Genomic DNA, 72,089 nt, shown 5'->3' with positions numbered 1-72,089 from the left:
TATATCTTCTTTTCTGAAGTGACTGTTCAAACAAATAGCTTAATAAGAAAGCTTTTAATAGCCACTTTTAATAGCTTAATAAGAAAGCTATTAGCTTTCTTATAAGTGAGTTGTAGTTTTTATATGTCATAGATACAAGTCGTTGTCAAATATATGCATTATAATTATTTTCATCTAGTCTGTGGCTTGCCTTCTTATTTTCTTTATAAGAACAAAAATTTATGATTTCGGTAAAGTCCAATTTATCAACTACTTTTACAGTTCATCCTTGTAAATGTTTAATGTAGGAAATCTTTACCTGTCTCAGTTTTATGAGTGATTTCCCCTATGATTTCTTCTAGGAGTATTATACCTCTATGTGTATAATTCCCTTTTGAATAGATTTACATATACACATATATATCATAATTATATCAGCTTTGTGTGTTTTCATATGGATACCCATCACTATTTGTTGACTAGACTCACTTTTCCCTATACTATTACCTTGAAAACTTTGGCAAAAATCAATTAATCTTTTGTGTGTAGGTTTATTTCTAGACTCTATTCTGTTCTATTACTTTATAGGTCTATCCTTTCACCAATACTCATAATGATGTAACTTTGTAGTAGGTCTTGAAATCAAATATTTTTAGCCTTCAAACTTGATCTTTTTTTCAAAATTGTGCCTGCTACTTTAGATTGTTGGCATTCTCATGTAAGTTTTAAAATCAGCTTGCCAACTTCTATTAAAAAAAAGTCTATTGAGATTTTAATTGGGATTATACTGAATTTGTACTTCAATTTGGAGAGGAATGAGTCTTCTACATCCTTATTAATTTTCTATCCTGTTTTTTATGAAAAACCAAGAACTGAGTGTTGAATCCTTTAACTACAATTGTGAATTTGTTTATTTTTTCCTCTCAACTTTTGCTTTAAATATTTTGAAGCTCTATTATTTGAAGTTTTATGTCCTGAATTTCTTCCTTTATCATTATGAAATTTCCTCCATTATTCCTAGTAATATAGACCTTGTTCTAAGTTCCCTTTGTTTGATATTAATATAGCTATTTCATCTTTCTTAGAATTACTGCCTGCATATCTTTTTCAATCCTTTTACTTTGAACCTGTCTTTATATTTAAGTATGTTTCTTGTAGAGGAAGTATGGATTTTTGTTTCAGATCCATCATGTTAAGAAACAAAGTCTAAGAATCTATTTTGATTGATTTTTTTCACTGACTTAACATATTAGTATAACAACAGTAATTAATAATAATATACTCACAATGTGTCAGATACTATAAGTATTATACCTTTTCAAGAAATCTCATTTTTTTATCATAAAAATACTACAGAGGAGGCATTACCAACACCATTTTATGGATATGGAAATGGACTTGAATAAATTAAATACCTTGACCAACATCACACAACTACAGAGTGAGAAATTTGCAACTCAATCAAATCCACACAGCCTCGCCTGTTAAACAGGACACTATCCGCCCCTTTGATCGACTTGGTGCTGTGATCTGTAGACTTTTCTTACTTTTTCATATCAACGTAGAGATAACATGGTTTGGTTCAATTTTTAATTAATAGATTTCATGATTAACTTCCTGAAATAAGAACTACATAGAGGTAGCAGAAGAGTAGGCTGGAGGGTGAGAAACAGGGTGTATCAGTCACTATTCGGTAAAAGTCCTGGGGAAAAGATGAGTCTTAAATCTGGAGTAGGAGGAGCTATTCTCTCAGTCATAAGCTGCTTAAGTGGCACTTATAAAAATAACAATAAGTGTCTATGGAAAAAACCACAAGGCCTAAAAAGACTATTTAAACATCTAGAACAAAGCTCCCTTTCTCTATTTCAAGAAAAGCTCTATCTCAAGACAACATTTAGTATAAAAATGTATGGAGACTTTGGGTATTGAAAGAGAATGAAATATCAGCAATTCTAGTTGATGTTTTTGAGTGAACTGTCTGTTATGTGAAGATATTTAGTCGTAGGAGGTCAGCTGATGCTGAGGCAATCAATGCCAATTGTCATTATCAATGGGTGACTAGAGTCTGACGTCAGTAACATGACATACTAGGAGCATAAAAATCCATTCACCACGGAAGTGAGAGGCAATGCATATACACAAAATATGCTGCTTTTTAGATTATTCCACTATTCTCCCAACTGTATAAACATAATCACCTGCAATTGCAGACTCTAACCTTTTTGTCCTTGGTGATGATATTTGAAGCAGAAATGACACAGGCAGATTTTCAGAAGATGCATTAGCATGGAGATGTAAATTCAAGGACAGCATAAGGGGAAAGTCTGCACTCTCCATCTAATAAGCAGTAATTCAATGCACAGCTGCCTTTGAACTGGATTTTTTAATTGTTATTTTATTTATGGACTGAATTTCCCACAAGATGACATTTTAAAAAAACAACAACTCATTGTTAGTATATCATAACCTTAAAATTATATGCCACTCTCATTTAAAGTTAGAAGGTAAAGAAGCTTTTGGTCTTTTCCAAAACTCTATGAGTTTAATAACTTATTTTTTTATATTGAATATTTCAGATGCATCTGAAGGGGGAGTGACGGTTACACAAATAACAAAAATACAAAGAAAAAATAGTAGCAGAGGATGTTTTCCCTTAAACTCATTTTCATAACTTTTGATACACTAATATAGTCATGGTAAAATACTCCTCAAACTGCTTTTGAAGTATAATTAGAATACAAAGTTAGTGCCTTTCTTCTAACCGTCATAATAGAGAAGCCAGTTCAGTAATTTCTGTAGTATCTCAGAAATGTATTTAACCACAGGTACAAAATGCTCAACTGTATATAGTCATATACTATAACCAAACCACGTAACTTTCTTCTTTAACTACTTTTAATGAGTTCATGTTACTTAATGTTTACATTTTATATTTAAAATATCTTTGTGTTGCATATAGAAGACAACAAAGATTACCTCCATGCACTGAGCTACTTGCCTTGGACCAAATTTTTGAATTGAGGACTGGTATTTCTCAATGTTAAATGTTTTCCATGTGTCTCTCTCATATCCTTAGGTATCTCCATTAAAAAAAATATCATCTTACTTATTGTTCCAGTATCATGGGACAATAAATCAAATATCAGTAAGGTGACCCAGGTACTAAGAAAGATAGATAAGAAAAAAGTTCACTGTTTCCATGACACACAGGAAAGGAGCAAGTGTATTTGATGGCTCCTGCAGAATACATGAGAACTTTTTCTTTAGAGACAGTGACAACTTTAACCCCTGGAACTGACATCTGGAAGCCTTTCCTGTCTGTGCCACTGACTCACTACATTCCTTCAGGTGCATCATCATTGCTCTTCATTTCCAAAATTTAAGTGGAAGCACAGTTAACAGTGACCTATTCTACGTGTAAAACTATTAACTAGTATCTTTGTTAAATAGAAACTGGATGGTTTGTGTGACATGATGGAAAACTGCTCATGGAACAGTCTGTCAACCTTATTCTGCCGCTTGAAATAAGCAGACATGTTGAAGAAAACAAACAATATTTTAAACGAAAGTAAAATTCCATTTCTGGTCAGCTTTTCATCATTTTGTATAAATGCTAAATGTAACCTCCTTTGGGGTACAATTAAATTGCTACCACTCGCTATATATTTATGGAGGCAATTTTTTTCTAAGATCTTAGGTGAGAACATCCATCATTAACTCCTGAAACCTGCTTAAAATCTAGTAGCTGCCCTCAGACCCACTCAGTAAGATCCATCAGAGTAGACTCAGAATGGGGATGATTTCTAAGTTTGGCTCCCTGGAGTAGTGGATAATCTAAACTCCCTAGTTTCTAAGAGACTGTTCTAAAGGATTTTATCAAGCACAAAGTTAGTGCAAAATAAACAGATAACATGTAGGGAAAGGTAGAGAAGATAAGGTCATTTCTAACCCTAGCTGCTAGAAAGGATGTTAGGATGTTTTCATGCCACTTCACACTTGACAGGTGAAGAACTTGAACTCAGGCGACTGAGTGACACCCTAACTGATTAGTTTCAGAGCTATATCTTGGCTCCCATTTACACATACCTCCCACTAAACAAATGCTATCTTCTTTTCTTGGAAGCACCAGAAGATTCCTCAACAAAAACAACAAAAAGGTATTGAAGAAAAAGTCTTTTGTAATAACTCCAAAATCCCATGTGAGCCTCACAACCAGCCATTTAGCCCCGCATGTCTGTTTAAACTTGTCTATTAAATGTATAACGAAGAAACAATTTAACTGAAAGGAAATAAAGACAAAGGTTTGCTGCTATAATGGATTACCAACATGGATTTTCTGGACACATAAATATTTGCAATCAAGGAGTTTCACTTGCAATCCAAAACAAGTGTCAGATGAAAGTTTCATTTTAGTAATCTTAAGTAAGGGAGTTTCCATTTATCTTAAACATCTATCTAGGGCTATATCACACACACACACACACACACACACACACACACACACACACACAGTAATTATATTTATGAAAAGGTGGCTATTATGAGAAAAATATAATTCAATGCTTCACTGATCCAGACGTATCAATGCAAATAACTAAAGAAAAGATTTTAAGCAACAAGAAATCATGCCACTTGAGTAGTTGAAGTCAGTGTTAACTGCTAGAATTTAATATTAGGAAATTTTTCATAAGAAAAGTGATATCTCAACGAGTAATTTTCAATTGCAATTAAAATACTGCAGCTGGAAAAATATACATATTGAAATTCACAAAATTCCCCTGAAAATAAAAGAGGAGGTCTTCTCCTTGCATAAAGTAAATGTGGAAAAGACATTAGGCACTGTCATAATCTAAACTGAAACCTGGTATCTTTATTATTAATGTGGAAAGATTGACTTAACAGGTATAAACAATTGCACAAGAGCAGTCTTCAGCTTGTAAAATACTAGAAGCTAAGCATCCAAAAGAAGCATTAAAATAATAAAAAATAATAGTAGTACTACTAAATAGGTGACATTTATATAATCATTCTTTACAAATATGAAAGAGAAAGTTACAGTTTAAAACAAGTATCAAAAGAAAGTAGATGTCTCTTTGAAACATAAGAACTTGTCCATACATCAGGTAGAGTGACAAGGCCATGACTGTGTAACGAACCATAAAATATGCGGAATACATTTTCAGTTTATGTACTATGAAAGATTAGATGAAAAAGTCATTAATTATTTTCTTAATAACGCCCTATTTTTGAGTATGCATCTCTCACATATCTAAGGAAAAATTATTTTTAATCTTTATGAAAATATCTTGAATCCTCTGAAGTAGGAAAATATCACAAAGGAAAGATTAATAGTTTATGAGTATGTGAATATTACCCAATAAACTTAGTCATGAACATCCCCAAAACAAGGAACAAAACAGGAACAGAAATCCACATATGTTGGATGACCTCTTTACCAAACCTCAGAGAGATAGTGGAAGGAAAAAAACTGAGGAAAAAAAGAAAAAACTTTAAATAGCTGACTCATAGAGGTGACTTTCAAATGTAAGGATTTTTTTCTTTCCTCTAGCAAAAAGAATTTATTTATACTTTACACAAATGCTATATTAAACAGGACTATTTTATTCAACTTTTGCATATTCTTTTCATATTCCTTATTCTACTACTATCCGCCCAGTCACCTAGCTATGGGTTAGCTATAACTTTCAATTTTGCATTTAATTTTGCAAAAAACTCTTTTAATTTGATTTGCATTTTGGTAAAAGAAAATAGAAATATGCTATTATTTTCCCTTTTATCCATAAAGGCATATCTTATCATGTTGGTAGTGAAACTGTTTACCAGGGGCAGCCTCTTTGACTTTGAGAGTGGGATTGGAGGAGATAAGCCAGTTAACAATTTCTCATGGTAGCAATTATAGCCTTTTATATTATCACCCAACTATCGCCCTACATTAGGCTGGGAATTCTAGAAGGAAACTCACCTAACTTCTTTGTATTTTTTAGCAGGTATGTACTCAAGAAGTGTTTGTTGAATACCTGTTTCTTTATTTTTCAAAGACTATATACCTAATGTGAGTCTGATTAATTGACTAAAAAAAAAAATCATGTATGTTTCAAAGCAGATATCAGCTGCTTAACTTTTCCCAACCTTTCTTTTCCACCACATACCATTTGTGAAGAATTGGTAGCTGACACATCTGTTTGGTTGTCAAGACTTACCTATACTCCACAAACCTATTTGACCAAACAATTTTTGTGCATCTCATTTTTGTTGTAAAGACTACCCTAAAAGCTTTGTCCATCCAGGAAGAAGTTGGTGGACATATTGTTGGGAGAATTCTTCCTGAGGAAATAGCATCAACATTTCCCTAAGAAACTTAGTATCAAGGGACCAAAAACCAATAGAGAAATTCTCTTTTCTAACAGTTTGCAGATTGGTATAGAGAAACAAGATACCCCACAGGAAGGAGACAAGATACCTAGGGCTGAACAGTCTAAGAGGAGATCTGAAGACAAACAAAAATAAACTCAGGCTTTTTGATTACTTCCTTCCTTCCCTCCCACCCTCCCTCCTTCCCTCCCTCCCTCCCTCCCTCCTTCCTTCCTTTTTATCCTCCTTCTTTTTCAAAAGCAAAAATTGTAACAAAATTCTATACGTGGTTAGATGTGTATTAAGAATCATGGGGACTTCAGGGAGCTGTAAGTGATCTAATTTGTCTAAGGTTTTGGACCTTTGCTTAGTTCCTTGGAATATAGAAACAGAGACAGAAGAATTTTATTTTTGGGGGGTATATGTTGGAGGTGGGAGGAGTAGGACAGTACTTATAAGAACCTCCCTCCCTCTCTCCTGTCTCATTAATTTTCCTGTCCCCTGCATCACTCCCTTTAGCTCATAAACACCTGGGTTTTTCTCCCATTTTTAAGCAACCCTTATTTCCCACTACAGCTACCGCCTATTTCTAAATTCCTCTTTATAGCCAAGTTCTTGCTGAGATTTATCTAATCTTCCTCCGTCCTACCTTCCCTCCCTCCCTCCTCTCTCTCTCCATTCCTCTACTCTCATTCTCTCCTGAATCCATGCTAGTCCAGCTATTTTACCACTGTTCCACTTAAATTGCTCTCATGGAAATCACCAATGATTATTACTTTGCTAAATCCAGAGGTGAATTCAATTACTCATTGTGGTCTTGTTAACATTTGACATGATTGATTACCCCCTTCCCCTTGAAAAAATGTCTTCCATTGACTCCCAGGAAAGACACTCACCTGGTTTTCTTCCACATCACTGGCTGCTCTCCCAGTCTTCTGATTTGGTTTCACCTCATCTCCTAACATCTTACAATTTCAAGTCCCAGGATTCTGTTCTTGATCCAGTCTCCTGCATCTTCCATCAGTGATGCCATTTAGTTTTGGCCTTAAATGACATATATACAAATGTTATATATATAAATGTCATGTATAAACGGATATATATATATATATATATATATATATATCAAACTTTATTTCTTTGACCTAAATCCCTCCCCCTGAGACCCAAAACTTTTATATCCAAGTGCCTGCTTCTAGAATTTCCACTGGATAGTTAATAGGTATCTCTGACTTAACATGCTTAAAACCTAACTCCTGGTCTACCCCTGAAAAATTGCTCCTCTACAGTTTATCTCATCTCAGGGGATAGCAATTCCAACATTTCAGTTGCTCAGGTTGAGTCCTCCTTGGCTCCTCTCTTCCTCTCACTCCTTACATCTAATCCATAAGCAAGCTCTGTTGGCTCCACCTTTACAACACATCCAGAATCTGACCATTCCTCCCCACTGCCACTGCCACCACCCTGGTCGATGCTGGCATCATCTCCCAGTTTATTTTAATAGCTTCCTTCCTACTTCTATTGCCTCCCTGAAATATACTGTCCAGAAGCCAAAGGGATCCTTTTAAAATGTTGTTTGCTCAAAACCTTTCAGCAACTTCCATAGCACTTAAAGTCAGTCTTCACCAAAACTACATTATCTGGCCTCACTTTGTGTGCACGTACGCGCGCACGCGCGCGCGCGCACACACACACACACACACACACACACACACTATATTCTCTATCTTCTTTCCTTTTATTTCTCCTTATCGTTACATAATGTTCTTACTTATTTTATTTATTGCCAACCCCCACCCCATATACACAAGAAAATAAACTCTGCGAGGACGGTAATGTTCATATGTTCTATTCACTGATACATCTTTTGTGCTTAAAACAGTCCCTGGCACACAGAAGGTACTCAAAAAGACGTATTGAATAAATGAATAAATTTGATGTCATGAGAGCTCTACATATTTTCATACCTGATAAACCTGGTCATACAAAGCAATAATATCCTTTTATCAGCACATCCCAAATGAAAACTTTACAAAATGAAAATAAGATTATTGGCCAATTAAAGTGCATCATGTCTTAGTTCTTCCAAAAATGTTTCCTATCAAGACAAATGAGCCAAGCACCTGATTCCCTCGCAAAGGGGGCAAGACAAAGAAAATACTGGAGCATGAATATTAATAGAATTGGATGCCCAAGTTTGCTCTGGGAACTCTATCCAAGTCCACTCTCTCCACTGCCTCTAACTTAAATGTCTCCATCCTAATCCAACTTATCACAGCTTCTTCTCCCTCATTTCCATTTTCCTTGAAGATTCCCTATATTATTTATATGGATTACTTCCTCTAATCGGGTGGACCCAGAGCATCCCAGCTCATAGTATAAAATGACAATAGTAGTAGTAGTAGTAGTAGTAGTAGAAGCAGTTAGTTCATATCCAGCACTTGTGTCAAGCATTGTGATAAATATTTTGCACACATTATGTCATTTGGTGTTCATAGTAACACCCAGAGAGAGTTACTATTAACCCTGACTTTTCAGAGGAGGAAACTGATACTTGGATTAGGTAAAATAACTTTTCATCTCTACACAGTAAATGAGAGTTAAACTCTGTAAGTCCTCTTACCTACCAACTGATACTAATCACCTTCAAATTAATATTAGTAATATTATTTTTCATTTTTCAATTACAGTTGACATACAATATTATATTAGTTTCAGGTGTACAACTTAGTGACTAGACATTTATATAACTTATGAAGTGATCAACCTGATAAATCTAGTACCCATCTGACTCCATACATACATATTACAATATTATTGACTATATTCCTTATGTTATACCCTACATCCCCATGACTATTTTGTAACTATCAATTTGTACTTCATAATCCCTTCCCCTTTTCACCCATCCCTCAACCCCCATCCAATCTCGCCACCAACAAAATGTTCTCTGTATCTATATTTGTTTCTCTTTTGTTTGCTTCATTATTTAGATTCCATACATAAGTGAAATCATATGGTATTTGTCTCTCTCTGACTTATTCACTTAGCATATACCCTGTAGGTCCATCCATGTTGTTGGCCATGTAGATGGCCAGATTTCATTCTTTTTTATAGATGAGTGATATTCCATTGTATATATGTACCACTTCTTCTTTATCTATTCACCTATTGAAGGACACGTAACTTGCTTCCATATCTTGGTTATTATAAATAATACTACAATGAACGTATGGATGCATATGTCTTTTCAAATTAGTGTTTTGGGTTTCTTTGGATAAATACTCAGAAGTGGAATTACTGGGCCCTTCTTTGTCTCTTCTTATAGCCTTTGTTTTAAAGTCTATTTTGTCTGGTATAAGTATTGCTACCCCAGATTTTTTTGTGTTTTCCATTTTCATGAAATATTGTTTTCCATCTCTTTACTTTCAGTCTGTGTGTTGTTCAATCTGAAATGAGTCTCTTGCACACAGCATATATTGAGACCTTGTTTTCTTACCCATTCATCCACCCTATGTCTTTTGATTGGTGCATATACCATTTATACTTAACGTAATTGTTGATAAATACAGTGGTGCCTCAGTTTTCGAATGTCTCCGTTGATGAACATTTCAGTTTACAAACGCCATAAATTTTATGAATCTATGGTATCATTAGATAGTAAAATTCATGCCAAATTTGCAGTTTTAGGGGTTGATTTTAAAGGTCTGCAACGGATTAATCCATTTGCATTGTTTTCTATAGGGAAACCATGCCTTGGTTTTCGAACGTTTCAGAACTCGAATGGTCTTCCGGAACGGATTATGTTCGAAATCCGAGGTACCACTGTATGTAGTTACTGTCATTTTATTACTCATACTTTTTATCTTTTTTTCTTCTCCTTTTTCTTAAAAAAAGTCTATTCAACATTTCTTGTAACACTGGTTTGGTGGTGATGAACCCCTTTAGCTTTTTCTTGTCTGGGAAGCTCTTTATCTGTCCTTCAATTCTAAATGACAGTTTTTCTGGGTAGAGTACAAGCCTACAGGTTGTAGGCTGTTGCTTTTCATCACTTTGACTATTCCATACCAATCCCTATGGCCTGCAAAGCTTTTGTTGAGAAATCAGCTGACAGTATTATGGGAGCTCCCTTGTAGATAACTAACTGCTCCGCTCTTGCCAATTTTAAGAATCTCTTTGTCTTTAACCTTTGACATGTTAATTACGAAGGTGTGAGCCTCTTTCAATTCATCTTGTTTGGGACTCTATGCTTTCTGGGCTTGTATGTCTATTTCCTTTGCCAGGTTAGGCAAGTTTTCCATCATTACTTCCTCAAATACATTTTTAATCCTTTGTTCTCTCTCTTTTCCTTCTGGTACTCTTATGATGCAAATGTTGGTTTGCTTGATGTTGTTCCAAAGGCCCTTAAACTATCCTCATTTTTTGGATTCTTTTGTCTTCTTGCTGTTCTGATTGGGTGTTTTCTTCTACCTTGTCTTCCAAATCACTGATTCAGTCCTCTGCTTTATCTGATCTGCTGGTAAATCCTTCTAGTGCATTCTTCATTTCAGTGATTGTATTCTTAACTTCTGACTGATTCTTTTTTTTATGGTTTCTATCTCCATTTTTATGTTAACTATCTTTGTTAAAGTTCTCCCTGAGATCATTGAGCATCTTATAGCCAATGTTTTGAACTCTGTATCTATTAGATTGTTTATCTCATTTTGATTAGTTCTTTTTCTGAAGTTTTGTTCTGTTCATTCATTTAGGAATGTTTCTTTGTCTCCTCATTTTGACTGCTTCCCTGTGTTTGTTTCCATATATTAGGTAGAGCTACTATGTGTCTCAGTCCTAGTAGAGTGGCCTTATGTAGTAGATGTCCTGTGGGTCCTAGTGACACAATCTCCCTGATCTCCTGAGCTGGTTGCTTCAGGTGTGTCCCTTGTGTAGGTTGTATGTGTCCTCCTGTTGTAGCTGAGCCTTGATTGCTGTTGGCACATCAGTGGGAGGGATTGACCCTCAGGCTGATTAGTTGTGAAAACTGGCCATAACTACATTGAATGAGCTGTTGTGCAGGGGCTGATCCTTAGGAGCAGCATTTGCTTAGCAGGGCTCTGGTGCTTGCCCAGTCTCCCTTTTCGATGTGTTATTTGTGGAGGTGGTGGGGTGGTGCTCTGATGTGGTCTGAAGCTGGCCACTGGGTATGTTGGTTCTGGGGTCTCTTAGGAGGACTCTGGTGCAGGTCAAGGTCAGCTGCTGCCTGTGCTCTGTCCAGGGCCACTTGGTATGAGTTACAAAGTGATCTGTAGATAGTTACCACTTCTGCAGGAGGTACGTGGGAGAACCTGTAAACTAAGGTCAGCTGCCTGTGGTGCCTGCTTAGCAAGAGATACAGAGCATGGCAAGGTAAGATGCTGCTTGTTTGGGGTTTGTGAACCTTTGAGAGATTTTAGGAAAGTCCATAACATGAGCCAATACCAGCATTTGTATAGAAAAGCCATCAGAAGCAACTTGGACAGACTTGCAATTTGGGTGGGGCAGGGTCTCAGAGAATCACTAGGCACAGGCAAATGGTGTTACCCAGGGTGATGGAGACTCAGATATGGTCGCTGCCTTCATCTGCACATTGGGTGAGGGGAGGGCTCACAAAAGGAATAATGGATTCTACCCGCACTTCTGTCTGAGAGAAAGTTTCCCCTCCAGCTCTTGCCCTGAGGCCAGACAATTCAGGTCCTCCCATATGTCCCTGGCACCTCTTAAGCTTTTGTCCCAGCACTGGAGCTCAGAGTGAGTGAGTCCGTCAGAGAGTAAGACCATGCACCAGCCCTTTAAGAGAAATGCCTGGGACTCCAGCCACCCTCTGTCTCACTCAGCCACAAGCCCTGCTGGTTTTCACAGCCAGAAGTTTATGGCAACTTCTTTTCCTGGCACTGGAACCCTGAGCTGGGGAGCCAAATGTGGGTCTGGAACACTTTGTTCCTCAGAAGCGCCCCTGCACCCAAGATAGTCTTCCAGATTTGTCACTGCCACACGTGGGTGCTGGGCCAGCCCATTCCATGTCTCCACCCCTTCTACCAGTCACTACGTGACTTCTTCTATATATCCTCAGTTATAGGATTTCTGTTCAGCTAGATTTCAGGCAGTTCTTAATGATGGTTGTTTTGTAGTTTAGTTGTAATTTTGATGTGGTTGTGGGAGGAGGCAAGCACAGTGCTTACCTATGCCACCATCTTTACCAGAAGCCAAACTTTATTAAAAATATTAATTTCCAAGGCACTTCCTGATGAGTGGAGGCTCTCATTCATCAGGATCTGGGTGGAGCTGGGAATCTGTTTTTAACAAGGGCTCCAGGCAATTCTTTTTATAAGTCTGGAAAGACTACACTCATTATTCTGCCTCTCAGTCAGGGAGTTTGGTAATTACAAATTGAAAAAGACAAAGAGAAATGCTAATTTGTGAAGTGCTCTATACTGCACACTCCCCTGTTAATCAAGATGAAAGCCCTTGTCAAATGTATCGTGCTTTGCAATAGGTTGTCACAGAATTGTGTATGTTCTTGTGTTTACATTTCATTTATTTCCTACATCAGTAGCAGTCAACTAGTTTTCTGGGCACATTTCACTGCTTCCTATTAAAGCCAATACTAATGTCATACAAAATGATTCTAAATCAGTTAACTTTTTTACAGAAGATGTCTACATCATGTGTGTCTTTTCTTATCTTCACTGAGTATGCACCCTGTGCTCTCCCATCTGGGTGTCTGGCAGTGAGATGCATCTATTTCACTCCCAGCCCTGAGCTACAGATGGTGAAACAGCCAGAGAAGGATAATGAAAGGTATGTGGCCCTCACACAAAAGCAGGTTTTTTTCCCTTACTGTGGAGACAAATAAAGAAAATGGCAAAATATGCAACGAACTGTATGAACACGTCATCCTAATTATATAGAAATATTTAAAACAATGGTCAGAAAAGAAAGCAATTTGGTGTGTTGGAAAGACCATAGACTTCTAAGCCAGTGAGATTCAGGAGTAAATCCCACTTCTTGTTTGATAAAACCTCAGAATCATCATTGACAAGAAATGTCATTGAAATAAAATATATTCATGGAAAACATTCTGAGACCAATTGCTTGATGTGGACAAATACTGGAGTTAAAATGGGATTTATCACAAAGGAAGAACTCATAGTTCAGCAGCTTTCTTGCTTCAGGCTCTTGTACATTCTGATGTCTTGTCTTCTAATCTCTAGAGGAAGAAATCGATTTAAGCTCATTTTGCTCTTTGTCTTCTAGGCATAAGATCTGTCTCCGGATAGCAATTATACAAGCTAATGAAATAAATCATGAAATGTTTCTTCTATTAATAATCATGTGGACCCACTGTCGATTCTACAAACCAACCATACTAACCTTTTAATATGTTCTAATCACAAACTTCACACAGAGAATTCATGATTAAGAGAGGTGGTATTTGTTCTCCATATGATTCTTTCCTTACAAACTACATTTCTTAGTCTCTGAATAATGGGCTATAAAATGAGGTTCCTTTAGTTCTTATCTTGGCTACCCAATCCCTTGGCCTTGATTTTGTATTTGACAAGCTGCCTACCCAGTCTGTGTCTCAATTCCCATTGGTAAAGTAAGAAAAGCATCACAAACCACTCACCAGGTAACTGAGAACAGTTTCCAATAAAGAATTTCAAGGAGTTTTCAACACTCATATTTACGTGGGTTTTAATTAATGCATAGCACTAGGTTGGGCCCAAGGATTAGATTTCAAAAGAGAAACAAAGTAATAGCAGGGGTGGGCAGTAAGTTCCATCTTTGTAAAGGCCCATGTGGGTTGAAAGTTTCCTTAGTCTCGAAAGCCTTAATACAAGCACTAGAAACACTATTATGTTAACTTTATTAACACTTTATTATGTGTCTAGGTCAAGAGAGGTATAATATGAAATTATAGAAGAAGAGCATTCAAAATGAATAAAGAATGTATTTAATATCTCAACATAGTATAGCATTATACACAAATGCATACATGAGAAAAGGGAAATGAATAAACTAAAACACAGTTATTTTGAAAAATAAAGAGTATAATATTAATATATTCTATTTGATAAATCAATTGTTAAAAGTCAATTTTTGACTTCATTTGATTAATACTTACTAAATACCTACCATTTGCTAATTGCTGGGGAAACAACTGAAGTGTGGAGTTGAGGTTCTTACCTTAATAGAATATACTTGCAAGTAAAAGAAAGAGCTCATTTTAAAATTTTTTAAAAATATATTTTACAACTTGCTAAAAAAAATTAAATAAAAATATGAATAATCAGTTCTTACCCTCAGCTATCGGTAGTCTAAACAACAAAAGCACATTAACAACACACAACACTTTGCTAAAACACATCTTAAAAAAACCTTGTGGTTTTTCTCTGTGAGATAAGAGTAAAGACCAGGAAAAAATACTAAAAAGGAAAAAGTGTCCTTTATTGTAAGCATTTGGCCCAGGGGATGAGGTGGACTGGATGGTGCCATGGGAATCAGATGTCTTTTACATGAAAGAAGACAATAAAGATGATTTCTCATGCTCCACAACATATGCAGCAGTGACATCTGGGAAACACACCCACAGACATGTAGCATGTGGGTTAAGAACATGGATTCTGGACTCAGACTCCTTGGGTCTGAATGCTGACTGCGACATTTAGAATCTATACAACCCTGTGTCATATTAACTCTCTCTCTGTTCTCTCACCTGTCCTATGGAAATAGTTGTGTCTACTTGTGGCAGATTGGAAAAACCCACATAGTCTTTTACATAGTCCCTTTATCCAAACACATTTTGGCTCCTCCCATCAAAAGGTGCAGTTTCTTTCCCCTGCCTTTGACTACAGGCTTGCCTTCTGACTCCTTTGGCCAACAGAGTTCACTGGAAGTGACACTGCATCAGTTAGTTCTAAGGCCAGGCCTCAAGGGAAATTGTTGTCCTCCACCCTCTCCTAGACCTCTGCATCCTCCTTGTGAACATGATGCACCCATCATGCAAACTTGCTGCTGGACAATGAGCAATGGCATGTACCAGAACCAATGAGTCAGTGCAGTGGTCCTAGCTGAGACTTCAGAGATACAATAGAGAGGCTGAGATGATCAAAGCTCCTTACCTGGCCCACAGCTGACAAAAGATACACCATCTGACCCACAGACTAGTGAATACTAATACTAAATGATCATGGCTTGAAGTCACTAAGTTTCAGAATGGTTTCTTACACATCAAAAGCTAACTGATACACATCAGATAGTGTCAATGTGAGAATTAAATAAATCTAAATAGTGCCTGGCATGTAAGAGCACTGTGTAACAACAGACTTGCTGTTGTTATTAAAAGAAATGAATTTCAAAATTGTGACAATTTGCCTAACGACCTCTAAATCACAGCCAGCAGAAATTCTTGCTGGCGTTGCATGCTGGTAATGGATGATGGCACAGTGGCTGTGGATATGACATCTACCAGTCAGGCTCAGATCTCTGGGGTCTCTTAACTTTTTTGTGCAAGTGATTTGCCTCAGAGAAAAATGCTTACATACACATCTTCAAATTCACTCACTAATTGCCTTGGTGGAAGAAAAAATAAAAATGCATAAAATAAAGGATCAGAAAAACTAACTATTTGATCATCATTTTTACTCATGATTCTTTCCAATAGTCTGGTGATTATTTTCACTCTTACTAATCATATCTAAGCAACTTCTCAAAACGAGCAATTCAGAAGAAAACCTGGGAAATCATTTTATGAATTTGTTTAAAATACTCAGTAGTCCCATATTTCTGGTTTTCCAAGCCAGCAGCATATGGACAGTACTATTTGGGGTTCATGGTCCTCCTTAATGTTTAATAAACAACATAATTTTTAATAGATCCTTTAGCTGTGTCATAATTAACTTGTGCTTTGTCTTAAACCTTAATACAGACCTATGTGTTCCTTTAGTCCTTTGTGATACAGAGAAATTGTCTTATGCACAAGCATGAAATAAAACTATGAATATCCTCCCAAGTCAATTTTATGAACTTCAATATGACAGTCTTATGTTTCCTTTATTAAACTTAGCTCTTGGGAATTTCAAGGTCTTTTACATAGATTACAAATGCCCTTCGGTAACTGCCACTCACATCTTTTTTATGACATTTGTACTTTTGGTTAATGTTGTTTTTTTTTTTTTTTTGGTAAGTATAAAAATTCAGTGCAGATAGCATTAGTGTTTCCCTCTGTGTGTCTCTCTCCCTCTTTCTCTCAGAAAATGTAAGTGAATTTGAAGTGCAATTTCTGTATCTCTATCCAACTTAGTATAATTGCTAAATATAGAAATTTCACATCAAAATAAAGAAGACTTAATTTAATTATGTGTTAAAAAACAGACAAAATTATGTTATTCTTTTTTAAAAATCAGCATCAGCCATCACTTGAATGTGCAGAACAACAGCTGTTTTACGTCATATTAGATTCTGTCTTTGCTGTACTGCAGGTCATCAAACACGCACAAAAAATATTTACTGCCCCAATAACAATTTTATTTAAGAATTTATAGAGTTAGCATGTAAAAACAAATTTGTAAAAATATTACAAATAATTTTAGTACTAACACAATTTTTTTAACATTTTTTAATAATTTATAAGTTTTATGGGATTTACTAACTAGCACATCCTCACTCTGGAATCCTATGTGGTTATACCATATTGAGACAAATTATTTCACCTATTCTTAAGGCAATAGGCTCATGTAAACATCCGCAGGGCAGCATTCTGTGTGTTGGTGAAGAGCTTGAAGGATGAGAGAGAGTCTTCCTATATGTTCATAACTTGATTTGTACTACGCTTCTCTCTTGTGCTGAGATAAAAAAATACATCTCTCTCTCTCTCTCTCTCTCTCTCTCTCTCTCTCTCTCTCTCTCTCTCTCTCACACACACACACACACACACACACACACACACATCATGGACCTTTATATACACCATCATTGATTCTTTAGTACTTCTAAAATAGTAGGGCTTCTTTTAAATTCTTTTTAGAATGCCGTGGGATAGTGAAGGTTCAGCTGGCCCTACTGACTCTCACATTCCCAGAGAACGAATTCCTATAGTCTGCCAAACAGCTGATCTCAGTAGTGGGCCAAGAAGAGCTTGAATAAGATTTTATTCCTCCTTGAATAATAGTAGAAGAATGGGAGAGAAACCATAAAACATCACAGGATGTTGGTCCTAGACCATAAGAGATTTTAAAGGATAAAGTCTGACCCCTGTATATATATTCTCCAGCCTAAAGACCACGTCAAAATCCAAACCATACAAAAATCTCCCAATGTCCCTTTTGTCACTTAGAAAATGGACTCTGAGGCTCTATGCAACCTGTCCTCTGACCAAACCTTTGGCCTCATCTTCTCTTACTTTCTCACACTGACCTACTGTCATGCCGGGACTCTGGTCCTGCTCCCCACACAAGAACGCAGGATATGGTGAGGCCAAAAAGGAACACCAATGGAGCCATGGATAGGGGGTTCATACCACTATTTCTCCCTGGTGGCTGTGTTGGAGACACAGGAAGCAGGAGCCACACAATCTGCAATCTGCCATCCACTTCTCTGCCAACCAACCCACCAACCAACAAACGCCCTAGCATAGCCACAGCAGTCATATTATTGGCTAATGGCTAACCAGTAACAGTTGATGGTAACCCAGCCACAGTGGATGGACATCTGATTACAGCTGATGACCATCTAATAACCAAGCCAGCACCTTTCCACATGAGGCTGAGAGCCTGGAAACTGCTCTCTGGGACTCTGTCCCCACACTGGCTCCAGCCACACTGGCTCTTGCCAAGACACACTCCTATTGCATGATGTGCATATGCAGCTCTCTCTACCTGGAATCTCCTGCCCCCTCTCATTTCCACATGGCTCATGCCCTTATCTTTTCAATTCTTTCCTCAAAAGTTACCTTCTCAGTAACTTTTCCTGACCACCATCATTAAAACTGAAAACAAAAATCTATATAAATGGCCAACAGATATGTGAAAAAATGCTCAACTTCACTAGCTACAAGGGAAAAGTAAATCAAAACCACAAAGAGATACCACCTCACACCTGTTAGAATGGCTATTACTAACAAGACAAGAAATAACAAGTGTTGGAGAGATAGTGGAAAAAAAGGAACACTCATTTACTGTTGGTAGGAATATAAACTGGTACAGACACTATGGAAAACAGTATGAAGGTTCCTCAAAAAATTAAGAATAGGCCGGCCTGGTGGCTCAGGCAGTTAGAGCTCCATGCTCCTAACTCTTAAAGCTGCCGGTTCGATTCCTACATGGGCCAGTGGGCTCTCAACCACAAGGTTGTTGCCAGTTCGAGTCCTCCCAAGGGACGGTGGGCTCCGCCCCCTGCAATTGAACATGGCACCTTGAGCTAAGCTGCAGCTGAGCTCCCGGATGGCTCAGTTGGTTGGAATGCGTCCTCTCAACCACAAGGTTGCCGGTTCGACTCCTGCAACGGCAACTGGACCTGAAGATGAGCTGCACCCTCCACAACTAAGATTGAAAGGACAACTTGACTTGGAAAAAAGTCCTAGAAGTACACACTGTTCCCCAATAAAAGTCCTGTTCCCTTTCCCCAATAAAATCTTTTTTAAAAAGTTAAGAATATAGCTGCCATATGACCCAGCAGTCCCTCTTCTGGGTATCTACACACAAGTTTTGAAAACATTTATTTGTAAAGATATACGTACCCCTATGTTCACTGCAGCATGATTCACAGTGGCCAAGATATGAAAACAACTTAAGTGTCTTTTGATGAATGATTGGATGAAGAAGATATGGTACATAAATACTCGCACAATGGAATATTACTAGCCATAAGAAAAGATGAAATGCTGCTATTTATGATAATATGGATGGATCTTGAGAATATCATGGTAAGTCAGTCAGAAAAACTCAAGAACAATATGATTTCACTCACATGTGGCATATAAAACAGAAAGCATCAAAGGAACAACAACAACAAAAAAAGCAAACAAAAAAAGCATCCCATAGACTCAGACAACAGTATGGTGGTTACCAGAGGGGAAGTAGGCTGGGGGAAGTAGAACAGGATGAAGAGGATCAAATATATGGCGATGGAAGGAAACTTAACTTTGGTTGGTAAACACACAATGCAATATATAGATGTATTATAGAACTACACACTTGAAACATGTAACTTTATTAACCAATATCACCCCAACAAACTTAATAAATTTTTTAAAATCCACCCTTCTCATTCCCTCCCCCTTCTATTTCATTTTTTTGCAAACCACTTATCATCTACTAACATACTCTATCATATATTTATTTTGTTGATGCTTGCCTCAACCCATCAGAATGCCTGCTCCATGAGTTCCATTTCTGTCTATCACTGTTATATCCCAAGAACCAACAGCACTGCCTGGCACACTGTCGGCACTCAATACATATTGAATAAATTAAATGAATGAACAACTAATGTTCAGGAGAGATCCAAGATGGCAGAGTAGATAAACACTGTGGCTACGTCCTTCCATGAACACATTAAAATACAATAAATTATAGAAAAATCAATCTGGAGAACCACCTGAAGTCTAGCCAAACAGAAGCCCTATAACTGAAAACATAAAGAAGCTACATCAAGACTGGAAGGAGAGGCAGAGGCAAGGAATGACCCCCAAAACTCTGAGTGGCAGTTGAAAATCAGGGGGAATAGCTCAGCCATGGAGGTTCCCCCAGAGTGAGGGACCTGAATCCCCCACCAGGCGCCCTAGCCCAGAGTACTGGTGCCAAGAAGAGGCTCCCCCCACAACAACTGACTGAAAAACAGAGGATATTCTAACCATCCGGTGGGACAGAAGGCTGCGGGAAACCCAGACATCCTCTTAAATGGCCCATGCACAGACTCACTCACTTGCAAGCGTTCATCCTGGGTTATGATGGAGGACGGTGACTTTGGCGGGGAGCGTCACAGGCATAAAAAGGGCAGACTGAGGTGTGTGGTTTCAAGGCAAGGGCTGGAGGATTGTCAGCATTTTCCTTGGGAAGAGTCCTCCTCTCATGCAGCCAGTAGGCGGGCACCAGCTTTTCTGTGTTGAGCCCACCCCCACCAACACAATCTGAATCTAAACTGGTCTAGTGAACTCTGTTGGGACCCCACCCCAGCCACGTCCCCCAGTACCAGAGGTACTTTCTCTGTGAGTAGCCAGCTCTGCCCATTGCACTTTCTCTTAAAAAACTATCAGAGTCTGTGGGCCCCTGGTGGGCAAATGGCAGGCCTCAGTGTGCTCTGAGACTTTTGCTGAGTAGCGGCAGGCTCAGTACTGGCACCAAACCAGAATTTACATTAACTTGGTGATACAACTCTTCCCACTCTAGTGACTCCCTGAGACCCTGCCCCACCCAACTTGCATACCACATGAGAACCTATCAGCGGATGAACCTTAAGGGACCCAGCAGGTGGAGGCAGGTTGCAACAGGCCTTCAGGTGTCCTGGCTTTTTGCAGAGCTACCCCAGGCCTGGTACTGGTGGCAGACATCCTCAGCAGAGAGGCCTCTCCAACATGGCTCCAGGTTTAGCACAGGCATTGAACAACTGTGGATGGCTTTGTAGCTCTGACCAGGTACCCCTGGTTGGTCACAGGGAGTGTGTCCCCTGGGCGTGCACCAGCACTCCTCCCAAGAGGTTCCAAAACCAACATAATCGGTAGCTTCACACCACAGCAAACTACTGCCCAGTTATCTTCACAAGTGGCATAGACAAAGGGCGATCTCATCAGGCACCAGAGCCTGCAGGCATGAATCCCACTCAGTGGGGTAAGCCCGCTGCATAACAGCTCATAAAATGCAGACATGGCCAAACCCCACAGCCAATCAGCCTGAGGGTCAATCCCACCTGCTGATATTCCAATAGCAAGAAAGGCTCAACTATAAGAGGAGGGCACACACAACCCACACAAGGGACACTCCTGGAGCACCTAGCTCAGGTGACCAGGAAGACTGTCATGGGGCCCCCCAGGGCACCTACTACATAAGGCCACCTGGCAACACTGGAAAACACAGCAGATATACCTAATACATAGAAACAAACAGAGATGAAGTCAAAATGAGGAAACAAAGAAATGCATCCCAAATGAAAGAATAGGAGCAAATTCCAGAAAATCACTAAACAAAATGGAGGCAAGAAACATACCAGATACAGAACTGAAAACAATGGTTATAAGGATACTTGAGGAACTTAGTGAGAACTTCAACCAAAGGCAGTAAGCGTAAAAAAAGGACATAGAAGACATAAAAAGTACGAGTCAGAAGTGAAGAATACAATAACTGAAATGAAGAATACACTAGAAGGAATCACCAGCAGACTAAATGAAGCAGAGGATCGAATCAGTGATTTGGAAGATAAGGAAACAGAAAACACCCAATCATAACAGCGAAAAGAAAAAAGAATCCAAAAAAATGAAAATAGTTTTAGAGACCTCTGGGACAACATCAAGCATAACAACATTCACATTCTAGGGGTACCGAAGCAAAAGAGAGAAATTAAGAGATTGAGAACCTATTTAAAGAAATAGTAATGACTAAAAACTTCTCTAACCTGGCAAAGGAAATAGATACACAAGCCCAGGAAACAGAGTCCCAAACAAAATGAACCAAAACAGGCCCACATCAAGACACACTATAATTATGATGAAGAGAGAATCCTAAAAGCAGCAAGAGAAAGTCAACTAGTAACTTATAAGAGAGCTCCCATAAGGCTGTCAGGTGATTTCTCAACAGAAACTTTGCAGGCCAGAAGGATTGGCACAAAATATTCAACGTGATGAAAAGCAAGGACCTACAACCAAGGGTACTCTATTCAGCAATGCTATCGTTTAGAATCCAAGGACAGATAAAGAGCTTCCCAGAGAAGTAAAAGCTAAAGGATTTCCTCACCACCAAACCAGTATTTCAAAGCATGTTAGTGGGATTTCTTTAGGATGGAAAGAAAAAATAAAAATTATGAATAATAAAATAGCAATAGCTACATATCTATCAACAATTACTGTCAATGTAAATGAATTAAATGCCCCGATTAAAAGACATAAGAGGGCCGAATGGATAAGAAAACAAAACCCTTACATATGCTGCCTACGAGACTACTTCAGTTTGAAAGACACACACAGACAGAAAGTAAAAGAATGGAAAATATATATTTCATGAAAATGGAAACAAAGCAAACAAACAAAAAAATCTGGGGTAGCAATACTTACACCACACAAAAATAGACTTTAAAACAAAGGCTATAGGAAGAGACAATGAAAGACCCAGTAATCCCATTTCTGGGTTTATTTCAAAAAACCCAAAACACTACTTTGAGGGGACATGTGCATTGATATGTTCATTGCAGCATTGTCTACAGTGGCCAAAATGTGGGGGCAGCCTGGGTGTCCATTGTTAAAAGAATGGATAAAGAGGAGGTGTTGCATATGTACAATGGAATATTGCTTGGCCGGGGAAGGGAATGGGTTATTGCCTTCTGCGACAGCATGGATGGACCTGGAGGGTATTGTGCTGAGTGGAGTTTCAGACAGAGAAAGACAGATGCAATGTGAGTTCGCTTATATGTGGAATCTAAAAAACAAAATTAACAATCAAAACAAAAACAAACTCATAGACACAGAAAACACTTTGATGTTGCCACATGGGAGTGGGTTGAGAGTGTAGGTGAAAAAAAGGGGAAGAAATAAAAAGTACAAATTCATTGTTACAAAGTAGCTATGGGGATGTAGGGTGTCACATAAGAAATATAGTCAATAATATTGTAATAACTATGTATGGTGTCAGATGGGTACTAGATTTGTTGGGGGTGACAGATGGGAGGGAGTTGGGCAGCAGGATGAAAAAGGTGAGGGAATTAAGAAGTACAAATTGGTAGCTACAAAATAGCCATGGAGATGTAAAGTAAAACGTAGGGAATATAGTCAATGATATGGTAATAACTATGTATAGGGCTAGATGAGTTCTAGACTAGTAAGATAGATCATTTCTTAAATTATATAAATGTCTAACCATTATGCTGTACACCTTAAATTAACATAAAATAATATTGAATGTCAATAGTAATTGAAAAATTTAAAAATGGCAGAGGAGGTGAAGGGGAATAAGAGGTCCAAATTTCTAGGTATAAAACAAGTAAGTCATGGGGATGTAATGTACAGCATAGGGAATATAGCCAATAATATTGTGATAACATAGTATGGTGTCAGATGGTTGCTGGACTTATCATGGCGATCACTTCTTTAGGTATATAAATGTTAAATAACTATGGTGTACCCCTGAAACTAATATAATATTGTGCGTTTGCTATAGGTTTAATAAAAATCTTTAAAACAACTGATATTCAGAGTAGTTAATGATTTGCACAAGTCACCCCTTGGAATTCAGCAACAGAGCAGGACTGGATGTCATTTTTCTGACATCTCCTTTACAAAAATTAAATAATATTACAGTAGCATGTTAAAGACTTATTAATTTATTACAGATTCTAGTCTGAAACATAAGTCTACTAACATTTATATAGACCTTTTTTATTCAAAAAGCAAGCTTACGCTAATTATTTTTTAATTTTTCTGACCACCCTATCAGGTATAAATTAGTACCTCTATTTTACAGACTATAAACTTGATGCTCAGAGAGATTAAAAGAAAGAAAGTTTAAGTTGGAAAGAGATCTATTAAATATGATCTCCTGCCCTCTGCAAAATAATTATTTTTGCAGAAAGATGCAGTGAAGAATTTCATTCAGTGATAGCCCTCTTAGTACCAAAATTTAAAAATATAGTTTACTGTGCCCATAATGTTTCAGATAAATTCTTAAGGCATAAAGCAAGTGTTGCATTAGAACCAGTTCATCTGCATTGCATCCCTCATTTTGCCTTATGCTTTTATGAATGTAATTCTGAGGTCTAAGGATATTTGATAACAGAATTATTTATTTTTCTTCCTACAATTTTAGATTTCATGTTTGTGTGCATGCCCGTGTGTGTGTGTGTGTGTGTGTGTGTGTGTAATTTTGTTTTGTTTCAGTTTGAGAGGATTTACCAGTCTTTTTAACATGTTTGAGCCTACTTTGAACAAATCCGATCACCAAAAAAGATCAGTATATTTAAAAAACATTCAGGGAAAACAAACAAAAAGAAATAGGAGAAAGGATAGGACAATTAAAAATAATTAACTAGGAAAAGTACAAAAGTTATCCCATAATATTCTAACAATTATCAACAAATAACCTGCCTGCAGCCTGCAGCTGAGATTGGTCTCACAAGCAACCTACTTGTACGCCTGTCAATCTTGTGGCCTAGGAGAGGAAGCCTTAGTAGCCTCTCATCTTACAAATCCGTAGTCAAAAGGGTCAGGTGGAGAATTTCATTGAGTTCACTACGGAGGTCCCAAAGGAAACAGAGCCTGAAATGGAGCAATGAGCTTCATAGAATCACCTAGACTACCTACAGCAATCCTGGGTGCTATGACTTTTCCCTTCCAGATAGCTGAGAATCTGTATGGTTTGCAATTCACAGGGCTGAGGAACAGAGGAAAGAAGGTCCCCACAAAAGCTTGTATAGAGCACTGTCCAGCAAATCTCCACTGCTTTGACTGACCATGATAATTGTTTTAATTGGATTCCCAGTTTAGATTTGTATCAAACTTAGTTAAGAATGCCTCAGTACATAAGATCTGCCTGGGGGGAAGACCATCATATGAATACTACATGTTATAGAAAAAGAGGAAACTAATCATTAATGAATTCAACCAAAATGATTTTAAAAGTTAGTAACTGAAAGAAAAGGAAAGGAGTTATAAGAGTGGACTAAAAAAACAATTCCTAGAGGGCAATTCTCTTTTTCAATTCTCTTTTCAATTATCAAAGGGCAATATCTCTTTTTTAAACATTCCAAGAATGCGATCTGTACTCACGGTTTGTGAACTCTCCATGTTTTCCAGTAGTTTATAAATGCTCATGTGCCTGGGTTAGATACTGCCATATTTCCTCTTAAATGCACCCCAATGAAGGCGATACAAGCATCCAACATTTTTTCTGAGTATAGCCCTTACATCCACTTGTAGGGCATTCATAGGCATGTGAATATATGTAATTTATCAGATTTGATGACTCTGAGAATTAGAAAATCTGGGCCTACAGGATATATTGAAGATACCTTAAGTGAATGCCTCATTACCACAGCTAAGTAGAATACACTTCTGAAATCCAACTAAAATTTTCTCCCATTGCCTAACCAATTGTAACAAGATCACAACTGGAAACTCATAAAAGGAAACTGATTTACAAGAAGAAGTAGGGTCTAAGGTCTTTTCTATGTGTAATGCATTTACCACAGAGACATTTGGTTTTAAGATCAAGGAAATAGATCAGGAGCAAGAATGCACATTGCACAACACAATTTAATTAAGCACTTACATAATGGCTATCAAAATAGTAAGCTGATTGATTATAGGAAAAATTCCCAAAAAGAATGCTTGCTAAAGTAGTAATTAGGAAACATAAGTATGCAACAAGTTCTCAGTAAATGTAACAGTACTGTCTTTTATGGACTTAAACCATGCATGTGTGAGTTGTAGAATATTCACAGGCAATCTATAAATTTGCAAATAAGCTTTTTTTATTGAAATGTTGAAAAGTCCTTAACATAAATGGAAAAAAAAAGACTAAGAAAAGAAAATTCAGATGATTTTGGTCTCCAAAGACATATGCAGATCATTTCTATCTTCCATGTCTTAAGGTACACCATATTTAAGTCATTCTAGGGAGAGAAAAATCAATTAGCAACCACTACTTGAAAATTATTTAACAACCAGCCTTGAAACCAAATTATAATGATCATTTATAAGTTTGATTATGATTTTTATAGTCTGCCTTTTTTTTTTTAACAGAAACTAACCAAAATTAAGCTCCTGACTCAGCTAGATCAATAAACAGCAAGGTACCCTCCTGTTTAAGAGTTTAGAATGTAAAAACTCTACTATCTGGCTTGGTCTGAGCATAAGGGCTCCATGGATTAAGTATTTTCAAAGTATTAGAAGGCACTAAAATTATACTTAGTAAAATTTAAACTTGGTGACAGGAGATAGAGATGGAATCAAAACCATTATAGAAACATTCATTACTCTAGAATCCCAATCCCGGACATCCCTTGGCATTGTGCTATAGTGCATGGAGGAGCACGGGAGAGAGTTCCAGTCAATACAAGTCGAATTGAGTCATCCTCTCAAACGCTGTCCTGTCAAAGTTGAATAATCTCAATAAATTATACTTTCTTGGGTCTCATTTCTCAATCCTTTAATCATCTTTAAGACTCTCCTCTGAACAACTTCCAAATGTCCTTCATTCTTCTTGGCTTCTTGGTTTTCAATTACTTATCAAATTTCAAAGGAGGCTGTTATTAGTCTATAAACTAGAATTTAGAATAATTTCAAGAATAGATACACTTTTAAAACTCATGACTTAAATGAAAGCTATATAAATCACTTGGTTCTACCACCTCAATAGAGTAGGTTACTAAGAGGGAATTCTTTTACCAGTGCTTTATTATTTATAGAAAAGAATTTTTACTAAAATACATGTTATAAATTTACTTTATTTGAAATGTTGGGGAGGAGGAAAGAAGAAAGTGATTTTAATGTTCATTCGCTATACTCTTCTTTTAGGACATCAATTAACTTATGAGTAAGAAAATGCTTACGGAAAAAGTACATATTTTTATTCAAACACATTTATTATTGATATGATCTTTTGATGGGAGATGTACATATTTTTACTATCACACATACCTATTACTGATATAATCTTTTGAAGGGAGGTATACACATTTTTTAACACACATACCTATGATGACATTTTGATATACATGACATTTTGGTGGAAGAATCCTTAACCTCTTCCTCTCAAGCCACCCTCTTGAATCCAGCCACCCTCACCCTCTTCAGAGGGGTGTCACGTAGTCTATATGTAAATATTTTTTTTCCATTCCCAACTCCAAATGCCTTTTCAAAACTCATGGACTAGACTAGAAGTCTGGAGGATTTCCCAATGCCAGCTGGGTACTGGGGTGGAAGATATAAACAAAGTGAGACAGGTGGGTTTAATCCAATCAGTCTGGAGACCCATTCAGACCAGCTCAAACCCTCTAGTTCTTGTCCAGCCCCAAGCTTACTGCCCAAATTTAGTTATATGGTACCCAACCACATTATTAGCCTTTTGCTGTCCCCAGTCAGGATAGTCAAAGCATGGAGGTGTTACTATATGTTCACAAATTCTTTGACCCTCCTCCCATCATAAAGAAGAGTTGAATTCCCAAAGTGATTTACTTCTTAAAAACAAGGTATGGCAGAAATCATCCTGTACAACTTCAGAGGCTAGATTTGAAACCACCTGGCTTTCTCCTTTGGGACATGCACTTTGGGAACCCTGAGCAGCTCTGCAATAAGTCGGGCTAAGCTGAATTTGCCACACTGCATAGATAACATGGAAAGACCACAGAAAGAAAGGGGCTGAGGAGCGCCAGCTATTTTGGTCTCAAGTGTTTCAGTCTTCCCAGACCAGACAACAACCAGCATGAACTGCCAGGCCTGTGAGCAAACAGCCTTCCGATGGCTACAGCCCAGCTTTCAAGCCATCCTGATAGAGGAGAGACAAGCTGTTCCCGCTGAACTAGAAGGAGTGCTCAATAAATGCTAAACTCTGATTTTTGCTATTGTTGTTATTATAAGAAGAAAAAGAAAGAAATTTTAAATGTTGAAAATATATGTCCTACTTATAAATGTTACTCTTTCAGTCAAGATCAAGGCAGAAAACTAGCCCAATTCCAATCTTAAGCTCATACACTCCCCCCATTCCTCCACCACAGCCTACCCTCAAATTACTTATAAACAAGGCAACTGAGATGTAGGGGGGAAAAAAATGACTTGTACCAAATAACAAAGCTTACTAAGGCTGTACCAAAAACACAGCACTAGATGCATAACAGAAATACCAGTGTACTTTGGAGTAAGAAGATGTAGTTCATCATTTCCTCTTATGTTAAATAGAAGTCATAGTACACAAAGTAATGCTCTTGTATAGTGCAAATTTAAATATATATATATATATATGTATATATATATGTGTGTGTGATATATATATATATATATATACATATATATATATATATATATATATATATATATATTTGGTCTGTTACAGAAATGTAAGGTAAGAACATTATAAGTCATAGTTATTAATTCTAGTTCTAATGTTTTACACCAATATTTTTCAAACTATAGGTGGTAACACATGTGATTTGTGGAATCAATTTGGTGGATCACAACCAGCATTTTACAAAAATTAAACAGAATAAAATAGGATAGACTAGCAAAGAGTAGGAAATAGCATTTATTGCTAGCAGTAAGTTTCAAAATTGTTTTGTGAATGTTTCAAATAATAATAAATACATGATGATGTAAACATGTTTTCTCATCAGACAAAATGGTTAAAGGAAGATCCTGATACATGGAAAACTGAGACTGCACAGTAATACTTCATCAGACAGACACGTGAGAAATGGAGGTATACATTCTTACATTCTCCATGGGTTTTTAATAATTGAATTTCCATTGCATCAATAAGATTTGGTCAGAAGAATTTGCATATTGAGGAGTGCTTCAAACATCTATTGAAGACAATGAAATGAAAAGTTCCAAATACTTGATACCACCAACAAAAAGGAAGCAGGAACTGATCGAGGAGTCCCTTAAATGCTTTCTACCTACCCTACAGAGCACAGCGTTAGCCAGTCTTATGAATGAAATCTAACATTGGTCTACTCTTACTTTCCCACCTGCAACTTACAGTCTGGATCTAAGCTACCAAGCATCTTTCATCCATTCATGCCATAAACATTTATCAAGCACCTACTGTAGGTCAAGCTCTGCATTAAGAACTGGGGATGCAATATTGAACAAATTGCTCTTGTCCCTGGCAAAAACTATTTGAGCAGATTCATTCCAGTCCAGATGACAACGTACAACATGCATCACTTAAAGTACTGATACTTTAAAGGTTTCAGATTTAAAACATATTACAGCTGTTAAAATAATTTTTATATCCATTATCGCATGAAGTCTGTATAGCAATGATCTAAGTTATGTAGTTACTTAGTACATTTGTCATGTTGAGAAAACAAAAACCCAAAGAGGTTAAGTACCCTGTCTAAATTAATTACATTGTAGGTGGTGGGACCAGAATTCAAACCTGAAAGTTTCACCCCACATTCTGTGTTCTTTCAACCATGGAACCTTACGGTTGCTGACTTCCCATTCCTAGACTGATGATGGACGGAGAAGAGGCTCCCACAAAGCCTACTTTGCTCTCAGTGCTACTGATTGTCTGACTACATTATAGGAAACAGAAACTGTTCCAGATATTTCAATCATAAAGGATTTTTTTTTTTTAATGCAGAAAGAGGGTACAAAATCTTTGTACTTACAAAATCTTTGAAAGGACTAAAGGAGGGGACATCAGAAAGTCCTATTGGACTTTTGGGTTTAAAATCATATCACGGTCATTAAATTGGCAGCTTGAGGTGAGCCTCTGTAAAGCTCCCCTGGAATTTACAACTAATTGAATAACAATAACTCCACAAAGGACTCCCTGCACAGCAGACAAGCAAGACAAAGAGGCCCACTACTGCATTCACCTAAAGGTGGGCGAATCGCGCGAGCGGGGGAGGAGGGATGGGAGAAGTGTGGAGACGGAGCCGCACGGGCGCAGACCTAGCTCAGTGCTCCAAGCTCGCTGCATCCCGGAACTACCGCAGCTGCAGGAGAGGGAAGAACTCGGACTGCTAGGGCTCCACTTATGGCCCACAGGGCTGAGGGGGCAGCATAAAACAGGGCTGAACCCAACGCTCACGGCAGAGACCTCCGAGAAAAGACTGAGGGAAGGAGGCTGAAAACGAAGGTATAAGCCCTCACTGTGGAGCAGAGAACGGAAGCCTTAGGCACTGAGACTAGCCACCCCCTCCCTACCCTCTCAGAGCTCTCCCCGCCCCCACCTGCCTGGTGCTAGAAGCAGAACAGTAGCAGTGTCAGATCAAAAGAACAGAATATTTGCTGTCCTGAGAACTATGGACCGCAGACACAGATTCACAGCCCAACTAGTTCCGGCAAAGGGGAGGGAGCTGTGGAAGCAGGGCTGTGGTGGTGGTCGCCACCATTGCTCTGAGTCACCTCTCACAACTCACCCCACCCCTGGCCCCAACTATCTGGGCAGATCCCTGCAGGAGTAAACAGAACTGCTGAAACATATGGGCTCTGAATCTGGTGCAGGAAGAGCTTCGGAACTTCAAAAGCTCTCCACATCCCCACAGGGATGTGGCGCCCTATGACCCAGGCGAACTGTTAACAGAGGACAAGCCCGTCTCCCAGGGAATCCCCCCATTGTGTGAGAAGCTGGAATAGTGCAGAGAAAACATAGCACTACTGTGTGACAGAAAGGAAAAAAAGGCTGCAGTCGGAGAGAAAATAAAACATTCTACCAACAAGTACTGGAAAACAAAAGAAAGACCTCTTCCTATCAACCTGTTGCAGAAGCCACTCCTGTAGATGTCTAGGAAGAGAAATAATAAATCAGTAATTGCCATGAATAACCAAGGCAACAAGACAGCTCAGAAAGAAAGTGAAAAGTCTCCAGAAAAGGAACTTAAAGATATGGAAATATGTGACTTAAGTGACAGAGAATTCAAGATCGCAGTTCTAAAAAAACTCAACAAGAAAGGCAGTTTAATGAACTCAGAAACACAATCAAAGAAAAACATGAGCATTTTACAAAAGAGATTGAAATTTTAAAAAAGAACCAAATGGAATCTCTGGAGATTAAGAACTCAATAGAGGAAATTAAGAATGAAATAACCAGCTTAGGTAGTAGAGTTGACCAGATGGAGGAAAGAATCAGTGACATGGAAGACAGAAACCTGGAAATGACACGGATGGAAGAAGAAAGAGACTTGAGACGTAAAAGAAATGAAAGAACTCTACAAGAACTTTCTGACTCCATTAGAAAGAACACTATAAGAATAATGGACATACCAGAAGGAGAAGAAAGAGAGAAGGGAACAGAGAATATATTCAAACAAATTGTTGATGAGTGCTTCCCAAACTTGAGGACAGAACTGGATCCTCGAATCCAAGAAGCAAATAGAAATCCTAATTACCTCAATCCCAACAGGCCTTCTCCAAGGCGCATTGTATTGAAGCTGTCTAAAATCAAAGACAAAGAAAGAATCCTCAAGGCAGCCAGGGAAAAGAAGACGGTAACCTACAAGGAAAGCCCATTAGATTATCATCAGATTTTTCAGCAGAAAGTCTACAAGCCAGGAGGGAGTGGAACCAAATATTAAAACTATTGAAAGAGAGAAATTATGAGCCAAGAATACTATATCCAGCAAAGATATCCTTTAGATATGAAGGAGGAATAAAGACCTTTCCAGACATCCAGAAGCTGAGGGAATTTTCTAATACACGACCTGCACTACAAGAAATACTAAAGGAGGCTATTCGACCACCATCAAGAGGGTCAATTTGTGGTAACATAAAAAGGGGGAGTGTAAAGGCCTGAACTGGAATATGGGAATGGAGAAAGTAAGCGTGCTGAAGAAAATGGAATACTCTAAATATCAAATTTTCTTTTACATAAACTTAAGGGTAACCATTCAAAAAAAATCCAGAATTGAGATACTGTAATAAAAGAAGAAACAGAGGGAAACATCATAGAATACCACCACACAGAAATAATAGACAACAACAAAAAGGCAAAGAAACAACGGAGACACAGCCTTACCAGAAAACTAAAGATAGAATGACAGGAAATCGTCACATATCAATAATCACCCTAAATGTAAATGGATTGAACTCACCAATAAAAAGGCACAGAGTAGCAGATTGGATCAAAAAACTAAACCCAACCATATGCTGTCTCCAAGAGACACATCTCAGCTACAAGGACAAGCATAGACTCAAAGTGAAAGGGTGGAAATTGACACTCCAAGCAAATGGTACCCAGAGAAAATCAGGTGTAGCCATAATGATATCAGATGAAACAGACTTCAAGGTGAAAAAGATAACAAGAGACAAAGATGGACATTTCATAATGGTAAAGGGGACTATACAACAAGAAGACATAATAGTCATCAATATTTATGTCCCCAATCAGGGAGCACCGAAATATACCAAGCAACTACTAACAGAACTAAAGGGAGAAATTGACCAAAACACAATTATACTACGGGACTTAAATACATCATTGACAGCTATGGATAGATCATCCAAACAGAAAATAAATAACAAAATAAAATCATATCACCATAGCAGAAATCTAGAGCTCCAAAAACTACTGCTGTAGCCAGTACATACATCTACAGGAGCCTACATGGAGGCACCACAGTGCCTGAAGATGTGACTCTCTGCCACATCTCATGCCAGTGCTTTCTTTTGGCAAAACCTGAATTTCAGCCAGAGCCTGAGCTGCAAGCAACTCTGGCAAATGAAGTTCTTTGTTTTCTAATTCCAGAGATATAGAGGAAAGTGCAGAAAAATGGGAAGAGATGTCAAGTGCCAATGAACAATACTCAACACCAATTTTTCTTTTCTCAATACCTTTTCTCTGGTCCCATCCTCCACTAATCTCCCATTCCTTCTTTACATCGAGCTCTATCTCCATGACATGCTGAAATAATCTCTCAGTGGTCTATTCCTTATCTCCAGTGACAATATGGCGTTGTAGGACACAAACCTTGACCATCTTCTTTCTCTCTTTCTGAGTCTGCAGACCTCTTCTTGCCAGATCCACCCCATCTTTGGAATTTAATGAAGCACTACCCTGCAGAAGATGAGACCCTGTTCTCCTGCACAGCCACTTAGGGGCTAGATGAGGCAACTGGAACTAGAGTAGAGTGAACTCTGACCAGTAGGAAAAGGGAGACCGGGAGAAATCAGGTGGGTAAATCTCTCTCTCTCTCTCTCTCTCTCTCTCTCTCTCTCTCTCTCTCTCTCTCTGTCTCCCTCCCTCTCTCCCTCCCTCCCTCTCTCCCTCCTTCTCTCCTTCCCTCCTCCCCTCTCTCCCTTCCTCTCTCTCTCCCCCCTTTCCTTTTCTCCCTCTCTCCCTTCTGTGTACTATTCCAAGGTTGAATACCTTCTTACAAACCTTCTGCTGATTGAACAAACCTGCTGAATCGCTTGTTGTGTTGTTTTGTGGCACCCTGTGATGCAGTACCCAACATGGTGATATACTGTGTTGAAATGAATCCCACCTATTCCTTATGCCAACGTCCTGTGATTCTATACAGCAAATAAACTATTAGGATCATAATCAGTGCCTCAGTCTCTGCTTTCTAGAGGGTCTAGGCCAAGTGACATAGATTTGGTACCATCAGCATCTGCAAACAGAGGTTCTCAGCAGAGCTGTGCTTCAGAAATACTTTATAAAAATTATAGATATTCTTGCCTCACTTGAAGCTCACTAAATAAAAATTGCTAGGAGTAGGACCTGGGCATGCATGTTTTCTCAAGCACCATTTCAGAAGTATATCATAGTACAGAACTAGAAGTCAAGTCCACAGATCTGATCTTACACCCATCTATACCCCATGACCCTGAACTATCTGCCAAGTGACAAAGAATCTTGACATTTTGCATCAAGAAGGGCTTGTCACATCATTAAGCAGAAGTCTCAAGCTAGGAGACAAATGCTAAGGAACATGTTTGGGATGGCATAACTAAACAGGTGTGATAAGCCTACAGCACAAGAAGACTAATGAACATTTTAGGAGTTATAGAAAGCATTCAATTTTGTAAGAGGTTAGCATGTCTCATTACACTCTTTACCTTCCCTTTCTGACATTTTCTTCAAAGTAAAATTAAAAAAACATTCAAAAGCAGCCAGCTGGTAGCATGTATTGTCAGTAAGAAGTGACGTCAGCCAGGCTAATTGATCACTATTTAAAGATTAAGTGGCCCATTCTCTGTAATAGGACATACAGAAAACCGCTTTGACAGCACTGAAGTAGTTTACTAAATTCTGACTGCCAATTGAAAATTTAAATCATGCTTATTTTCCGTAAGGTAATCCACTCACAATAGGTAATTTACATGATCTTATCCTGTAAGAAAAGCTCTCCATGCTCTTCCTGAACCTTCTACCTTCTGTGTTGCTATGATGCACCTGCCTTTTGGATAGATGGTTGATAGGAGAGGGATTGTACAAAAACCTGGAGACCAATTTGCCTCGTATGTCTCGGGCAGAGATGGACTCTCCATCCGTGTAATCTCTGAATGAGTTTGAAAACCCTTTATGTCTTACATACAAGCTCATTTCTCTAGGTGTCATTTTTCTTACCTGAAAAAGGAGATAACTGTAATGCCCTCTTAAGCTAATTCTCAGGATTATTTTGATGATTAATTGGAAAATATAATTACTTCATCAAATTCAATGTGTACTGCTGATATTATACACTATATGTAAGGCCTGCTATGGGGAACTATTACATTGTACAGCCACTTTTTTTCTGAGGGTTCACACTACCGCAGTTGGGCAACCACTACAAATGCTTTCAGTTGCTCTCAAGTATAGAGGACAGAGAAAAACAGTGGCCCTGACAATGAGCATTCCAGGGTGAGAGCTGGAAGGCTTGTGGAGGTGAGAAGAAGAGACCAAAGAACTCAAAGTTCAAGACATGTCTCAGAATCCTCCCCCTTCTCCTTCCCAGCTGGAGAGCTAATCCTCTTAGATTCCATTTCCCACTCAGTGAAGTCAGGAATATAATGGATATCACTATTGTGTAAGAATCCAACAAGTGTCAGGTCCCTTCCTCTAAGTGGCCTGTAAAGATCACGGAGTGCAGAAGAAAGCAAAACAAAACAAAACAAAAAAGTTCTCATGGAGTCTATCTGGTAAAAACAATATTGATAGTCATCCTTTTTCTGAAATGAGGAAAAGGTATCTCCTTATATTCCCCTCTTTTACAGATATCCTCATATACCTTTTTAAACCTTAAGTTGATTTAGAAGCTCCAAACCTACCTTCTTTATAATGGGAACTTTATATAAAATGCTCAGTACTTTTTATGAAATATATCACACTGTTTCACTTTCCTTGCTCAATCTCCCTTCTTATGAGAATTGCCATGGCTTAGGTAGGTTAGAACTAAGGACAAGATCCAAGAATTCAAATTGGTTTTAATATATACAAGTGGCAATAATTAGTTTGAAACTAATTTTTAAATGACTTTTTTGGAGTCCGGGACCCTTATTGCACCAAATATCTAACTTAGCAATTATAAAACAGAAGCCTTACTGTGACAGTAAGCAACAACATGGCAGATGTGGAGTCTGACAACAGGACAACATTCTGACAATAGGGACACTTCTGAAAAATCAATAAGAAATGGTCACAACTGGTATAAAGCCCCAAGACAACACTGTTCTGAGGCTTGACTGTGGAAATGCTGATTGTCTCTTTTGACCAAGGGCTGATGAACAGACCACCCTTTATCTATGTGCCTTCTTCAAACAGCAAAGTGCATTCCCCACCGAATGACCCCCTACCCTTACTTAAAAAATGTGACAGACCTCAGTCTTTGTGCTCACTATTCTGAACACTTTCAGAGATTCCCTATTTCTGAGAAATGTAGCAGGTAATGAAAAATTAGTGTAGTCACTGACCAGGACTGTAATCCTCACTTTACCAGGCTGCCAGCTTTGCTCTGTAAAAGAGACAGACCCACGGGCTCTAGAAGATGTGCTTCCTGTTACTTTTGTTCCTGAGCACCATGCCACACAAATGATGTCAACACAAATGGGCCCTCTGTGCTCAACTGCTCAAGCTCAGGAACCAAGAAAAGGTTTAAGCACCCCTGCCCTAAACATCCCCAACTGAGACCATCTCTCTCCTATTATTAAGTGCTCCCAAGTTGCTTCAAGACTAGAATTTCTCCACCTGGGTTCTCCTTTATCCTCTTTCAATGTAAAGGCAATCTCTGAGATATTTCTCTTATTTTTAACAGTGTCGATCACTCTTTGCTCTTCTCACATCTTCTTGAACACTTTCCCAATTAGATATGTCTCTTCACCTCTCACTTGAACCAAATGGGATTCTCCTATTCACTTGTTCACCAAAATTAACAAGCACCTCCTATGCAGCAGGCACTATTTCAGACTATGAACACAGTAGTAAATTAGGTCAAGTTCTTGCCTTTATGCATTTTCATTCTATGGAGATAAATAAATAAATAAATAAATAAATAAATAAATAAATAAATACATCAATGTATATACAATTTCAGGTAGTGACAAGTGTAATGGTAACATACATCTAAAATCAGGATAATGGTTGAGAGAGCAACTTGGTAAAAATATCCGGGCAAAGCTATTTTAGGTAGGAGGATCAACGAAGATCTCTCTGAGAAAGTAACATTTCAACAACAACAGTAGCTACTATTGCTACTGATAATAGTAATAATAATAATAATAATAATAATAATAATAATAATGTGAGGGAGCAAGAGATGTAAAAATCTGGAGTAAGAGCTTTCCAAGGAGATGGAACAACCGGCAGATGCCCTAAAGTGGGAATGAGCTCAGCCACTCATATTTTGGCAAATCTCTTAATTTCACTGCTGATTTGTGTTTTATTTGTTTGTTCATATCCTTGTGTCACTTTTCAATTAAATCTGCTAGTGAAAAGAAGCCAGCTTTGTATAACTCTGTAAATCTTCAGAGTATCAAGCCAACGGCATGAGGAAGTATTAAATGTTTTAATAATGGTGAAAGCTGCAGATTTCTCCTACCCCATGCAGTCCAAGGGAGCACATAAATAATCAGTGACAGTTATAAATGTTCTTTAACTAAGATCTCTACCCTAACTAAATAAATACCCAGACTGAAAACAACTAGTCTTACACGAATTAAGAGGGGTGGGTCTGGGGTTAATTTGGTGCATTTGAAGCATCTGAGAAAGAAATTTTCTTTTACACAATTTGGGACGGGATAAAGTCTGGGGTGCATTGAATGCCTGGTGCATTTGATGCACTGGAAGCATCTGAGGGAGGGACTTTTCCAGCTATGGAAAAAGCAGCAGAGACTAAATTATGATAACTTCAAGATGACATTAAACCAGAAATGATTACATAAGAAACACTCAAGGGAATTTTAATGTGCTGCAGCAAACAGGATTATAGCGCAATAAAATTTCAAGGTAAAATATCTTTAGTTATGTCCTAAAGATATATGCAATGGTTTTGAAAAGAGAACCCAAGTGTCCAGAAACTCAGGGAGAACTTTTACTTTCCTCGGCAGAAATTGCAAAATATCTACCCTTATCCTTTGTTGCAAAACAAGCAAATGGCCAGTGTCTATCTATACAGGGGCTACCTATGGGGAGCTCTGCCTCTGAAAATTCCCAAGAAGGCACATTTCAAGGGCTATTACCCTTAACCAGACTCTCCATTAGTCCACAGGGCTCTTTATGGTGCCCTGCGCAGAGCTAAGTAAGCCTGGTGAGTAATTAACTGCTGGGTAGCTGAAATTTAATTTTCAGCAAGTAAATTCTACTTGCAAGTGGAACCTAGCCTTCTAAAGGGCAATGGACCAGACCCTTCACTTCTTTTGGATCTCAGAATCTAGTACAAGGCTAAGCATATAAAAGGCATTCAGTAAATATTTAATGAAAGAACCATGTTTCAAAGGGTTTGCTGCTATGGATACTCTATATGAATGCCATGTTTAATGGTACCTAAAGTTAGATATTAACAAGTGCTAAAGTGTTCTTGGCTCAAACTGTAGTAGGACACTTTTTCAGCCTTATTTTGTAATCCTATATAGGTTATAGGATTACCTGATAAAATACAGGACTCCCAAATTAGAATTTCAGATACAGATAAGTTTTAGTATAAGTATGCCCAGAATATTACACGGGACATACTTATAGTTTAACAAAATCATTACTCATCTGAATTTCAAATTTAACTGAGCATCCTATATTTTTATTTGCTAAATTTGTCAACTCTAATTCAGCCTTTATTCCTTGAAACTGATTTTGTTCCTCTTCTTTTTTTTAATCATTGGACCCTAAATTACAGATATTTTAATAGTTTTTAACTATTCCCTATTAAAATCAGGAACATATGAACCGTGATCTTCTTGACCTTGTTTGAAGATGTATCGAAGAAGAAATTCCAGAGCATATGCAACTCAGGATTAATGCATAGAATGGCATTATCCATAGTGTCTAGTGTAGTTCGTTAAGTCAAAGTTTGCTAAGCGAAAAAAAAAAAATTAAAGGGTTTCAGCTGTTTTCTAATGACATGGCCAGATGATGCCACAAAATCTTGGCATTACTGATAAGTACACACTATGCTGGAAAATCAATAGTTTCTGAAGGGGATCCTGAAGGGAACTTTCTGTGATGGAGGTTAGAAATAATTTAGCCCCATATGCATAAATTCCTTTCCTTCAGGGTGCTTCATGTCCCTAAGCAAGAAAGCACAGGCCTTGCCCTAACTTCATAAACTGCTAAACTGGAATTATTGCTTTAAAAATTACTAAGAGTATCTAGTTTTCAAAACTGCATTTTTAACTATTTCTAATACCAGTGATTGAGGTGAGAAAGTAACTATAAAAACAGGAATCCTTTCACTTTAAAAAAAAACACACCTCATATGCTGAATGAGAAGCTTAGGTAAGCAGATAAGTTATAGAAGAGGTTATTTACGTTAAACAATAATTCATTTCAATACTTTGCTAAATATTAGCCTCCCCTAGCATTCAAAATAAAATATTTCATTTACTCCCTCACAAAGAGTTCCTAAACAACTTTCCAAGGTTCCCTGTATGAAAGTTATGAAAGTTTAGCCCCTTGCTCATTTTAGTACTTCATGTTTATAAATATGTATCTACGACGACTGACAATTAAGTTTGTGAACTCATCCTAGAAAAAGTGCTACCCACCTCATTGCTGAATATCACTATGGTCACCTTCAAAGTACTCCCCTTGGGAAGCTATGCACTGACGCCAGTGCCTAGTCCACCCTTCAAAGCAATTTGGAACTCTTTTTCTGGAATGGCCATCAGAGCTGTTGTTGTATTACCCTTGATGTCCTGAATGTCATCAAAATGTCTTCCTTTCAATATTTCCTTTATCTTCGGGTAAAGAAAGAAGTCATTGGGCGCCAGATCAGGTGAGTAGGGAGGGTGTTCCAATACAGTTATTTGTTTACTGGCTAAAAACTCCCTCCCAGTGCTGTGTGAGCTGGTGCATTGTTGTGATGCAAGAGCCATGAATTGTTGGAGAAAAGTTCAAGCCATCTAACTTTTTCACGCAGCCTTTTCAGCACTTCCAAAAAGTAAACTTGGTTAACTGTTTGTCCAGTTGGTACAAATTCATAATGGATAATCTCTCTGATATAAAAAAAAGTTAGCAACATCACTGCAACAAGTTTATAAACTTTATTGTCAGAACTCTTAGACAATGGTTTGTAGCTACATTTAGTATTCTTTCCTTGAAACTCCAAGGTAATATGAATTCCTCCTACTACTTTACAAACATTGGCTACAGCTCAGCTCTCTTCACCCCCCTTTCTTTTCTCTAATAATTTGTAGATAAAGCTTCTCTAAAAGTTTAAAGTAAAACACATAATTTTATTTTCACTCTTTCATATGTTCTCCTAACACTTTTAAGTACAGAAGACGTTAAAAAGAAAATTAACTATTCACTGTAATTTTTACAAAGGGAGTCACTTCCCTAGAAATAGCAAGGAATGGTCACTCAGTCTTCATTTTTTTAAATAAACTTTTTATTTGAGAATAGTTTTAGATTTGCAGAAAAATCGTGAAGGTAGTACAGAGTTCCGATATACCCCATGCCCACTTTCCCCATGTCCTACATTAGTATGGTACATTTGTCATAATTAATGAGTCAGTACTGAAATATTATTTCAATAATACTTGATTCAGATTACCTCAAGTCCTTTTCTGTTCCTGGACCCCATCCAGGACGCCACATTACATTTAGTTGCCATGTCTCCTTAGGCTCCTCTTGGCTGTGGTAGTTTTCAGATTTTCCTGGTTTTGATGAGTACTTGTCCAGTATTTTAGAGAATGCCCTCAATTTAGATTTGTCTGGTGCTTTTCTCATGATTAGAGGTTATGGGTTTTGAGGAGGAAGACAACAGAGGTAAAGTGCCATTTTCGTCACTTGACACTGATACATGTTATCTTCGTGATTTATCACTGTTGATATTGATCATGGTCATCTATAGTTTGTCAGGTTTCTCCAATGGTACACTCTTTTTTCACCCTTTTCCATACTGTACACTTTGGAAGGAAGTCACTATGCACAGCCCACAATCAAGAGGTACAGAGAGTTAAGCTGCAGCTCCTTGAGGAGGCATAGATTCTGCACATGAAACTTGTCTCTTTACTCTTAGTTATTTATTCATGCAATCATTTATTTCTATCTGTGGGGACTCATGGGTATTTTATATTTTGGGTCATAAGCCAATGCTACTTATTTCATTGCTCAAATTGTTCAAGCTTCGACCATTGGAACTCTTTCAGCTGGCACCTGTGTCCTTTTGACATGCCCCTCGTTGCTGTGTTTTTTTTTTTGTTTTTTTGTTTTGTTTTGTTTTTTAGCATATCTTTGCTTTCTGGAACTACAGGTGCTCCAGGTTCCTCTAGTATATTCCCTGCCCCAGCCCTAGATTAAGCGCTTTGTCCAAGGAGACCTAGTTCCCGTTTTTGGAGCTTGGCATTAAAAACCAAGACGTGGGCCTTGCATGGTAAAAGCCCCTGTCATTTTAAAATATCTCCCCGCCTCTCCCACCTAAACATATTTGCTATCAGACTGAAGGACATTCACGTCATTTACTTCAAACTTGGTTCTAAGAAGGAAATCACAGTTTAATTTCTGAAGTATTTGATGATTTTATTAGTTCTTATCCTACCTTATATTTAAAGACCATGATTTTAATTTCCTTGTTCTTGCTTTTGGGTATTGATTTTTGTCTTTTGTTTTTCTTCTTCAGGGAACTGAATGTTTAGGGCATGAGGTTCCTAAGGAAAGGAAGGGTGGGTTCTCTCTAGGCTTAGCTAAATGTAGCCTGGTAATTCAACTAGAAATAGCAGGGTGTATCTACGTCTAGGAGGAGCTTAATATGTACTGCACTTATTCAAACCTTGTTTGAAAAGAATTATGATGACCAGATAGGTGAGGGACTCGTGCAGACGGATGAAGCGCTTGCAACAAAGGTAGATGAGAATGACACAAAGTTACCCTTGTATCAAACAAAATGACAATCTTGTATTTTTATGATGTGTATGTGTGGGGAGGCTGTCTTTCAATGCCAGGAGTGGCTCTTTCATAGATGTAGTGTCAAGCATGCATTCCATCTGACATCAAGACTAATTTTTAAAAACCACCAGTAGGTCCTTTAATAGCCTAGGATTACCAAATTCTCATGCTACTAGTATTGAGAAAGTCACCAAAATTACACAAAGAACATATTTAATTAAAAAATAAATGCATGCCGCCTGGTGATCTGAACAGGTGAGATCATGTAAATACTAGTCAAAAGGGTGATTTCTTTGCACCCAGCACGGGCACACACACAAAGTACAACATATTAGACCCTACGATTGCTCTCCCTTCTACTTTTCCTCCGAATAACAGTATAGAGCCCCAAACAGATAATGTATATAAAATCACCGATGACTGATGAATACCAAGCACTTGGCCTACTCATGAATACCAAGGTCCACTCGGGGCTACTAGAGCCCTGTAGTCCAGAGCCATGAGTCCCTACCGATATTGGAAAACAGCTCTTCTGAGTCACTTCACACAGCTAAGTTAGTGCCCAAAGAAAACAACTTTGGCACCCACTGAATTCTTTTGGAGCTAAATGAGCCAGTCAGAGATGGGCTGGCTGAAAGCTGAACGTTTTAATTTATTGTACTCCAATCACAAAGTTGCTAAAGGCTGGTCTTCTCCAAATACCGCCTTGTCTTTTCTCAGGGACACAGTCTGGGATTCAGAGGACATGATCTTTAGCCAGCACAGACACCAAGAACAACAGACACAAATGAATAGAAAAAAATAACTTCTTTTTATTTACAAAAAAAAAAAAGAAAAAAATCCAAATATTGGATGCTGTAAACAAAATTCACGATCTGTTCCCTCTAGCACTGATTCAAACATGTCAGTTTTTAAGAGTCCATTCTCCATCAACTCCTTTTCTGCCTGTGGCACAGTCTGAAGTCAATATTCCAAAAGAGTGACCCAAGGTGCAGCTTGCTGCAACAGGACGTCTCAGAGCAGGCAATGGTTGGAGAGAGGTTGGAGGGAGAGACAGCCATCGGGCAGAGCCTCCTCCATTCCGCAAGACTTTTGCAGCAAGTCTTGCCAAGTTATCTTGACATCTTCCAACTTTGTACTTTTACCACGTACTTTGTTTGCAAGCCATTATTACAACAAAATATTACATAGAGATTCTTTCTTAGCACTGAAAAGGCTATGCTATAAGAAATCTTAAAGATTATATTCAAATAGGTACTATATATAAAATTACTTTTTTTTTAACTTTTTGGTTTCATCTAATACACTTTGTCTTCAAACAACAAAAAAGCTTATTTTTGAATTGCTGACAGCTTTCAACATAATACATTTCATTTACAAAATAGTTCACAATATTTATTTGACAAGCATTGCATTGAAAACAACTTTATGCACAGTAAAGCAACCAACACTAAGCAAACAGAGGTGGCAAAACAGTATGTTCACTTTTCTTTGCATTTCCTCCTTGGTTTGTTTTACAGATATTCTTCCATCCTTGCCTTTTTTGGGAACCATGCTAAAATAGTCCCCCCAATATCAAAGTGAGCAGATACTTGATCTCATTCCTGGAAGGGAAAAGTCCATATCAAAGTAGGACTTCTTGAAGCAACTAGATTTACTGCAAACTAAGTAAACTTTTTAATAGGCATTGTCACAGGTGAAATGTTCTGACATGCCAGACTGGACAGGTGAAAAGAGCCTCTCTAGAAGATAAAACTTCTTTTTGTTTTAAAGTAATAGCACAGTAGGCCAGATAAACACAAAAGCAAGCAAATCACAGGCACTAATCAGGAGTTGAGAACTGTTCTTTTCTCTGACCTATACACATGGATATCTTTCACCAGACATTCAAATTTTTAGGCCACACATCCACAAAGAAAGACATATATTCCACTGTTTGTTCAACTACATATGCACAAGACTATAGTACATACAAAATAGAAATAAATTATGTAAGTTTTAAAGTATAAATGCCGAAGGTTGTCTTCAGTACAGCCTGTTCTATCTGAATGCCGCGTGTTGGCACTTTCAACTTATGCTACCAACCCTGGAGTAAGCAAGAACATAAATATTTGAGAAAACAAATGAAAAGTGTATTATCAAATAAGGCCCCTCCAAACAAAAATCTGTGTCATAAATTAACAGCAGGTTGTTGCCATGGCAGAGCCAGAGACCTCCAGATTCCTTTAAAAATAGTGGACAACTCATTTGTCAAGAGTTAGGATGAGAAGGATGAAGGCAGATTACCAGCTGCTCCGATGTTCCCGAGCATACCCTTAGTTTTCTTTTAGAAAACTTCCAAACAGGTAAACAGGAGGAGCTCTGGTTTCTGATAGTTAAGTATCAGGCTTATTCTGCAAAAGGACTAGTGTTCCCGGGAATTCACAATTAATTTTTCAAACCCAGGGCTGGAGTGAAGGAGATTGAGCCAACATGGGAAAAGGAAGAGTTCCCTAGGAAGCAGTGAGTGGCAGTGCAGTAGCTGTTACAGCTAGGACAGAATTCACAGGGAAGCTGCTACAGCAAACCCATCAAGTTCCTGTTAAGGCTTCAAAGAAAGATGTGCAAAAGGTAGTTCAGATGGATTAATTTAGCACTGAGCATCTGAGTGATGCCCAGATAACAAACAAATTACACTGCCAATAGGATGATGCTATTCTCTTCCCCAATCCCTCTTTAACTGGCCATAAAAATCTGGTTGATTCTTCAGAGAAATTATCATAGTAAGCATTCATCCACCAGAGTTGATAAGGATTATGTGGCTATTTCACAATACATAGGGAAGGTTTTTATGTGTTAGTTTTGTTTTTAACAAATTGATTTCCAGAGAGACCAGTGTCCAAAGGAATTAAGGGCTGGGAGAAGGGATGGTGTCAGGACTAGCTGTCATTGAACTGAAATAGTAATACCAGTTCATTTCACAAAGGTGTAACTGGGAAAGAGAATATAAGGTTGGATTTGAGTCAATGCAAAGTGATTGAATTTAAAGTACAGTACTAAATATTTAAATGCAGTGTGACAACCAGATTAGAGATGTTTCATATTGGCATGAATTTATAAAATTTTATATATAATATATATCTCATATATAAATTTTAAGCAATTGTGCAAATACTCTTTAAAAAGGGTCATTTCACATTTACTAAATTCTAGTGGTCCTGGAATGCAGAATGCATTCATTAAAAAATTTATTTAAATATTAATAAGTAGTGTTCAGATCACCAGAAGTTCTTTTTAGCAGTCAGGGATTTAAATAGACTATCACTGATCAATGATCCACTGGATTATACACCATGGAAGCATGCAAGTATTACAAAAAATAAAAGGGTTCAAACTGTCAAAATGGCACTTCAGTATAAAAAAAAAAGAGTGCTCTGCCAAACAAATATTCTCCCATTTGTGGAATTCTATGGCTCACATAAAAAGGAAAAACACTCACTAAAAATGTATAATTTCTGCTCTTCCTATCAAATATATTACTTGTTTTCCTCCTTCATTTGCTTTAATATTTTTAGATGTGGGTTTTAATGCATCAATGCAATATGCCCACATCTCATGTCATCCTGTTGAAAACATAAAAACACAGTATTTAAACATTTCCTATTTGCTACATTATTCTAGACCATAGTCAATGTTTTGTGTGTATATATTCGTACCAAATATGAATATATACACACATAATATACATACACATACATATGTATCTATGATATCACACCAACAATGTTAACTTTATACAAGTATTTGCCAAGAAAAAATAGGGCATTTCCTCCACCATTCACAAGCTTATGTGTTGTTTTATTTTCTTCTTTAGTCCCTGATAAAATAAAATAATCATTAAACCATAAAATTTTTCCACTCCAAATTTTCAAAAGGCGACAGGCACTTTGATGTATATTGGTGTGTAACAAATATAGTAACTCTTTATATATTCTACTATATCTCTTCTACTTGGGTATTTTTATCTGTTAAATCTTTGGTCCTTGAGCATTACTTTTCTTTGCTACAGCTGTTTTTGCTTGCATTTTCACATTTTAAAAATGCGAGCTATGCATGCAGCTGGAAATAATGGATTGCGTCATCATAGTTCTGCTGTTTGTTATGAAAACTGCACCAACCTACTACTGTTCATTTAGAGCAAGCCGTTTCTGTTAGCACAGTAGAATAATTTCACAGAAAGCACTTGCTACGAGCCTCAGGTAGTAAACCCAATGTTGGAGTTCCCCTTCTTCTTGTGTTGTTACTATATGAATTTGATTTGATAATTAAGTTGAGGGGAGACCTTTTATCCTTTCCAATTTCCCTTTTTTGAATTCCATCTTATAAGAAACTTCACTTTTCTTTCCTACGGCAAAGCTATGGGAGCAAGGTACTGCAAACCCATATTGTCATCAAGCATTTCTTTCCCATGTTATTTTAGGAGAACCTGCTTGCTTTGAATGACAGGTCTCTTTTGTTTCAGGATAGAATCCAATTGGATAGGAGGACCGGATGGGTAGGTTGATGGTGGGTGGGGATCGCTTGAAGATCATGCTCCCATACCTATGAAAGGATCCACAAGCTTTGCCAAGCTTAAAACCAGGAGCAGATCATCATTGCACAAAACACGTCCCTAATCAGGGCTGGGTCATTCAGCCTTCCCTCCCCCCCTTCTTGTCTGAAATGGCTTCCCCACAGGACATTTTAAAATAATTCTTAATTGCAGGGTAGCCAAGTGGAGTATGTCTGTTGCTGGCATGTGAATACTGGCTGGACTTGTGCAATGTAGTAATTGCTAAAGTTGGCATCTGCTACATAGGGCGCCGGTTGGTAATAGCAAGTGACATTGGCCACATTAGGGATGACATTTTGGTCAGCTAGCACCCGGATAGCCAGCATTGTGATAAGGTTTAAAGTCTGTCTTCTTTCATGTCCCATCAGGCACACTGTACTCTCATTTACCACTCCATGAAGGGTCATGAGATAGTCATACTTGCGGTCTTCCAACCCCACGAAGTGGTTCTGTAAATAGGACTCCAGTTTTCTCTGCTGTTCTCCAATGTCTGAGAAGTCGATGAAAAACCTGGAACACATATACCTCTGAAGGGTCTTGATCTCATCAGAGGCAGGCCTAAAGCCCCTCACTAAGAGGTTGCAGTACTTAAGCAAGCCTCCCCCTCTGATTTCCTCTGGGTTCCTGGTGGCAATGATCTTGTTACAAAGGTGGTCAAAGGCTTCGTGGAAATCACCATAGACGCTCTCACCGATTATCGTGGGGTGAAATGTTTCAGTCATGGGGTTCTCTGAACATTCGTAAAAGAGGAGAAGAGAGTCTAATTTGATTTGAAAAGAATCTACACTAAATTCAAACTGCCTCCGGAGGGAATCCACAAATTTCAGTTCCACATTTTTGCCACTGTTGTTTGACAGGGATATAAGACTCCATCGGTCAGAGTCATTGCACACTTTAACCATTTTCTGCACATAAGCTTCCTACAATTCAAAAGATAAAACAAGAAGATAAGCATACCTAGAAAAAATAATAAATAAATACATCCTCTTCACAGATGAGATTTATTTTGCTCCTTCCCTTTTGTTTTGTCAAGTTTCAGCAAAACACTACCTACAGGCTTAAACAGTCTTCCGAAAACAGAAAAAAAAATACATTTAACGAGTGGTTTTACAGTCTGGGAAGGAGACTAGAAGTAATAATTTGAGGCTTTTGGCAGATGTAGCTCAGGACTGAGAGGTTCTGTTGTCTTGTCTGACTTTTGAAGTGTTATTTTTTGAAAATGGTCTTACAGGTACAACATTCACACAATATCCACACGATGATCAAAAGACAGAAGAGGATACCGTGAAAAGTTGGTCTGCCTCTCATCCTTGTCTCTAGTCACCCAGTTCTTCTCCCCCTGAGGCAACAGATGTGATCAGTCTCTCCTCTGTCCTTCTAGGGGTACTCAGCAGTTACAATCAAAATGAACTATATTAGGACATTCTGGGAGGCTGATTCCTCAGACAATTTTAACTAAACATATAAAACGCGCTTTGAACCAAAGTAGGGAGGGGGACCCACTAGACCTTAACACAGGAACCAACCCGGAGAAGCACCACATTTATCCTAAACACACAGAGTCAGCTAAATGCAGCTAGAAAACCTATTCACGTTTTCCAATACAATAAGCTCACTGACTTGGTTCTGCTGCAGGCTGCTATTTTCCCAAATGCTAGATCACAAAATGACTCAAAAAGTGATTTACATCATTTCATTCTTCCACTTAGACTCTCCTCTGGACAAGACTCAAGCAAGGAAAGCCAAGAGTTAAAACATAAGGAGAAGGAAGAGGAGGGAGGGCAGAGGAGGAAGCAGAAGAATTGTGGCGCTGAAGCACCAAGTAAAGTAAAACGCTCAACACTGTCCACGCACCTCACTTTACTCATTTTTCTTTTTTTAAATCAAAAGCAAAGTAAATAAGCGCGCCCAAACCTGTCACGGCCGCAGACCTGTGGCATCAAACCCAAGTCCCTCTGCAAAACCCCTTTCCCCCGGCCCGCCGCACCCCAGCCCGGCCCGGGTGCGGACCCACGCCCAAGTCGGGTGGCTTTACCTTGAGCGTGAGTGGTGTGATCTTCTCTTTGTTCACCCCTTCGGGTAAGAAGTCCAACAGGCAGTCCAGCACGACGTCCTTCACAGTCTGAAACTCCTCTTCCCCGCGCAGGTCGGCGCAGAAGATGAGGTCCAGGTCCTTGTAGCCCAGGCCGCTGTCCTGGTGCAGGACATGGCTGGCGGCCGAGCCGTTGAGGCGCACGTCGCGGACGCCGATGCACTTCTCCGCCAGCCGTCGCCGCACCACCTTCACGATCAGGCTCGGCTGCAGCTCGAGCGTGGGGAAGTTGCCGCGCCCGTGGATCGGGATGATCTCGCTCAGGATGCCGTCCAGCCGCTGCACTTGCTCCCAGTTCAGCACGTTGCAGTGCGCCGTGGAGCTTTCGCAATAGTCCAAGCACTGCCCGCCGAAACCGCCGCCGACGACGACTTCGCCGCCGCTAAAGTCGCCGCCCAGGGGGATGTAGGGGCCGCCGGCCAGCTCGTCCTCGACCATGGCAAAGTACCCCTCGCCTTCCGCCATGAAGTGCCCGCCGAATGCCACTTGGCCCTGGTCGGTCCTAAAAGAAGAAGAAAAATAAAAATAAAAAAGAGGGGAGAAGAAGCTAGGTGAGGGCGCGTGGCAGCGAACGAGAAGAGCCCGCAGAGGAAAGAGCGCGCCCCCTCCCCGCTTCGCTCCCTGCCCGACTCGGGGACTGACTCCCCTGAGGCTCTTCCTCCCCAGCCCCTCCTGTCCCCAGCCGCGCGCACCGCGCCCCGCAGAGCAGCCCCGCACCAAAAGTATCTCTGATGCATCTGGAAAGCGCAAGCGGGAGTCCCGTCTGTGTCACCTGGAGACGGCCGCCCCTTCTAGGAGCGCAGCGAGCGAGGAGCCGCGAAGGGGCAACACTTCCAGGAGCCGCGAGTGCGCTCCAGGCAGCGGCGAGCGACTTAGTCCTTCCCAGACCCCAGCCGCCGGAGCTGGCCACTCCCGCCTCTCGCCCCCGCCCGCGCTGCTGCCGTCTCAGCTGCGGTGGTCCTAGAGGTGGCGGCTCCCACTGCTGCCGCCGCCGCCGCCGCCGCCGCACACGCTCCGGTCTCTGGAGCTTTAGCACTTATGCGAGGGAAACGTCTTCAGTACTTTTTTTATACCGGGCCTCTCCGCGCTTCCGGGGCCCTGGCGCAGCGCGTTCGCCACACCCTCCTCATCTGCATAGGGCGCCGCCCCTGCCCGCCGGCGGCCGGAGCTCGGAGGTGCGGGCGCGCGGCGCCGCGGGGGCCCAGCCACACGGCTGTCAGAGCGCCCGGCCAGTGGCAGCACATGTGCGCGTATATTATGTGCGTGTATATTATGTGCGTGTATTTATACACATATCTCTCTTACATACAGCCCCCTCGCCTATGCGTTTTTTCTTTTTCCCCAACGGAGGAGACAAAAATGTCTCACGAGTCCTTAAGTGGTCCTCAACACTGGAACGTAACTAACATCTCGCAACTACAGAAACTTCCCAAACATAAAATTCTCGCCAGATGTGGCCGGTTCTTACAGATGATGGGGCTCCCGAGGTTCTTCACGACTTCCCTTTTAAACACCGTGGCGTGTATAGCTAGACGGTTTACTTCATTAATAAACCCGGTGTCTGGGTGAATTAATGAGTCCACTTGTCCATTCAAATCAGTCGCTGCGCCTGAGAGGAGGGGCTGGCTCCTTGGGTTTCGATTCTGGAAACGTCGGGAAGCGCCTGGAAGCTCAGGGCGAGCTTGGGGAGACGCGAGGGCGGGGCCGCGAGCGTGGGTCCGACTTCTGCGCACGAGCGGCTCCGGGAGGCCGGGACTCAGCCCTGGCCGGCGCGCGTCACTAAGCGGGCTCCCGGGCGGCTCTGGCGGCCGGACGGCCACCGGCCAGGGGCCGAGGACGGGGGCGGGCCCGGAGCGCGCGGCGCGGGTAGCCCGTGGCCTTTGTGGCGCGCAAAGAGCCGCGCGCGGAGCCCGACACTTGGCGGCGCGACCTGTCACTGAGAACCGCAGGAGGCAAAAGCGCCTTAGTAATACCGCGCTAAGGTTTGCCTTTTTCAAGTGAAAACAAATGTCAGTGGGAATGAGCTGGTTTGCTAGTCAAGGTGCGAGTTTAAAGGATAAGAGTTTCTCCCCCCAGCTGCGGCACTGCGAAACGAGTGTAATGATTATCCCCACCCGTCCTCGCACCACCATCTTTGCTAGAAAGCTCGCCCTCTGCCCACCCTTTCTTCTGGCCGCTCGCTGCCTGTCCCAGACTCGGAGTCACTTAGAGGGTCCGAGAGGCTAAGGTGGGGTGGAAGGGGAGCGCGCCGGGAAGCCGAAAGCTTCCTCGCGTGGCCCCGCGCCACCCCAGCCGCCTATCCTGGAAGGAAGAACAGACCGCCCCCTCTGAACTGGGGGAGCCCCGGCCTAGTCACCAAAGCTGCGCGCCTCGTGGGGTCCGGGGAGGGGACGGTCACCCGGGGAACATCCAGCAGTGTGACAACGCCGCCCCCTGCCGGTGCCCTGCGGAGCTGTGTCCCAAAGCAGAGAAACCGGCGGGACCTTAGAAGGTAGCCATTACCCTTCAGCAATGTGGGCGATCTGGAAACGGCGGAAGCCTAGAGGACCACAGTTCTCATAGGCCATCGCCTTTCCAAAAGCACACACGTATCACCCCGTCCAACCGTCAACGCTTGCATCCATTCATTCTATCCAGGCATTCAGCAAAATTACATATATGTGTGTATGTGGTTTGACCACCTATGACCTGCCAGGCACCAGGCTAAGTGCTGAGGATTTAAGAATGACTGTTTCACACAGTCTAGTGGGCATGACAGGTAAGTACATAATTATGGTTCAACTGTACATGTGTCATGCGAGAAGGAGTGGTGGGCTAACTAGGATTGGGGGAACTGAGAGAGAAGACCAGAAGAGAGAGAGGGGTTACTTGGGTAGGATCTTGAAAAGTGAACTTTCCTTGGATAGCTGAGGAAGGAGAAAGGCATGGTCAACCAAGGGAAGAGTATAAGAGAATTAGACAATGTTTGAAGATGTATAAACCACCACCTTAAAAAATGAGATCAGTAGTGCATTTGGATAAGGTTTGTGGGGGTTCGAGGAATTTATGGAGTACCTGTAGGCTGTGCTCTGCTTAGCTCTTTACACATGAAACCTTATTTACTCTTCAAGGAGAAGGTAATCTATGGCATAGGGATTTGAAAATAGAAGAACCTAGAGGTGAAGGGATTCGCCCAAGTTTCATGGCTAATAAGTGCTGGAGTCAGGCCTTAAACCCAACTCGTTTGGCTGTGAGTGCTGTTTAGCCATCATTTTCAGGAATGGGATGTCTGTTACCAGTACCTTCTCACTGGAAGGCAAGACAAGTACAAATAGCAAACATATTTGAAAGACAAAGAGGAGGCCTGTTAAAAATGTTTCTTGCAAAGGCCAATATAAATTCTGCCCCTTAAAACAAGACCAAAGAGGTAGATCATATATTAGGTACACTGAGCTGAAAAAGTCAAGTTTAACCCCACTACCACTATTTTGTACTTTATTTTAACTCTTTGTCAAAAACAAAACAAAACAAAACAAAACAAAACAAAACAAAAAAAAGTCAGAGCTAGTGAGCACCGGTGCTTCATGCACGCCCAGGAGTTTGTTCTGTGGGGCTAAAGAAATCTTCATTTTAGCAAGTTGACACAAGGGCTCAGCCATATTTTGCACTATACTGATGAGAGCCACTGCAGTTCTCTAGGTTGGGAACCTCTCTCAAAGAGGCTGCTCTTCTCTGCCCAGCTACTCTTAAGGACCCTCCCAGGATTGGAACACATAACTGAGAGGCTGAAGTAGAACATGAGGCACACATGGAGGGCCTGCTATTCATCAGACCCTGTTCTGGGGAAAAGATAAGTTCTAGCAGCAGTGGGGCAAGACCTCTCCTCCCAAGCTACCAGAGCTTTGTGACTGACACTTCCTTAACCCTTTAACAAAGCATTCATTCCCTACTCCCCAACCAGGTTCTCCCCTCACAGCATCCTTCAAAATGTCCATAATCCAGAACCTACCAACTCTTGCACTAAGACATCTGGGTATCTTACTCTTGGCAGTGCCTTGATGCTTTGACTGCATTCATGTGTGCACGATTCATAGTGGCCACTCAATAAAATTGTTGAATGAAAGCATCTGTTATTCTTTATCCTTCTTCTCTCTGTCTTCAAACTGACATATTTACATTCTGGGGGGAAAAAAATGTTCATCCTTACATGAAATTGCAAACTTTGCAATTTTAAGCATTTATTTTTCTTCTAGCTAACCAAAATAATTATCACATAAGAGAGCTTATACTTTCCAAACACATTCACAGCCAAGAAATTGCTCAGCACAGATTAAATTTAGGTGCAGAGTTGCATTTTTTCCCCCCTGGCTTTAGCTTCTGAACCTACTTGGTAAATAATTTACTTTTCCCTATTTAAAAGGGGAAAAAAAAAATCTATGGCAGTATGTTGCTATGAGTCTCCACCTGAAATTCTTAAAAGGAAACTTTACATACATTCTTAAGAACTTAGAAAAACACTTATAATTAGTTGATTTTGATTTAAAAGTTATAGTAACAATCAGTCCGGACTTAGCACAATAAGAAATATAATTTTTGCCTTAATGTCGGTTACCATTATTTACTTTCTTATAATGTGCCAGGCTCAGTATTTTACATACATTATTTCTTTTAAACTTTCTTCAAATATCACAGCTTTACATATTACATTCCCATTGTCCAGGTAAGGAAAATAAGGCAGAGGAAGGTTAAGTAACCTACAAAAGGAAAAGAGCCTCGATTTAGGGCACATGGCTGCCCTCCTAGTCCCGTTTTCATTCTTGAGTCTATTTTCTCACTTTCCTTTTACACTTAAAACTGAACTGGAACTGCACTCTGTTCCTTTTTTTCCAGGTTCCGAATGTTCAGATTGGACACAACATTGAAGACCAAGGTGTTTTATCCTGAAACAACCATTGAGGGCCAGAATGCACAGGGAGCTAACTGGACTTATGGGAGTTTCTTCCCTAGCCATGAACGGTCTGTCTCCAAAATAGTAGAGAGCTAGCAAGCTACCAGCCTTACAGAGAGCTTGCAAGAAACACTACCAACACTGAAGCAGTGTGAGGCTTGGAGACTGCCCCAAGTGCATTTAGCGGTGACGCTACCTTTCCCATTTTGCTTTGTCTGCTTCCTATCTTCTCAAAAATGGTTTTAGAAGAGAAGGAAGCAAATATGAAATGATTCCTCAAAGCTGATATCCAGAAGGTGAGAAAAAGAGAAGTGCATAGAAAACTGCTGTTAGTAACCCTTATTTTACTTAGTAATGGCCCCTAAGCGCAAGAGTACTGATACTGGCAATTCAAATATGCCAAAGAGAAGACGTATATAAGGAAAAAAACAGTATATAGGGTTCAGTACTATCTATGGTTTTAGATATCTACTAGGAGTCTTGGAACATATCCCCGTGGATAAGGGGAGACTACTGTACCTGTTTTCACAGGACCATGGTGCTTGTGAAGTGACTTTCCCCATGCTTCTTCAGGGAAATAACAAATATTTATTCAGGATTTATCGAAGGCCAGAAACATCCTAAGTTATATAACTTCTAGGTTAGTTTGGAAATAGTCCAACTTCTTATTACTTGTATGGTTATTAGCAATTAACAGGTTAACTTTTATAGTTTTAAACTTTTCAATCCTTTTTTACTCTATATTATCTCATATTATCTTCAAAATTATTCTGATCAATGGCAAGTTCTAATTTTAGAGATGAAGAAAGGCTAGGTGATTTTCTCCAAGTTTATATAACTAATTATGGAAAAGTTAAAGTTAGACTTAGTTGCTCTCAATCATGGTCTAGCACGCTTTCTCTCTTGACCCCACTGTTTAATGTTACATCTATATGAGTGGATTTAAATGATCAGTAAAAAATAGTTCAGTTTGATAGGATCCTCTAGCTATACAGAGGGTTATTTGTGTAGGCTACATTCTTACCTATGAACATCTTATAAAAGCATCGCTACTCTAACATTAAGTATCTTATAAGTGTAAATTCCTAAGATGTTATTTTTAAGAATATTTATTTGAAGTCTATGATCACATAAAAATAATTCTATTCACTGTCAGATCAGTGAACTTAGGAAATTCAATATGCAAGCCACAAAACTATGGTAGACAGACCTCTATCATCACTCTTAAAATCAAACTTGATATAGATTGTACTTTAATACAGTTCTTCATCAGAAAGATTTGCCAGTATTTTTTTTTTTTTTTGCTACTATCAGTCCTGATTATGCCAGAAGTTCTTCCTGTTTTTGACATCTTAGTGAAATGCTTGCCGTTTTAATCAATGTTACAAGTCCCATGGACCAGACTCTTTTGCTTACTCCAAACAAAAGAGACATACAAAATGTAAATTAGAAATACACGTATAGTTTCAAAAACTACCAAATGTAAATAAGTAAATTCCTTTTCCCCAAATATTTGTGTTATGAGTTTTTCTTTCTGCATGTTTGCACTGGAAGAATGTTTAACTTCTTTGAAGAAAATGTTGATGTTTACTTATGGTGCTTGTAAAGTTTTGAGAAGGGTTCAAGGAGGGAATATAATACATTATTCCTCTTTTCTAAAAGAAATTTGGCCAAAAATGTTTATGTACCTTGTGAGAAAAAAAGGCCATGTTCTATGGGGATATCCAGCTCATTCTGATATTTTTTCAGCCAATACTTACTTTGTGTTTATGTTGATACATTTGTTGGTCACTGATAGTTGATTTCTTTTATATGAGCTTTCAACATTTCAGAGATATTTAAAAATGGTATATACCCATTTTGCTAGCACCATTTTGATATGCCGAATTCAGAAATTGCATAACTACCATATGAATGTGTGCAGCTGCAGAAAGTATATTTACTCATATGCATAAATCATACATTAATTCAGTAATACATTTATACCTCCTTATCTGAGAGAACACTTTTTTTTAACATTTCTATCATCACTTTGTTTTGAAAGATTTTTCCTATTAACTTCCTTCCCTTCAAAATTATCTGCTTCCAAAGAAAGACATAATTAAACAGTGCAATTAATGTTATCTTGATGTTTAGGAGAAATTACTATGGAATATGTAAACAACCAAAACAAAACACATTGTCTTAGAAAGTCTGAGAAACTGAACACAATAAATAATACTTAAACAAAAATGTTTTCTTAAAGCTACTAGGATGATGAATTATTTTTAGTGAATGGTTTTAAGAGACAGGTATTTTAAACTGTGCAGACAACTCTGGGAAAACAAATCTGATCACGTTGAAAATTCTGGGCTCCTCAAGTAAAATGTGAGTTGGGAAACTAGTTCTGGACTATCTATAGGGGGGAGACACTAAGACACCTGAATTTATTCTAACAATGTGGGATGAAAGAGATTCAAATTTAACTTTCTAGTAAAAAGAAAGCCTTCAGGACATTAGTTAGTTAGGCATTACTTGAGAAGGTGTAAGGAGAAAAGAGAGCTATCAAAGTTATTTGATATTTGAAATATTTGAACCATGGAAGCTTCTGACTGGAGAAGATTGGTTTCTAGTAAACCACAACTCCAGCAGAGGTACTGGGGATTAAACAGGAGTTTGGACTAACACGTGATTAAGGAGCCACAGTTTAGATAAGTAAAATATCTCTAAAGATAGAACTGCCTTGCAGGTTTTGAAATTTGTAATTACTCAATGAAGTAAGTGTTTAGCATAAAAGAAATGAGATTCTTAATTTTTCTTATCAGAAAGCCATGTTAGAATATTAAAAGAGAAAAAAAAATGGTGCCTGTGATTTTTTGCCCCAAACCTCTCACTGTTTTTTTTTTTAATCTGGAGATATTTACTTTTTATTCATGGACATTAATTTGGCAACCACATCCCACTCTATGTACTGAGAGTTCTGTGTAAGCGGTAGTTCAGCATCTTCCCACTGACAAGGGATATGTGGCTTTGCTGTGTGTTAAAAAATAAATGCTTTTTGCAAGCACTTGTAACTTGTTTGGCCTCTCCCATTCTTCTCTTCCTGACATGTCTTGGAATGTAATTGATGTGCTTCTGTGCGTTACAGGGCTTCTTGAGGAAGTCATCATACTCAGACGTGACACAGGCATCTTGTAAACTCATTAGTAGTGGACACACCTGCAAGGTGAGTTCATTTTATGCTCAGAGTAGTACATCTATATTTTTAATCCATTACTTAAAAAATAAAATCAATAATTCAAAAAAGATAACATTAAGAATATCACCACGTTTTACTTTATATTTTATTATAAAAGAATATTATACTTATATAGTACATTGCAATGTATTCTATTTTATATGTTATAACTCTAGACCAAGTGAAGAGATGACTTTAAAATATTTCTGACATGAGAGTAATTACCCTTTGAGTATTGGATAGGTCATTATTTTGAGTCACACTTTCTCCATAAATCAAAGAAAATGAGTTATGACTAATTCTTAATCCACTTTACATCTAAAGATAGCAAACATTTGGATTAAAAAATTGAAAAACAAGCTAATTATTTAGATGTTTTATCTACATGATATTAAACAGCCAGATGTCTGGTTAAAGTTCTTGTTTTTAATAGAGCAAAATGGAAATTTCAGTTGTCTTCTAAATTTAATTAAAAACCAATTTGATCAGAACATTTACTCTGGAACTTGCATTGTCAATTCTGAATGCCTGTATCGATCAAATTAAGCAGAGACTTTACAAACTGCACCTTATGCTACACTAAAACATGGGTAACACAAGCCTTCATTTCCTGTCAAGTCCTAATGTCATGCACTACCCCCATATCTGTGAGTTGGTGTGGGACATTAAATACAGCCTCAGGGGGAGGTAAGAGTATGTGTGTACATGTGTGCTTATATCTCCTTTATTTTTTTCCCCAGATATTTGTTCTTTCACATGTCCTTTCTCATTTCCTATTTATTAATACAGATAAATGGCTATTATATCAGTCTAGTGCTATTAAGCTACCTTTTGTAAATCCTTTAGGTCTGATCACTATGGTTACCTAAAAATCACCTGGCAATTAATCTAGATTAAATAGCCTTAAAATGTTCTGTGTGTCTGTAGTAAAAATTCTCTATTTATGAGGAGCACGTTCTCAGTTGGAATATTGTCAACTTTAAAGTTTTAATAAATATCCTCAATGCTATTGTAAAGCAGAGAGTCCAATTTTATGATCATTTGATGACTCATTTTTTCTGAAACCCCAGTTACATGTGATTAATGGGATTTTATTTCAGATTTAATTTTTTTCTTGTTTATTTTTCAACGCTTCTGGCAATACTTCAGAAGCTTCCACCACTGTTCTGTTATTTTCATCAAGTGATATATGAAGAATAATCAATTTTAGATTTCAAATTGTGCTTTCATACATATGTATAAAATAAAAGATACACCATTTACTTTTATGAGGATATTATATTATTCAAATTCTATAGTAATAAGCTTTTTGATTAAAACTTTTGTTATTATATTCTTAGAACATTTAAGTATTGTAACTGTGTATCCCAAATCAAAAAACAAAGTATGTGGTCTGAAAATACTAATATGCTTATGAAGGCAAAAGGACAGAATATTTTAAATTTGTGTACATCTTCAAAAATCTAAGATGTATGGTGGTCATTCCACCACCATGTAGGATTCTGAGTCCTCCTTTACTTTATTCTTCTCTGACAGTGACATTTCATATCACCTATTGTTAAGTTATAGCAGAAATGAAATACTGGGGGTTTTATTCAACAAACCTACAGAACAATCACCTTACTTTACCACTTAAAATTAAAGGCTTTTGTGCACCTAGTTGAAAGCACTAACCATAAATACTGGTTTTTGTAAAAATGAAATATAAGTTATTTTCCCAAAGCCTGTGGACAAATGTGGTATCTCCCTGGAAAGCATTGCAATCTTCTCAAACACAGTGGCCCCCAGTTTTAAATCTCTTGTTGTGACTTCTTATCTATCCATATAGCTCCCTTCATCTTTGGCATCAGTCCTCTTTGCTTTCCTTTGGAGCTGATGCCACTTTGTTTTCTTTAATCAATTTGGCTAATAAATGACTACAATATATTTTACTGGATTTAACTGCACTAGAAAATTGAACTTTGATTACAATTAAGTAGAATATATTAAATATAATATCATTATAGCATAAGTTGGTCCAGCATCTGTATTAGATTGCATTATCCAAACACATGAAACAGTCCAGTTTCTGACTTGGCCGTCCCCTGCAGGCAATGACCTGCTGTTTCTCGCCAGCTGAAGTCTGTTTTATTGTTATTGTTCTCATTGTCCATGGATCACCCCTACAGTTACAGAAGTGTTGTTGAACTCCCAGTGGTTTGCTATGTTTCTTATCTGTTACATTATTCCAGAGTAAGATATTATGGAACCTATATTCCAAAGGTTCAGAGGCACTGGAGATCAGCTGTCCAGTTCCTTTAACCTTATGGCAAAGCCACCTTAGTTAATGCCACATCTTCCATATTATTCATTGCTTGGGAAAAGTCAATGGCTGCCATGGGAACAGCTGAGTGCATTATTCTAAAATGAAGTAATTAAATCATGAGTTGAGAGGTGGATGCAAGAACCCTGGGGATGGATTTTTTTTTCTAGTTTTTTACATGGAGTCTTCCCATGAGAATTTACAAAACTTAGTCCCTTTAAAATCAGCTACACTTCATTTGATGTGGCCATAGTAACCTCTCTTCAAGGTTAAGCCTTAGTGGGGGGAAAAAGGTGAAATAATTAACACAAATTTTTGTTGAGGAATTATAGGGGACTGGAAAGATGGAGACCATAATGCCCATAGTACATGTACGTCCATGTCATAGCTTTGGGGAAGTGGTCCCCTAGTGCTGAGGTGAGAAGAAATAAATACAAGATTCTGAAAGAGGGCCAGGCTGGGAGAGCAGACCGGGTAATGTTAAATGAGAAAATACATGTAAATATATCTTAGAGCATGCCTGGCACTTTGGAAACTAACTTTTCTGCAGGAGCTAGTGGAACCTAATGCTTAGTAGTGGAAGACAGCAGGGACAGCTGGGACTCCTCGGCATCAGACCCCCGGGGGTTCAGATGATGCTCCCAACATCAGGCTTCAGGGTATTCGCTCTCAACACATCTCCCTTGAGGCCCAGGCAAAGTTAGCTGATTCTAAGTCCCATGTGAACTCAACAGTACGTATATTCTGCATCTCCATCCACCAGCTGGCTGCTGGTGAGGGCTGACACCATGTGCAAACATCTTTAGATCGAGAACCACTGAAATAGAAATTGGGACTAAAAGTCCCTAGGGCAAAAAAGAAGTTTCCGGTGCCCCTTCAATAGGTCTGTCTGTGTACAAAGCTGGCAAGTTATCCATGATCTCCATAATAGGAAGGATCTCCAAAGTTAGAGAAAGGATGGTTCAAGGATTTAAACATCTTCCCTATTTAAACACCACTTAAAACCTTCCAAATAAGTTACGAGTCAAGAAGACATCTTACAGAGAATCCCCAGTGGGCAGGAGCTGGCCCTACCAGCAGCTTCTGACTCTTTCCCCTTAGGTCCTGCCACTGCCGATTACTTGTCACCACTGACACCCCATAATCTGTCTTTAAATCATTGGCCTACTTGTACCTACACCTTTCCTTCATTCTTTGTGGGGACATAAAGACATACAGCATTTTCAAAATTGTGATTCAATAGTGAACAAAAATTAAAAGGCAACAATTACAGGCAAGATGCCTCACATTAAGTCACACTTCCAAAGTCCAAGTTATTGATCCTAAGACAAATATGAGCCAATCCCCAAAGCTACAATTTCCTGATCTGGGTTTTCTTCCCTCCACCCCATCTTTCCCGTTACTTGGTCAAAGTTTTCTAGCTGACATGTTTTTTCCTTATTTTTTCAAATGTGGTATATTTTCAAACAATGGGCTTAAATAGATAATAAGTAGGGATGACCTCATTTCAACTAGGGTGGTCAAAAAAGGCCTCTTTCTAGGGAAAATAATTTAGCCAAGAACTAAAAGATAAGCAACAGCCAGCCATGAGAAGTTGGAGGAAGAGTGTTCCTGGCAGTGGGAGCAGCCTATAACCAGGCAGGCAAGAACCTGGCATCCTGGAGGAACTGAAACAAGTTCTGTGGGGCCAGAGCATATTGAGGAAGGGAGAGAGAAAGTGAGATTAGACTGGAGAGAGAGTCAAGTGTTAGATCATGTAGGTCTTGTGAGGATTACATTGTAAGTGCAAGAAGACACCAAAAGCTTTGAGCAAGGGAATGACATTGTCTGATTTATCTTTGAGGTCCTGCTTGCTGCTATATAGAGTAGGGAACCAAAGAGGAAAAGCTAGAAAAGGAGAAGTCAGTTAATAAGCTGCTGCAGATATCTGGGCAAATGATGATGCTGGCTTAGACTCCTAGTTTTCAAACTATGGGCCACAACTCATTAGGATCCCACAGTCATTTTGGTGGTCTTGACCAGCAATGTCAGTAAACTAGAATGATGTAGTGTAGAAAATGCCAGAGGCCCTGGTATCGTTTCATGACATTTGCTTTCAGTTTTTCATGCTTCTACATACAGATATGCAAGTACTAATGGTACGTGAAGTGGATTTATCACTCAGCATAGTGGTCAAGAAACCACAGTCCTATACCAAAGTGATGACAGTAGAGACAGAAAGAAGAGGATTTCATCAACACAAAGGTATCTCCAAATACAGGGAGATGGAAAGGACATAAATGGAGAGGAGACAGAGTTGTATGATATATTTTATTTCAAGTATTATGTTCTTATATTTATACCCTGCCTGTTCTTTAAAAAGGGATTTACAATAACCTATGCAGAGTAAAAATATAAAAAATAATGTAAGAAGATCATACCATTAATTGAGGAAAATGACAGATAACCAGCCTTTTTTGTTTGTTTGTTTTTTGAAGGGTGCATATAAAAAGATTTGGACTGTAACCAGATGGTCACCAAAAGGTCTTTTACCTTTTGACTGGGCATTACTTTTCTGGGTCATTAATATCCGCTAGCAGAGTTTATAAATAAGTTTAGAGTATCTACAAAAAAGTTGCATGCAGGGGAGGAAATATTAAACTCAATGTCTATTAAATCTTTATTCTTCCTGAGTGGGAATGTCCCTTGATCTTCTGAGGTAACAATTCTAGCTTTGCTGAAATTCTTCACAATGCAATCTGATCTTTGCTTGGTGTAATGTATAAAGTCAGCACCATAAATTTAACTGTTCAAAACCTTGCATCATCACCACAGTGAGTAATAAAAATGTATAATGCTTTGGATCCAATGTCATGTTTATGTTTTATTTTGTCTAATATAGAGTATAATGACCTCCCTTAGAGGAGGTCATCTTAATGAATCTATCCATATCTACTTGGGCAACTTGAATTTAAACTACTCTTTGGAATTAGTCTCTAACCTGATGGGAGATAGATTTATAATAAAGCATCACTGAAATTCATAAATTTGCCTTGGAAAGAAAGGGTACATGTCTCAGGCAATTAGCAGATGCAGAAATCCTTTAATTATAAATCACGCCCTTACCTGAGGAACTTCATACTATGCTGACAAAAGGAGGAATCTAATAATAATAACCCTTTTCATTTTACACACACATATACACACACCCACAATCTATGAACATGTTAAGACCCATATGTTCAAACAACCCACTTACAAACTGCTAGAGGAGACCCACATGAATTCCCTACTCCTCTACCATTTGAAGAAAACAAGTTTACCATGCATCACCTTTCTTCTTCCTAGGATACTTTGCATGAGTTATAAAAATATGCCTCTCTCCCCTCCTTCTATCAGGTACCTGTCTTGCTTTGGGGTAGGTGACAACCAAAGACTGAAGCTGTATTTTAATAGTAAACTCTTAAAGATTTTTGGAGTCAAAGGAGTGAGACTAATTGTAGAAAATTAACTTCCAGTAGGAGCTACTTTGTTTACTACTTGAGATGCCTTAACCATTGCTTCTCAAACCAGAACACCTAAGTAACAAACTGCATATGCTAAATGTCCACATATTTTGATAAAGTCACCCAGAGCCACTCCTGATCTCACTGGTTGTGCTGCTGACTCTACTATAAAGCCATTCCTGTGCCTGATGAGCCATAGATTTTCAGCAAGCATGGGGCTAAAGACAGGGAGGCCTCATAATTTTCAATCTGTTTCTTCATTTTCAAACCTCAATGTTGGAACTTTCTGCAGAATTTTAGTTTGTTTTTTATTCGATGAGGAAGTCTGGTGCAATAAAAGCTTCCTCTTAGCATAGATAAGACTAACAAGCTAACAGTTCTCTGGGTAAGTAGGATTAATTATCAGGAAGCTGTTGATAGTTCATTGCCGACCTGTAAAAACCTAATAAGAATGAGGTCAACTAAAATAATGGGTCTATTTAAAGTTTGGGTCACGTAAGACGTCATTAAGGATCACATTATTTCAGTAAAGAAAATATTGCAGAGAGCTCTCCTCTTAAAAGAAAATTGTTTTATTTATTTTTAATTTTTTTTTTCCTTCTGGAGAGCTTCCAAACCACACCATTGCAAAACCTGCACACTCCAAACCATTGAAAGCTAATGTTTAACTGTCTGGTTCTAGTTGTCTTGAAAACCCTTTCCCCGCTGGTAATTGATTTTTGTTGAAATTCAGGTGTCATTTGGCTTTTTAATCCCAATTATGTTCCTTATTCTGGGTGAACATGCTTTCATTGCCCACAGGTTATTTTTTTACACCCTGTGTAACATAGAGTCTTTTCTACTTTGCTCTGTGTGATTAGGAGAAGTAGTGATCAGCATTTTACTACAGTTCGGGGAAAACAGGGCTAGTCCAAAGCATGATTGTGAAATGCCTATAATTTTTAAAGTCCTTGCCTCCTAATTTGACATTTAACTCTTTTTGTGCCCTAATCTCTGTGAAATCCTGTTCAAGCAAGAGCTGTGTGACCCCTCTAAGCATCAGTTTCCTCCTTGGCCGCAGGATGGACTGAGACCACGTATAGTATTGTGCAGAACACATGGCCTGATACATGGCAGACGTTCAAAACCTGTTAGGTCATCATCTTTATCCTCATTAACGTCTCCTAAGCATCAGGATTAAGGGATACTTAATACTGATTTATAATAAAATTGCTTGTAAGAATGTTTGCTTTTAATAATTTCATTCTGGAAGACCGGAAAACTTTCCAAACCCAAAAGAATGTGTCTCTAATGCTGACATTTTAGTTTCCATAGGAGGTAGAAGAGATACGGTAGCAGGTTGAGGGAGGCTTCACTGCTCCACAGTGATGACAGCTAGACTGGTCTTGCTCCGAAAAAATATGATCACGTGAGTGAGGTATGGGGGCCAGGCAGCGTGTGCGACCTGAATGCTCACACCAGAGCCAGAGAAGCCACGGTTCAGTTCCAAAACCACTCCCCTGGAAGCCCACAGGTCTGGATTCTTCCGCCTCTGTCCTGCCAACAACGATTCACTGAAAGGTCTGATTAGTTAGTGCATGTTTGAATGCTATTGTGAGGGAGGCAGATACAGAATTTGTGAGATCTGAAGCTTATAATTATACAATTACAGGGCCTCTTTAATAGAAAGAATGCAAAATAATAGATATAAGTGTGAATGTTTAATTAGACTAAAATAAGAAATCACCATAAAATACACATTTAATAAGCTGACAAATACAACTACCAAATCCATAGAAATAATGTTTTTCAATTACCTTCCTGACATACCCGCTTTGGTGTCTTTTTCCTCCCTCTTTGGTTTTTTTTTTTTTTTTTTTTTTTTTTTTTTGGTTGCATACTCTGCTTCCTTGTGTATTTCCTGATGGAGAATTTCTGGGTAAGACGGTGTCAATGAGAACCAAAATCTTTGCTTACAATTTTATATATAGGATGGTTTGAAGAACTTTCTACAAATGGGCTTTTTGCTCTGACTCTTTTTTTCTCCTCTATCATACACAAACTTTTGACACTGTAGGTAAGGCTCCTATTGCAATACCACCTCTAACCCTGTATATTCATTCCATGACCCCAAGTGAGTGGGTAGAGGGAGTGTTTCTGAAAGTATTCCTGCATGAGGACAGGCAGCAATAAATTATACCTGGAAGGGAATGCAAACCACATGACTACATTTCACTATACCCAAACTGAAAGAATCCCCAACTCAATTTCCCCTTAGCCAAATACCCAAGATGTCCACAGCCAGTTGGACACCACCTAACATAAAGAGACAGGGAGAGAAATTTGATATGGGAAGATATAGCAGTCTTAACTGATTGCGGTTAAAATATTTTACTTTTTCAAATCTTACAAAAGCCTGTGTCTGAGCAAATGAGAGTGCCTGAAGATTTAAACTTCTTCAGCTTCACAGAAAATCTACCTCTTCACAGAGGGGTTAGCCCAACACAGAAATCTGAGCATGAAGAAGAGATTCTACCCTTCCACACTTATGGAGAGAGCTCTTTTATGCAGAAATACTTGATAACTTATAAAGATTTATACATATATAATAAAAATAATATCAGTATTATAACTAAAGTCCATTGTACACAAGCATGAAGCAATCTCCAAGGTAGAAATTGTGATATCTGGCTGCTTGGAGAATGGAAAAGGAATCTGAGTTGGCCTTTTCCTGAACTATGTAGAACCTGGTTCTCTCCTGTCCCTTTCCTTCATCCCTGCCCAAGGTAACCTGAAGAAGCAACTTAGTTTGTATTAATACATTTTCATCTAGTTTAATAATTTTAATTGTCTGATTCTTTAATCATAATTCTACTTTGCCACTAACAAGTTGTGTGGGCTTGGAGAAATTAGTTTACCTCTCAGCCTCAGTTTTCTCATCTATATAATGGCAAATATAATACTTTCCTTACAGAATTGTAGAAAGGATTAAATGGACAGCATAGGTATACTACTTGACTCTTAATAGGTGACTAAGACATTGTAGCTTTATTCCTATTGTCCACATTTTGAGTGATAATTATAAGGGAAGAACCAGGAGAGGAATGTTGAACAGCCAGGGGCCCGGGGGCTCCCGATGTACCAAACACAGCAGAGAAACTGTAACTCTATAAATGCTAAAAGTGATGCTATCAGTTCCAGCTTTCCCACTTTGCCCTTGGACCCAATAGCAACACAGTGAAAGTGACCATGGCAACAATGAAGCCACGGCACTCTGCGAACAGAATTGTCAATAAACATGAGGCTTTTAGGAGGCAACCGTAATTCATATCTGGCCCAGATCTTCCTCCTGATGTAGGTTCTAACTCTGAAATTGCATGAGATTTGTGAAGTGTTCTAGCCTCAGAGTCTGATATTTGAATGAGAACAGCAAATTGCCCCTATTAATGGCTGCAAAGAAAGGATACTGGGCATCTAGCAAGTAGCAGGGTCTGTGTAAAGGTTTTTTGAATTCAACTAAAGTGATCTGTCCTCAGAGGTCCTGAACGTGGCTGCTCAGGTGTGGCACAAGCTCTGAACAACCTGAGACACCAGGCAATTGAGGCAGCAGAGCACTGCCATCCGTGATTGGCCCTGAAGTCAAACTACCCTAGGTCCCAATTCCAGCTCTAGCACTTAACATCTTTACAACCTTGGACAAGCTACTTAAATTCTCTGTGCCTCAATTTTCTCATTCTAAGGTGAGGATAATTAAGTACCCATAGGGTTATAGCCATAGTAAAATAAGGATTAAATGAGACAATGTTTCTAAAGGGCTTTAGAACAGTGCCTAGCAAGTATTCATTGCAAGATAGATTTTAGATTTTCTAGTTGTATTAGTTTCTTGTGACTGCTGTCTAACTTGGTTTTTAAAACAACATAAATGGTATTCTCCCACTGTTGTTGAGGTCAGAAATTCAAAATCAGTACCAGTGGGTGAAAGTCATGATGTCAGCAGACCATGCTCCCTCCAGATTCTCGGGAAGAATCTTCTTTGCTGCTTCTAGCTTCTGAGGGTTGCAGCATTTCTTGTATTGTGACCACATCATTCCAATCTCTGCCTCACATTATCTTCTCTTTTGCTATCTGTATCAAATCCCCCTCTCTCTTCCTCTTATGAAGACACTAGTGATGGCATTGAAGGCTCACCTGGGTAATCCAGAATAATGTAGCATAATCTCCCCACATCGAGACCATTATCTTAATCAGATATACAAAAATTCTTTTTCCAAATAAGGTAACATCTATAAGTTCCAAGGACTAGGACTGACATCTTCGCAGGTCATTATTCAGCCTACTACGCTAGTTAATATATGATACTGTAAGACAGGGATAAAGACGAAATTATAAGAAGAAAAGAACCCCAGGAACTATAAACATATCACAGTGAAGCAAAACAATAAAAAGGAGCCACTACAGGCAAGTGAGAAGGAGAAAGGAACAGCCAGAGAAGGAGATAATTGGGGTAGGGAATGTGCGGTGTTCCAGATTCCAAAGATAGAGTAAGTTTCACAAAGGACAGCGTGCCCTAAATACTTCAAAGAATCAAGAGGACAGCCGAGAAGTCATCATTGCATTTGACTATTAAGAAAAATATCCACAAATTTAGCCAAAGTGGATTTATTGACATGGGGGAGAGAAAACCAAATTATGGTGGATTAAGGATGGAGTCACCTCTGTGATGTACTTTGTATGTAGACATAGGTGGAAGGGAAAAATAATAGTACAAACACACATCTTGACAAGCCACTCCTCCACTTGTATTTTCTTTGGATTCCCGACAACAAAAGCTTATCAAGGGCCCTGAAGTTGCTCAAGTGGACATGACCCATGACTAAAAGGGAAAGTCACTGCCTCCTTGCCATATAAATATGTTTGCTCTCGAGATCAAGAAAGGTCGATGACAAAGGCTCATTCATCCTTATAATTGCTCAGCCTACCTCTACAGTGTTACTGACTAGACTAATTAAGTGGTGATTTTTTTATCATTATGCTCTTTTGCAATATCTTCAAAAGGATTCTAAATATTAAAGTAAATTGTTTAAAATTTATCTCTAATATATAAACGTTATTTAGTGACCTAACAATCATTATAGATTACATGCAATGTGCTAAGTATTATATTGGAGATAATCTAAGACATATTAGGGATAATATAAGGTTTCTTATAATAAGGTTCTTATACATAAGAACTAACATTCCAGTTCCTTGTATGTTACAGGCATTAAATGCTTTATATATCAACTTATTTTAAAATTTTATGAGAAAGGAGGCACTAGCATGATATTATTATTGCCCCTGTTTTATAGAAGAGGGAACTGAGGTTCAACGATAAGGAAAAGTCACATGGCTAAGAAGTGAAGCCTACTCTCTGAGCCACTAGGATATACGTTTCTTTCAGTGTCTGCAAGAAAACATCTCTAATACATTTATTTGGGGCAGAAGCATACAAATAAGCATTGCCTCATTGTGATATAGCAAAAATCAATTATTGACTTTAAGAACACTTTACAATACTGCAAATCCTTATCCATTATTCATATTCATATTTACCGAGTACCTACTCCGTATGAGGAACTATTATAGAAACTGAATTTTCAAAAACGAATACAATGGACAAAACCCCCTGCCCTCTTGTTCAAGTAAGCTGGTTCCATCTTTGAATTTCATGCAATGATCAGTACTTACGCCACAGTCCAAGAGCTGAGATGAACTATCCCCTAACTGTGTATAAAAGAACAGCACTGAGTCATTGGACAGAGAATTACACTGTATGGTAGAAACTATAATACCACTTCCCACCATTGAAATCAACCTTCTGAGGAAAACTGTGCTATATCAGTATAGCACAGTATATCAGTATTTCACCATGGGTGAAAAATTACAGAGGAAAAAATGAAACATTATGTATGGGGAATTTTTTCTTGCAGCTCCCAAATCTTTCAAGCATCTAAATCAATAATCCAGGTTCAGAGAGACAGTATTTTCATATTCAGCAACTCATTTAACATTTCTCAGTTTTCTAAAGGATTGTGTTACCTGACATCTTAGATCATTTTCAGTCTGACTTTGTGACTCTACATAACAAATATCAGAAGTTAAGAGGAAGCCATGCTCCACCTCCTACCTACTCACAGACAGGAACCTAGAAAACTCTCAAAACCTCAACTACTACTCAGAATAAGATAGTCTGGCCCAGGCCTTTATGGCCGTGCAAATGGAGCCCCCGAGTTCTGCGAACTACTCCCTTTCATACCTTGTAATATCTCCTTTCCATCAGGATTTATTGTTGAAACTTACGTACCCTTTATTCCGAAAGGAATCTCGTCCCTTATCCCCAGGCATGATTACCAAAGAAAATACAGGGTGCTCAGTGGAATTTAAATGGATGTCCTGTATTATTGGCTAAATCTGGTAACCTAGCCCAGGTCTCTCAGCCGCTTAGGAGAAAAGACCGCCATATTCAGGAAGACTTCCTGGATCACCCACCCTCTTGAATTGCAATCTCTCCTCCCTCAACACTCCCTATTTTACTCCGGTGTTCATTTTCCCCACAGTGTTTATCATCATTTGACAACTGACACAATTTAGTTGATCGCGTTTTGTTTGTTTCTTCTTTATTCTCTGTTCTCCCCTCCTCCACTGGGATGAAATTTCCAAGATAACGTATCTACTTTGTGTATGCTAGCCAATGACTATAGTAATGCTTGGCACAGAAAAGATTTGTGAACGAATTTGTAAATTAAGTGTCTATTCATTTGATGTTGAAAGTGATAGTGCTATTATGATAAATGTCATAGGTAACTTGAATAATGGCTATGCAAATAGCTGATATTTATTGAGCATATAATATTTACCAGGAAGACTACTAAATAGCTTATATGGGTTAACTCACTTAATGTTCACAAAAATCCAGTGAGGTATGGGACCTGTTATCGCCATTTTACAGCTGAGCTAACTGGTACTGAGAAAAAAAAAGCAACTTGCCCAAGGTCACACAGGGTATCATTGACATTTAAACCCAGCAGCCTGACTCTAGAGTCTGAGTTCTTCACCGGAGTCCTTTCCTTGAAAAGAACACTTTTACCGAGGGGCACTAAAAATATGAAAAAGGGACTAAATACTCATGCAAACTATTAAAGGCTTTTGAATGAATAAATTACTGCCCAGGCCAAAAAAAAATTTGTTTAATGGATCCCTGTATGTGAAATAGAACCTGGACATGGACAAAGACAGACTTACGCGATAGGCATACTTAAGTCATGTTAATAGAGCTTTTGGTTAGAGGGAAAAATAAGAGAGTGAGGTCATGGCTGCTCATCTTTTTTTTCCTCACTTTGAAGCTCAGTTTCCTGATTCCTGTAGGCACCAATATATAACTGGCCAAGACACCATGTATACACTTAGGATGTTTCTTAAGACTTTGTAAAGACGGGATTTGTAGGTAAGAACTGAAGCCACCACAGATTCTAGTATGAAAACAATATCCATTTAACTAACAATTAATTTGAATACAAGTATATATCATTCTGGGTAGGATCTCATTTAAATTTCTAGTTCTTTCTCACTAAAGAACAGACTATACTCTTTACCACTACTAAGAAGGGAATCCCCTCCACTCTTACCCATTCAGAAAGCCTTTTTCTTCCCCCTTCTGTGTTGGCTGCTCACACTGCTCTGTGCTGGGTTCCTTTTTTGTATCAAGGTACTTACTATCATTTCACATTACTCTCAGTCTCTGCTCAAAGATTCCAAGTTTATGTTAAGGATTCCCTATCACTTGGTTTGCAGACCAGTGTACTATTCCAGTACCAGGACCCATTAACAACACAAGGAAAGCAGTAAGCCAGGGATGTTACTGGTTAACTATCACTTATTCTTTTATGGACCGTGCTTTGCCGGTCTTCTCCCAGCATCTAACCCAATGACCAGCAATCTATAGCCAGCGTGCAAAATCTAGCCAACAGCTTTCTGTATGGTCCCAGCAGCTAGGAATGATTTTTACAGAAAAACATTTGCAATCAGTTGGATGATAGGGAACGTTGAACCGCAATTAAGTACATGTTATAACAACAACAACAAAGTCATTCTTTTCACCAGTAGACTTATATTACAAAAAATAGCCCTCAGTTATTATTATTATGTTTTATTTTATTTTAATTTTTTTATTGTACATTTTTTAATTTTTATTTTTATTTATTAGTTTCAGGTGAATTATTATGTTTTATTTCATCAATAAAAATTGTGTAGATTTATTTTTCATTTGCTACCATGTTTTCCTGAAAATAAGACCTATCCAACCATCAGCTCTAATGCATCTTTTGGAGCAAAAATTAATATAAGACCCGGTCTTAAATTACATTATATTATATAAGACTTTTATTATATTATGTTATATTATATTATATTATATTATACCCAGTCTTATTTTAATGTAAGACTTGGTCTTATATAATATAATATATTTTAATATAAGAGTGGGTCTTATATTAATTTTTGCTCCAAAAGATGCATTAGAGCTGATGATCTGACTAGGTCTTATTTTCAAGGAAACACGATATATAAGTACCTACTTATTATACTTAATTTGGCCTCTTGGCCTACAAAGGTCAATTGGTATTACTGTTCAAAAGGGAACAATTACTCTTTCACCTATTCTAACTTTATTTACATGTAATTTAAGTATGCTATTTTATGGTATCATTTTTGAAATTCATATTTATTTGCCACACACAGGTTTTCTTTCTGGGGGGGGTTAAAGGCGGGAGTTGTTGTTGTTGTTTTTCTTTTTCAAAGGAAGCTCACATTTTTAGCCTAAGTTTCATTTGTAATAATTGACTAATTGTTACTAAAACATTCCATTTTGGCAGCTTGATTTTGGTGGGTGCCAAGTTATGTGCAGCTCAGTGTTAAAAGATAATTCAGATCATCTAAGCATATGCCTTAATAAACATAGAATCTAGAAAGGCTTTTCCTTTGGGATCATCTCTTGCTATCCACATCAACAAAGACGTTAATGATTTTTTTTTTTTTCCAATTGACTATCATCTCATTTCAGAAAAAAAAAAAAAGGGAAACAAAGAGAACCTGCTAAAGAAAACTGGTATGGCATCCACTCATACATCAAAGGAATCCCTTTAGTTGTTTCTAAGAAAAGTATAGAGCATCCTTAATGGAACTATAAAGACACAGTTGTGATTTGCTGCATAGTAAACGTTTTTTAAGCTATCCTTTTTTTTTCTTCTTTTCTTAGTAGACCTTGAATCAGCAAGGGGAGAAAAACACATAGGAGTGGTGCATCCCTGAAGCTCTCTCTAAAGGCCATCATTGGATTTAGTTAAACCAAGTTAATGGAGGAAATAAAGCCTGGACTTTGGGCTATTTATTCATCATTTACTAATCCACTCACCATATCTTGATTGAGAGCGCACTCTGAGCACTAGGACAACGGTTTCTGCTTCAAAGGAGTTCGTTAATTTAATCCTGTTCCGCCAAGGTTAACCCTAGGAGAAACTACAGTTTAGGTAAATACAGCTATCTGTCTCATTGTTTACCTCCTACATTTCCTTCCCCTTTTAAAGTTACTAATGTTGTAGCCCCTCAGATACCAAAGATTTGTAGCACAGCCCTGCCATTCCCAAACCCACTTCCTGGGCCCACCATCACAGCCTTCTTTATGGCTCAGATCTCCAGGCCATCCCCAC

The 72,089-nt window shown here is 38.7% G+C and overlaps 1 protein-coding gene across 2 annotated transcripts; it reads right to left on the bottom strand.

Moving 5' to 3' along the window:
• Positions 1-45,297: 45,297 nt before the first annotated feature.
• TENT5A (terminal nucleotidyltransferase 5A) lies at positions 45,298-49,568 on the bottom strand. 2 transcript variants are annotated; one of them, XM_081044965.1, is made up of 3 exons: positions 49,209-49,568; positions 48,380-48,938; positions 45,298-47,264 (listed from the first exon to the last, which is right to left on the bottom strand). In XM_081044965.1, exons 2-3 carry the CDS (start codon positions 48,899-48,901, stop codon positions 46,488-46,490), a joined length of 1,299 nt encoding a protein of 432 aa, XP_080901091.1. In that variant the 5' UTR covers positions 48,902-48,938; positions 49,209-49,568; the 3' UTR covers positions 45,298-46,487. The 2 variants fall into 2 exon arrangements, with proteins under 2 accessions (XP_080901091.1, XP_080901090.1); XM_081044964.1 differs by lacking the exon at positions 49,209-49,568 and having other exon boundaries at positions 48,380-48,949.
• Positions 49,569-72,089: the final 22,521 nt, after the last annotated feature.

This window comes from Rhinolophus hipposideros, assembly GCF_964194185.1.
Source record: "Rhinolophus hipposideros genome assembly, chromosome: 3".
Taxonomy (NCBI): domain Eukaryota; kingdom Metazoa; phylum Chordata; class Mammalia; order Chiroptera; family Rhinolophidae; genus Rhinolophus; species Rhinolophus hipposideros.
This window is presented reverse-complemented; position numbering and strand designations above follow the sequence as displayed.

Bases quoted from the DNA above. Each gene is read 5' to 3' on its own strand.
- TENT5A (XM_081044965.1), bottom strand. From the start codon at position 48,901: ATGGCGGAAGGCGAGGGGTACTTTGCCATGGTCGAGGACGAGCTGGCC. The intron at 47,265-48,379 runs GTAAAGCCACCC...TTTGAATTGTAG, and splicing joins TCACACCACTCACGCTCAAG to GAAGCTTATGTGCAGAAAAT.